Source organism: Crotalus tigris, unplaced genomic scaffold, assembly GCF_016545835.1.
Source record: "Crotalus tigris isolate CLP2741 ecotype Arizona unplaced genomic scaffold, ASM1654583v1 scf7180000018301.7375997, whole genome shotgun sequence".
NCBI classification, from domain to species: domain Eukaryota; kingdom Metazoa; phylum Chordata; class Lepidosauria; order Squamata; family Viperidae; genus Crotalus; species Crotalus tigris.
Window position 1 is genome coordinate 5,878 of NW_024096931.1, and position 70,569 is coordinate 76,446.

General features: G+C 48.2%; 2 protein-coding genes across 6 annotated transcripts; one reads left to right on the top strand and one right to left on the bottom strand.

The window, feature by feature from the left end:
• Nucleotides 1–3,501: 3,501 nt before the first annotated feature.
• LOC120310819 (3-phosphoinositide-dependent protein kinase 1-like) lies at nt 3,502–40,438 on the bottom strand. The gene is made up of 5 exons (XM_039349643.1): nt 40,291–40,438; nt 5,633–5,857; nt 4,951–4,993; nt 4,656–4,793; nt 3,502–3,861 (listed from the first exon to the last, which is right to left on the bottom strand). Exons 1-5 carry the CDS (start codon nt 40,312–40,314, stop codon nt 3,713–3,715), a joined length of 579 nt encoding a protein of 192 aa, XP_039205577.1. The 5' UTR covers nt 40,315–40,438; the 3' UTR covers nt 3,502–3,712.
• Nucleotides 40,434–50,806, top strand: LOC120310818 (interleukin-9 receptor-like). 5 transcript variants are annotated; one of them, XM_039349639.1, is made up of 10 exons: nt 40,434–40,564; nt 42,879–43,069; nt 43,447–43,541; nt 44,252–44,372; nt 45,809–46,005; nt 46,182–46,327; nt 46,736–46,913; nt 48,711–48,804; nt 49,227–49,311; nt 49,397–50,806. In XM_039349639.1, exons 3-10 carry the CDS (start codon nt 43,460–43,462, stop codon nt 49,787–49,789), a joined length of 1,296 nt encoding a protein of 431 aa, XP_039205573.1. In that variant the 5' UTR covers nt 40,434–40,564; nt 42,879–43,069; nt 43,447–43,459; the 3' UTR covers nt 49,790–50,806. The 5 variants fall into 5 exon arrangements, with proteins under 5 accessions (XP_039205573.1, XP_039205571.1, XP_039205575.1 ...); XM_039349637.1 differs by lacking the exon at nt 40,434–40,564 and adding an exon at nt 40,614–41,096; XM_039349641.1 differs by lacking the exon at nt 40,434–40,564 and adding an exon at nt 40,614–41,096 and having other exon boundaries at nt 44,255–44,372.
• Nucleotides 50,807–70,569: the final 19,763 nt, after the last annotated feature.

The window sequence follows — 70,569 nt, forward strand, 5'->3', positions numbered from 1 at the left end:
TCCAGAAAAACAAACATGTGTGCACAATGAGAGACGGATTGCCTTGGGTAGGGGAAAAGTTATATATACCAACAACTCAAAGAGTAACTTTCATGCACCTTTGCCATGACACAAAATCAGCAGGGCCTTTTGGATTTGTAAAAACTTTACATTTAATTAAACGGCAATTTTGGTGGCCATCCATGAAAAAGGACATTGAAAGTTATATAGCCAGTTGTCCAAAATGTGCCACGGCAAAGAGTTTGCAAGGGAAAGTGCCAGGACTATTGCAAACAGTGGCAAGTCCCTCAGCCCCCTGGAGAGAAATAGCCATGGATTTAGAGAAATAGCCATGGATTTTATAGTGGAATTGCCAGAAAGCAATGGGAATACTGTGGTCTGGACGGTCACGGACTTGTTTTCCAAACAGGTGCACTTGATCCCTTGCCAAAAGATTCCCACTGCAAAAGCCTTAGCAAAACTTTTCATCCAACACATTTACAGATTGCATGGGGCACCCCAACGCATCATCTCTGACAGGGGGGTGCAATTTACGTCTGCATTTTGGAAGGAATTTTTATCCCTCTTATGAACCACTCAGGGACTGACATCTAGCCACCACCCTCAAGGAAATGGGGGGGCTGAAAAAAATGAACTCCGTATTTAAGCAATATTTAAGATGTTTTCTTAGTTTCCAGCAGACCGAGTGGGCGGACTTACTCCCTTTTGCAGAAGTTGCCTACAATAATGCAGTCCCCTCCAACACAGGTTACACTCCTTTTCAAATAGCCACCGGTCAAAGTTTCAACCCCATGCCAGAGTTAACCCCAAACGAACCAACGATCCCTTCACTGAAAGACTGGATGGAAAAACTACAAAACACCTGGCCAATAGTTAGAAAGCACTAGATGAAGCTAGCAGGGCTTTACAAAAACACAAGCCGATAAAAAAGGTTGAGCCTACACCATTCAGTTATAGGATAGTGGTTACTTTATCTACAAAATAACCTAAAGTCCCTACAGCCCTGTAAAAACTTGAGACCAAATACCTAGGACCTTTCCAATTAAAGATCATAAATCCAGTAACAGTAGAATTAGATTACCCAAAAATCTCAGGCAAATACACCCAATTTTTCATTGCAGCTTGCTGAAAAGAGAGCCTCAGTCACCTCTACGGCCAAAAATCCCCCCCCCACCACCTTACATGGGGGGGGGGGGAGAGGGGATCCTACGGAATGCACAGCTGGTTTCTCTCCGCATGGGAAGCAAGATTGCAGGAGAGATGTTATGGCCAGCAAAGACTTTCTTCGGATAACAACTGCCTGAAGAATAATTAGACAATCTGAAATGTCAGAGAGGGGAGGGAAGGTTTCACTCTTTGAATTATCTTTCTGGCGCCAATTTGCCAGAGCTGGTTTTCTATTTTTTAGAGATCGGAATCTCTCAGGTCTGTTTACTTCGTTGGGATCATCAGCCGGAACCTTGACATTTGGAAGGTGAAGAATTCCAAGAAGTGGGGTTAGCAGTTTTTAGTACAGGTGTGTGTGAGAGGTTCTCATGGGACCAGCCAGCCCCTTATGTGGGCCTCTATGTTCCCCCACGCAAGACTGCACAACCCAGTTTTGACCCCTTTGTGGAAAGCCAAGGCTTTCCTTACCTCTGGAGGCAAGATGCTCCACAACGCGGGGACAGTGGCAGAGAAGGCCCTCTACCTAGACGCCAACAGGAAAATTCCTTGACTGACGGAGTCTGTAGCAGGCCTTCCCTGCCTGAACAACTGGGAAGCGGGGATATGATGGGGCGAAGGGACCTGGAAGCAAATTGGCACCCAGGGCAGTTCATGGAGCAGAGGTATTATATCTGCCTTTCTTTGGGCACTTAGCATGGCTTGCATGACTGCATTCTGCACAAGCTGAAGCTTCCAGGTAGCTTCATGTAGACTGCATTGCAATAGTCCAATCCATTAGTAGATCTTTTATTGGGAGCTGCCCAGAGTTACCAAAAGATGGGCAATTCTATAAATGTTTTAAATAAAATCTGAAGGAGCAGGCTGGGCAGAGACCACCCTGCAGAAAATCTATCCATGTGACAAGGACTGTGTATAATTATCAATTATCATGAACTTTAGATTTAGCAGAAGCTTTACTTATTTCCAGACTCACAAGAAATCCTGAGAAAAAAATCAAATGTTTTAAACATCCACAGAAAGAAGCTTTTCTCACACAAGGTCGAAAACATTTTGAAAACGACCAAATCCTACAAAAAAGGCAAGATTAAAAAAAAATGAACCAGTACACCTAAAAACATAGTTAAAGGAAAAGTATTTTAAACATCTATTTAACACTTTTGCCCAAGATGGCAATTTGCATCTGTGAAAAAGCTATCCATCTTTTCCAATTTTTTATAAATAATTTATTTATTTACCGTCCCTATTATGAACCACAATCCTGGGTGGCCCGCAAAACAGTACATTTTTTTTTTTAAAAAAAGAGAAATCTCTAGGCACTCCGGGCCATGTTCTTCCAGGCCTCAGTGCTCCCAGGCTGGCCTCCAGCTCAGCCTCACCCAAGACTTGTGAAAAGGGGTAACTCCTCAAAGCCTTCCTCTTCCTCTGAAGGACTTTGTAGGGTAGGAATAATTAAGATGAAGGAGGGATGCTTCCCACTTCCCACCAGAGGCCAGCCTGTGACAGAAAGTACCTGAGCCGATGGGACAGGCAGATCCCTCAGGGAGAGGCAGCCCTGCAAGCAACCAGCACCTTGAGCTGCACCCAGAAAAAAAATGGAAACCAGGGCAGCTCATGGAGCAGTGTTGTGGCAAGATGGGTGGAAATAAATAAATAAGGGCCATCTGTGGAGCACCCAGAACAGCACGTCCCACCCCATTCTGGAGCAGTTGTAATTTCTGGATTGGGGGGGGATCCTTGGTGCTCTATGAGCTTGGTTGTTTTCTTGCAAATGTTAAGTTACCCAAACTAGCATCATCAGGGCTACTGCTAATTTCTGGATGGTTTTCAAGGGCAGCCCCATGTCAAGAAAGTTGCAGTAATCCATCTAGGAGTAGCGTTGAATCATAGCTTCATGAAGTTCACGTGTCTTACAGAAATACGTGAAATTTGAATTAACATATAACCTCAGTTTTTTTGATTGTTTCATTTATTTCATACATCCACTCATCCATCAGAGATTTTGGGGATCAGGGAAGAGTTATTAGGAGATGGCAGAAGGGAGGGAGAAGTTAAGACAAAAAACCTGAACTGTGAATGTAGCCAATGAGCTGTGTGTCCTTGTTTGCCGTTAGCATGTGCAAGGCCTGAACAAGCTCTGTGACTCAGGACGGAGCTCCCCAGAGGACTAAGGGTGCAGGGATAAACCCAGCATCCTGCACCCACCACTCTGACTGCAGCCACACAAGCGCTCTAGGCATGGGACAAAAAAAAGGGAGACAAGCCCTTTCCTTTCTTGTAGTAGGCGAGCAGAAAAGGTTAAAGAGGTCAATCTTCAAAAAAGCAAGGGCAGTGCAGAGACATCTCCAATATTTTTGCCTCACTCAGCTTCAAAAGCATAGATGTTCCTGTTGGCAAATGTCACACTGCACTGGAAGAGAAATTTAAAGTCTCAACCAGCAGCTGCTGGGAAAATGGCTTCCCAAGGCCTTCTGCTTATACAGTCACACGATAGAGAGACAACCAAGGACAGCTAAATGAACCAGGAGATGCATATATTCAAAATACATTACCTATGGATAATTCCCTTTCCATGCAAGTACTCTAATGCAGCCACTATTTCAGCAGTATAAAACCTTGTACATGTCTCATCAAACGAACCAATCTTTCGGATGTATTTTAGAAGCTCTCCATTTTTAGCGTAACTGAGACCAAAATCTGAACGGCAAGTTAAGAATTATTTCTATTGGGTGATCCAAACTACACAGGCACGTATTGGAGACGGTGCTAAAGAGAAAGCCAGGAGACTGGAAAGAAGCCTGGTGGAGGGGAAGGATATTTACTGGTCTTTCAGGTTCTTTCCTGGACTTGGTAGGGGGGAGGGGGGTTTACTAGCTATTAATTAGAGCTACTACTCGTTTTAGGACCATAATTGGGACTGGAATTTCCATTGCGGTCATAAATCAAGTCAGATCCAAATTGTAGGACTTTTACATGGTTGTTATGCAAATGATGCATTCATTAAGAAAATCATGTGGTCATCAAGCAAAGCCAGCTTCCCCAATAGGCATTTTTTATAGAAATCAGCCAAAACAGTCACAAATAGCAATCAGGTGAGCAGCTGTAAATATGAGCTGCTTGCCTGGTGGTTGCATGGCAATCCCCCAAGTGAGTTGGTTTGACAGTGTGTAAGTCACTCTTTCCAAGGCTTTTTGTAACTTTGAACCATGGTTGCACGGTCATAAGTTGAACTGCCTCTGGAGCATATATTTTAGTTTTTTACTATTTCCCATGACAGAAATGGTGCCCTTGGTTTTCTGCAACTTTTCTGCAACTGGAGGTGGCTCTGAAATCGTAGGATGCCCTTTCTGGCCTTAAAGCCATCGAGAAGCTCATGAGATTCAGCATTCAGCACACACAGTTGGAATTCCAGTTCCATTTCAACCACCGTCGCAAGAGACACCCTTCCATTTTTGCCCACAATACTGCCATTCCAACACAGGAAAGGATACAGAGCTTTTCTTCATCTTGAAATGTGAAGTAGAGCTTCACAAAGAAAGGGTGATCCAGGCGGGACATCACATCTCTCTCCCTGGTCACGTAGGGGACCTTATTCTCTTTGATGATATGACGCTTCTCTAGAATTTTAACTTTTAAACAACAGACAAGTTACTAGACATTTTGACCTCGATCAATGAATCCCACACTCTGCTTTGACCAAGTGCAATTGTCACACCTTGTAGCAATATCAAATGTGGTTTAGAGGGTCATCAACAAACTACAACCAAAAAAGCAAGTGATACTCACTGGCATATTCTCGGGAGGAAGTCAATTCTCTGGCCAGGACAACCTGTTTTTAAGGGAAAGAGAAACCTGGTTACATTTGGAGCATGTGACAAGCACTGGGATGCAAAATTGCAGTATTGTCTACGTTCTTATGCAGCCAGGAGCTCTTTATCTGGACGCTGTCGTAATCAGGGCTGACAAAGGGGTTAAGCACACAAAGGCCTTGCTGAAGTATCTAGTTTAGTATCTAGAGGGCATCAGGAGTGCAAGTCTAACACACCATTCTTACAAAATGGGGATAGAAAAATATCAGGTTAATTCAGCCACTTGCTCTCCATTGTGAGTCCTACCAAGACTGTTCAGCCGATCTTACTTACTCTGTTTCTCAGAATGTTTTGCATGCGCAGAGCAGACAAGATCCACAATCTTATAGGGATCCATAGAAATCAGGCATCTGAAGAAAATGCAACACTTTGGGGAGGAAAAATAGGAATGGGAAGCAAGGGAGAAAAGCAAAGTCTGTCTAAGGGACACATTCTGAAGATCAGGCATTCAATGGCCTAGGCAGGCTTGTCACCAAGAGCAAAGGCCAGGAAAAAAGCAGTGACTGCAGCACATCTGGTTTGGCGTCCTGCAGATAAAAGTCAATGACTCTGCATTAGCATTCCGGATACAAACACGAGCAGCTGCCACAGATACTCACTGTGGAAAAAGATCCTTCCCCAAGAATCTTCCCAAACTTAAAGTCCTCTGGGCGTTTCTTTCGAGGCTGTGGAGGTTGTTGCAAGGTGCTCTCCATATTCAATTCCTGTCTGCTGCCACAGGCAGCAGCAACAGGCTGAAGGCTGGAATCCACCTGGTTCCTCACCATTGATGGAGATGAACAGGAACATAAAGCCACACTGGACTGGATAGGAACAGCATCATACTGCAAAGTAGAAAGTACACTCAATGTTGTGGCTCTCAATCTATCAACGGTCACAAAACAAAAACTGCCAAATCACAAAGCGCTGTAAGAAACCTTGCAGGCACTGGCTGTCGTGTCACCCAAACTCACTTGGCCTAAATGTCCACAACCCAAGTCAGAGGTGACCTCATAGCAGCTTGCCTAGTTTTGGGCTCTAAAAGGTCCTTTTCTTGCTTAGGGTTCAAGCGAGGCAACCGGTGTTCTCCCGCTTCTTCTTCATCCCTTTCTTTTATTCTCTGCCAACTGAAACTCTGCTGAGCAGGCTCGGTCCTCTGTGTTGACCAGACAGTTTGGGTTGCACCAGACCAGAAAATCAGTGCTTCACTTTTCAGCAGTCATATTTGAGTCCCAACCCTGCCTATACTGAACGTCTAAATTTCCTGCTAAAAGAAATGATCGGATAAAAAATTCAACAGCTTAGGGTGCTGGGCAGTTTGGCCGACTCCAAGAGGCTTCCAAGACGTTGAATTGCAAACTCAAGTAGCAGCAGCAGCAGTAGCAAAGTGTGTCTATGTGTGTTTGTTTGCGTGTGTGTGTGTGTGTGTAAACCTGAGGTGAGCTATAGATCAGGGCATTTGCTAGCTCTCCTCATGACCCATTAATAATAATAATAATAATAACAACAACAACAACAACAACAATAATAAAGTTGGAAGGGACCTTGGAGGTCATTGAGTCCAACCCCCTGCTCAGGCAGGAACCCTACACCATTTCAGACAAATGGCTGTCCAGTCTCTTCTTAAAAACTTCCAGTGTTGGAGCATTTACCGCTCCTGGAGGCAGGTTGTTCCACTGGTTAATTGTTCTAACTGTCAGGAAGTCTTGGAGATAAAAGTTCTAGGGAACAGTATTAAGTGCAAAGTATTATTTTTAATAACTTTAAGCACTACAGTAATTTTAACAGTTTTGTTCTACAATTCACTTCCTTCCAAATACTTTCATATTTCTCTTGCTTCCGTAAGAATTTCAAGATTTAGCATAATGAATTATTTCTAGCCCCAGACTTTCCTCTCAACCCTGTGAAATCTCTAAGAGTTCGGTTATTTTTAATATTTTTAAAGAGAACCAGACGGATGCCCTCACAGAGCAGCGTTTGAAAGGCTGCTGGGACAAGGAGACCCAAAAGATTCCCCTCAAAGAATAACCACTCAGGAATTCTCTCAGGAAACGTCCAGCGCAGTTTGCTAAAAATGGCTGCTGCTCACTTCCAAAAGATCAGTCCGCAAGCCTCCCAGCTTGGTAGACCAGAAAAAAGCCAAAATTGCTTCCTGTCAGCTTGAAAGATTTGTGAGCAGGACCGGCAGTGATCAGCGCCTTCTTTCAACTGCCAATGAGCAGCAAGTGGAATAAACCAAATCTTCGTTCTCTCCTGGGTTTTGTTCTTATTTGGATCCTGGCAGAGTTACCTATCAACTAGTATTTGATTAGTACTAAGTACTAGTAATACTCAACTAGTATTAAGTGTTGTACTAAGCCTGAAAGACATTAGTCTCCACTTAATACTGTACGTATGTACATACATGTATATTTATAGAGAGAGAGGTAACTCGATACTCATCGCTAATTGGTTCCTGGAGTTGTGTTGAGTACCAAACAATTTTTTCCCATAAGAAATAATGTAGTGAGTCACAAGACAGCCAACATCTACAAGTTCTAGCTTGTGCGCTAAGTACCAAAGGATGAATATCGGCACAAAATTTTAGCATCAAAATGCATTGTGTACCAAATTTGATGAGTTTCAAAGCAGCTGAGTACCAAAGTACGACTGTATATAGATATGTAAGCAATAATGCCTTATTTTTTAAATATTTTTTTAAAATACCCTTAATTCTACTGTGGAATTGCCATATATTTTTCTGATCTTCTTCTTTTCTGAGCTTTTACTTAACCCCTCAGAATTACTTACTAAATTTCAGCAAAAAGATGCCTTTTCCTGTCAAGACAAATCCAGAGAGCCTGGAAACCATAAAATCAGCCCACAACCCTTGTTATCTCGCAAAATCTGCAGCACTTGAAGCAGACAAGCAGAAAGCCGCAGCTAAAACACAACATTGACCTCAGCCCATAGGAAAGGCTTCAGAATTTGACGGGTCTTGGATTTTTCAGGAGAAGGGCAATCGCCCATTCACAGCTGCTTTCTTCCTGTCCCCCTGCACTGGAATCACATTTGAAATACCTTGGTTCAGCCCATCAGGGCAGGCCAGGTCATTCAGCCTCCTCCTGCAGCTTCACAAAGTGTGCTAGCCAGAAGGCTCACAGAGATGTCTGCAGAGACCAAGACGTGAAAATGAGCCCAGCGCACGTGGCTGCATGCACAGGCCCTGAAGCCCAAAGCAGGAGAAAGACCTCTAGGAATCCAATACAGGAGAGCGATTAACCAAAGGGGAGCAAGAACAGCTCCTCAAACACTCCAATTAGAAATCTGCCATTGCCAGAATGCAACATGCCGATACAGTATTTATAATAGCCCCAAGTAGCATGACCAGGGACGGGACTTTCCGTCTGCCCAGACACCTGAGAATGACTCTGTTTGCCACAGGTAGCTTTTTACACTCAGGCAAGTTCATCAAAGCCTCACTTTCCATTTTTGCTTGGCAAAATCTGGTTTAGTCTGCTCTCAATGAAAACTTCTTCCTCAAAATTCAGCCACTTTGTTTCTATAATACTTTCTTGTAGATTGGCTCAGACTGGATCTTAGGAACTTATTAGAAAAAAACTACCTGATTCGGTGCCACATATAATATAGATATGACAGATACGCATCCATTTGATTTTAAGAAGAGAAGCAACGTCAAGTAAGTTGGCTCATTTAATCTTTTAGATAACTATTGCCTGTCACCATAATGGGTTCCAGAAATTAGAAGAGGTCACGCGTGAGAGAGTTTTCTCCATCACCTCTTGATAATCAACTAGAAATGTTCCCAGGGATTTTGTGAAGTGCTCTGACAATTAAGTTATCGTTCTTTTCTTGTTTTCTGCAATTTAGTTGAGACCTTTGCTAAATTAGAGTGGAGGTTTCTCAAATACATTTCTCTAGAATTTACAAGAAAACGTTCTTGTGTACTGAATAAAATCAAGGTGAATGGGCGTTGTCTTACCTGAATGCCTTTTCTCAGTACGGAGATGGAGAATTCACCAATGGGTTTTCTCTGTCTGCCTGCTCTTGAGACCAAGTAGCCAAACTTGACACGCCCCCTCTTGCTAGGAGATACAGTCCTGACGAGGGCAAAAGTGGCTGAAGGTGGACGAGGTGTTGGCTCTCAATCCCTTAATACCGGCCTAACTGACCTAAAGGGCGGGTGTGGATTCTCCATCTCCGTACTGAGAAAAGGCGTTCAGGTAAGACAACGTCCCTTCTCCGGTACAGGAGATAGAGAATCCACCAATGGGACATACCAAAGCCTCACTGTCCCTAAGGGTGGGAAACAGATAAGGCCGGATTTACATCCCGGGAGACCACCTGCTGAAGGACCCTCCGACCAAAGGAAGCGGAAGCGAAGCGGTCAATAATGGTGTATGAACGGGGAAGGCGAGGACCATGTTGCAGCCCTGCAAATCTCCTCGATGGACGCCTGTGTGGCCCATACCGCAGATGTCGCAGCTCTGCGAGTGGAATGGGCTGTGATATGACTTGGAGTCGGCAGGGAAGAAGACTGGTATGCCTCCGCGATACAGGTCCTGATCCACCTGCCTGTAGTGCCAGCAGACACCTTCTGTCCCAGAGAAGCCGGCGGAAGGAAATAAAGAGGGCCTCAGATCTGCGAAGAGGCTCCATATGTTTGATGTAACACTGAAGGGCCCTGCGGACGTCCAGAGTGTGCCACTGCCACTCTAAGTCATGGGCAGTATTGGGGCAAAAATTTTGTAAAATGATTTCCGTGCCCTATGGAAAAGTGAGTTGACCTTGGGCACGAAAGCGGGATCCAACCAAAGGACCACCCGGTCTCGGTGGAAGATGCAAAGGTCATTCCTGACTGAGAGAGCAGCCAGTTTGGAGATACGCCTGGCTGACGTAATGGCGACAAGGGACAAGGCCCGCAATGGTATATTAGCAATGGGCTCAAAGGGTGGCTTTGTTAAAGCGCGAAGCACACAAGGCTGCTCCCAAGAAAGGTACCTATGCACCACGGGAGGTCTGGTGTTGCATGCACCCTTGATGAAGGCTCGTATTCTAGGATGGCGAGCTAAAGGAACTGAATCCTTACAAGTGAGTAACGTGGATAGGGCTGCCACCTGCCTACAAATGGTCGCAGGAGCCAGGCTTCTGTCTAGACCGTCCAGAAGATAATCTACGATCTGGGGGATGGTTAATTTGTAGACATCCAGTTGTCACCTTCTGCACCAATTGCAAAAGTTCTTCCAAGTAGAATCATAAATGCAATTGGTCGCTGGGCAACGAGAGGTCTGAATCATAGTGATTGCCCGTGATGAGAATAACTCCTGTGTCATGATGCTGCGCTCAAGCGCTAAACGGTCAAGTGCAACCACTGAGGGTCCGGGTATTGGAGGACCCCTTGGTGCAAGGACACCCGATGTGGAGGAATCTTCCTCAAGGGAGACCGGGAGAGATTTATCAGATCGGCAAACCAGGGCCTCTGTGGCCAGTACGGGGCCATGAGGATCACTTCCGCCTGATCCTGGAGCAGTTTGCGGATGGTCGCTGGATTGAGCGGGAGGGGAGGGAAGGCATAAAGGAGACCCTGCGGCCACGGAGTCTGCAGGGCGTCCATCCCCTCCGTCCCTGGAAGGTAATAATGGGAAAAGTACCTGGGGAGTTGGGCATTATTTGACGACGCAAACAGGTCGAGGATTGGATGGCCGAATCTGCAGGAGATCTCGGAAAAGAGATCCAGATGCAATCCCCCTTCCGAGGGGTCTACCGTAGAGCGACTCAGAAAGTCTGCCTGCTGGTACTTGACCCCCGAGATGTGTTCGGCCCTGAGAGGGGCCAGGTTAGACTCTGCCCAGGAGCCGTGTCTCAGACATAAGGGACCTGGACCTGGTACCTCCCTGCCGGTTCACATGGGCCTTGGACGCCACTTTGTCCATGAGGATCCATACGTGATGGCTCCTGATCCAGAGTCGGAATTGGCGAAGAGCTAAATGGATGGCCCTGAGCTCTAGCCAATTGCTTTGTGTCTCAAGTCTGCGCGGGACCAACGGCCCTGCATAAATTGAGACTGTAGATGGGCACCCCAACCGAATAGACTGGCGTCTGTCGTGATGGTGGCGTGGTCCAGCTCCTTGAAAGGTGACCCCTTGGACCTGCTCGTGAGAACCACCATCGTAGAGATCTGAAGGTGTGGACCGGGAGCCTGACCTGGCGGTTGGATGCACTGGCATTCACCCGTTGGAATGGCAGGAGGAACCATTGAAGCTCCCGCAAGTGGAGTCTGGCCCAGGGAACTATGGCTATGCAGGAGACCATCTTTGCCAGAAACTGGAGAGCAAGTCTGGTGGAACAGTGTGGTCCTTGTACACCCGACAAGCCAGATCCCTGATGCTGACCAATCGCTCCTGGGAGAGATAAACCATGCAGTTTGTGGTGTCTATGATGGCTCCCAGGTGCAGAAGCCTGGATGAGGGAACTGTCTGGGTTTTTTGGAAGTTGATCGAGAACCTGTGCTGTTGGAGGACCTGAATAATTAGTTGCAGATCCGACTAAGCTACCTGGAAGGAGGACATTTGGATCAAGAAGTCATCCAGGCAACACTGGACGCGTACCGGTACCTTCCGTAAGTGGTCAGCCAGTACAGCTGGGATCTTGATGAGCACCCTGGGAGCCGAGGAGAGGCCAAAAGGAAGGGCCTTGTACTGGAAATGACTGCCCTTGTAAGAGAACCTGAGGAACCGCTGGTGAGCTGGATAGATGGGGATGTGAAGATACGCTTCTGTGAGGTCTATTGATGCCAGGAAGTCTCCTTGTCTGATGCCTCCCAGGATGGACTGGAGGGATTGCATCATGAACTTCTTGTATGTGATGTAATAATTCAGACCCTTGAGGTCCAGAATTGCTCTCCATCCTTCTGAGGATTGGGGAATCACAAAAAGGATGGAGTAGAATCCCCTTCCCATGTGATCCGGCGGTACCGGTTCTATGGCCTGAATCTCTAGATGTTGAATGGCCTCCTGCGTGAGTCTCTGTTTGAGTGGATTCCGGGAAATGGGACAAGATGAAGCGGTTCGGGGAACTAGCTAGGAATCCAGGGACAGACCAAACTGGATGGTTGTAAGACCCAGGTGTCCGTGGATATGAGTTCCCACTGATGGAAGAAGTGGGCCAGCCTTCCCCCGATGGGAAGTGCGGTGTAAGAGTCACTTGGACCTCCTATAGGGGCGAACTGCCCCTCGAAATGGCCCCTTAGGTTGGGTCTGTTGCCGAGGCTGAAAGACTGGCCTGTCATACGGACGGTCATATGGCTGTCCTGCCTGGGTGTGTATGAGCGGGAGGGCTGAGTGGCAGTTGAACTTGCTGCCGGCCGAAAGGACTACCTGTGGACGTATGGAGTGGGACGTTTGCCGGACCGTTTATTCAAGTGAGCCATGACCTTCCGCTTGTCCTTGTTTTCCACAAGGTACGGGGCCAGGGCCTCCCCCAAAAGATTATAGCCCAGATATGGAGCAGTTGCCAGATGCCATTTTGCTTTGGCGTCAGCCTGCCAGTGTTTCAGCCATAGCATCTTTCTGGCTGTAATGTTGGCTGCAAGGGACCTAGATGCAAAAGTGGCCAACTGAAGCGGCGCGTCCGCAGCATACTCAGTGGCTGCCACCATTTTGCTTAGGTCCTGGTGAGTCCAGATGTCCTCAGCAGGGATTCTGGCCTGAAGCTGATGAAGCCATAATAGGGTGGTCCACACAAAAAAGGACGCACATGGCCATTTTAATTGCCCATGCTGCTGACTGATGGGTCTTCCGAAAAGTGTGGTCCCATTTTCTGTTGTCCGCTTTAAGCTCCTCTGACATGTCCCCAGCGACCGCAGCCTGGGATACCAGAGGGGTGCAGGCTTTGTCTACCTTGGGGACCTCCAGGGTATCAGTGAGATCTGTGGAAGTGCTAAAAATCTTTTTTATCAGTCCCGCTTACAGAAGGAAAGGAGGAAGGGGAGGCCCACTGTTTTTTTTTTTTTGGATCCCTTTAAGAAAAATAGAGGGACATGGAACGTGATGTTGTGCTGCCACCATTTCAACAATTATCGGATTTGGAGTGGAATCCGATGTTGCCTGCAGCAGAGGGAACTAATCGGACCCTATGTTTGCTGTTGATGTGGCCTTGCGAAGCAGGGGAAGAAACAGAATTGAACAAGCCTCCCGATGGGGAGAGTTCAGGGGGAAGTTCCTCCTCCTCTGACAGATTAAATTCCGGCTGCTCCTCACCCTGCGAGGATGAGTATCCGCTCATGGAGGAGTGTGCAGGAGATGTGGGTTCCTGAAGTATAGGAAACCCTATAGGAGGGACATAAGGTGACATGCCCGATGTAGAAGCCCCCCGCCCGGATAGATGGAAGGACCGTTCTGCTAGAGCGCGGTCCACAACCCTGGATAGCAAGGCCTCAAGGCGGCCGTTGGAGAAAATGTCTCCGATGTCTGGTCCCCTGAGCCCTGCAGCCGTTGGTGTGAAGGTGGCCTCTGGAGCTGAACCCGAGACGGTTGATGTGTGTTGTGTCATTTCAGACGGGGAACTAAGTGTGGTGGGTGTCCCTATGAGAGAGCACACGCCCTGGGCCAAGGTTGAAGGACCTAAAGGAAGGTCAAATTCCGGTGCCACCATTTGATCCGTCTCCAATCCGGCCTCTCTCTGCGCTCTGGAGAACTCCTTCTCCAGAGCCTGGTGTCTACGGCTGGCTTGCTTTTCTGCAACTTGGAAGGCTTCTTGAGAGTGGTCTTAGCCTTAGATTTGGGCTTGCCTGCCACCGCCTGTTCAGAGGATTTGTGGCAGCCGTAACTGGAGGATGGAGAGACAGTGCCCATGGGGTGAGGCATTGTGGAGTCCTCCATCCTGGTTGAGCAGTCTCAGGGAAACTGAGGCGAAGCTCTGGCAGGCAAGCCGTTGGCAGAAGCAAAATTGGAACAAGTAACAAAATTGCTCCCCTGACCACCTGACCAGCAAAAAATTCTCTCTGGGCTTTGGTCACGGCAATTGAGTCAGATGCCGAAGGCACGGTTGGGGACCCGCTCTGGGCTCTGCCTGGAGGCCTTAGGTGGCCAGTCAAGGTGCACCAGAAAAAAGCCCCAATGGAGGGCACAGAGGGCCTGAGATGGGGCGTTGACTTACCTGAACGCCTTTTCTCAGCACGGAGATGGATAATCCACGCAGTGGGTTGAGACTGTATTCCTGGCCAATCAGATCAGTCAGCCAAAGTTGCCACGCCCGTCCTGGACCATGATTCTCCAGTCTTGACACGAGCGCAGCCATTGACTGACAGTAAGACGTTTTGGCTCCACTAAATATACCCTATTATCCTAGTCTATAAGGGTGGGTGTGGATTATCCATCTCCGTTCTGAGAAAAGGCGTTCAGGTAAGTCAACGCCCCTTCTCCAGCACTGGAGATGGATAATCCACGCAGTGGGACATACCAAAGCCTATTGTCCCTTGGGTTGGGGAATAGACTGGTCCCGTGTGTAACTTTGGTCTAGAACCTGCTGGAGAACCCTCCTACCGAAGGAGGCCTCCGCAGAGGAGTACTTGTCGATTTTGTAATGGCGAATGAATGGAGAGGGCGAGGCCCAAGTGGCTGCCCTGCATACCTCTTCAATAGAAGCCTGCATGGCCCATGCTGCTGAGGTGGCAGCACTCCTTGTGGAGTGGGCCGTGATATGCTTGGGGACTTGCAAGGACTCCGCCTGGTATGCCCCAGTGATGCATGCCCTAATCCACCTACCGATGGTAGAGGACGAGACCTTCCGGCCCCTAGTAGCGGGGTGGAAGGATATGAAAAGCGCTTCCGAGCGTCGGAATTCCGCTGTGCGCGAAATGTAATGTCTTAGTGCCCTTCGTACGTCCAAGGTGTGCCATTGTTGCTCCAGGGGATGAGCTGGGTTTGGACAGAAGTCTGGTAGGACTATTTCCTGTGATCTGTGAAAAAAGGAGTTGACCTTTGGAATGAAGGGGTCTATTCTTAGGACTACCTTGTCCCTGTGAAAATGACACAGGTCCTTCCTCGTTGAGAGAGAAGCTAACTCGGATATCCGTCGAGCTGACGTGATAGCTACTAAGAATGCTACCTTATGGGTCAGGTAGCGAATGTCACATGTTTTGAGTGGTTCGAAGGGCGCTCTGGTAAGAGCTTGTAGTACTCATGGTAGTTCCCACGATGGATACCTGTGCACGGTTGGCGGTCTGATGTTCGCAGCCCCCTTGAGGAAGGATCGTATTAAGGGATGCTTGCCCAAGGATTCACCGGGGCTGGCAGAAAGTATAGTTGAGAGGGCGGCGATTTGCCTGCGCAGCGTGTTTGGCGAGAGGTCCCTCTCTAGGCCATCTAGTAAAAATTCTAGGATCTTGGGAACTGTGATCCCTTCGAGTAACAATTCCTGTTTAGAGCACCATGATTGGAAGCTTCTCCACGTGGCCTCGTAGATACGGTTCGTGGAGGGGCGCCTTGATGCCTGTATGACCCTAATTACACCCTGTGAGCAAGCCCCCTTGGCTAAAATTGACCGTTCAAGAGCCAGACGGCTAGTTGTAGCCATTGTGGCTCTGGGTGGGAGATCTCCCCCTGCTTGAGGGAGATCCTCTCCGGAGGAATCCGTCATGGATTCGTGGGGGAGAGACTCCTCAAGTCTGCGAACCAAGGTCTCCTTGGCCAATTAGGGGCCACAAGGATTACCTCGGCCCTTTCCCGCAGAATCTTGCGTACTACCGCCGGAAGGAGAGGTAAGGGTGGAAACGCGTACAGGAGTCCCCTTGGCCATGGGCTCCGTAACGCGTCCGTCTGCTCTGCTCCCCTGGATGGGAATCGGGAGAAGAAGCGAGTTAGGTGGGCATTGGAAGGAGAGGCAAAAAGGTCCACCTGGGGAAGCCCGAAGCGGTGACAGATCTCCCTGAAGATCCTCGGGTGTAGTTGCCACTCCGAGTGATCTATTGTTGATCTGCTCAACAGATCTGCTTGGATGTTTGCCTCCCCCGATATGTGGTCGGCCTTTATGGAGGCCAGATTTTGTTCCGCCCAGGCCCCCAGTAGGAGGGCCTCGGCCGAGAGCGAGCGAGAGTGTGTGCCCCCCTGACGGTTTATGTGCGCCTTGGCTGTCACGTTGTCCGTCAGGACCAGTACGTGCCTGCCTTTTATGCTGCTGTGAAAATGCCTTAACGCTAGGTGAATAGCCCGCAGCTCGAGCCAGTTTATGTTGTGTCGGAGATCCACCGCTGACCAGCGGCCCTGTGTCCACTTGGTCCCCAAGTGGCCTCCCCAGCCGAATAAGCTCGCATCTGTTGTGACTACTACTCTGTCTGGTTCCCTGAAGGGGGACCCCCTGAGGAGAGCTGGAGATAGCCACCACCTGAGGGAGTGTCGTACTCTCAGAGGTATGCCTACCCTCTTCCGGGATGCACTGATTTGCTGTCTCTGAAACGGGAGCATGAACCACTGCAGTTCTCTTGAGTGCAGCCTTGCCCAAGGAACTATTGCTATGGTCGATATCATCTTCCCTAGCAGCTGGGAGAGGCAGACCAGCGTCACTGATTGACCGCGGCTTACCTGTTTTATGGCTTTCTTTATGCTGCTGAGGCGTTCCTGTGATAGGTACACCTTGCACTCCTTTGTGTCTATGACCGCTCCCAGATGGAGTATTCTCGTAGTTGGGGTTAGATGGCTCTTTGGAAAGTTCACCGAGAAGCCGTGGTCCTGCAGCAGTTTTATCACTAACTTTAGGTCCGCCCGAGACTGCTGGGCGGACGATGACTGGATTAGAATATCGTCCAGGTAGCACTGGACTCTGACTGGTACGTTTCTTAGGTGTGCTGCCAGAACCGCCAGAATCTTGGTGAACACCCTGGGCGCTGATGACAGGCGAATGGAAGTGCCCTGTATTGAAAATGGTGCCCCCTGTAGGCAAACCATAGAAAACGGCGGTGAGCCAGAGAGATAGGGATGTGCAAGTATGCCTCCGTGAGGTCGATCCATGCCAGAAAATCCCCTTTCCTTACGCTTCCAAGGATGGAGCATAGTGTCTGCATTTTGAATTTGTGGTATTTTATGTAGAAATTTAGCCTTTTTAAATCCAGAACGGCTCTCCAACCCCCCGAGGGTTTTGGGACCACGAAGAGGATAGAATAAAACCCCTGGTCTCTCTGGTTCATAGGCACCGGCTCTACGGCCCGTATGTTTAGAAGGTGCTGAACGGCCTCGTTCATGAGCCTTCTCTTTGTTGGGTTTGTGGGACAGGGGCACGGGCGGAAGCGGTTCGGGGGCTTTGAGAGAAATTCTAGAGATAGACCATGACGTATGGTGTTCCTGACCCATACGTCCGTGGTGGTCTCTTCCCACTGGGGAGCAAACCCTGCTAGTCTGCCCCCTATGGGAAGGTCTGGGTGGGAGTCATCTGGTACGGTGGAAGGGGCGGTTGTTCCCCCGAAAGGGCCGTCTTCCCTGCGTTTGCCTATGTCTTGTGTTCTGTCTGTCCCCCTGTCTTTCCCTATCCTGTCTAGCTTGGAAGGGTTGGGAATTTTGAAAGTAGTTGACCCTGGCTTCCGTACGAAAGGATTGTTTCCTTCCCCAGGAGCCGGGTCTCTTGTCCTGCCTTTTAAGCATGTGTTTAAGGACCTTGCGCTTGTCCTTGTTCTCTGTCAGGTATGGCGTTAGTGCCTCACCAAACAGCTTTGCCCCTTGGTACGGAGCCGAAGCCAATTTCCACTTGGATTTGGTATCCGCCTGCCAGTTCTTTAGCCAGAGGATGCGCCTGCTCGTGTTGTTTGCCGCCATTGCCTTGGCTGAAAACCTGGTCGCTAAAAGTGTCGCGTCCGACGCATATTCCGTGGCCGCTACCATTTTGCTGAGTTCCTGGTGGGTGCGTATATCCTCCATGGGAACCCGGCCCTGTAACTCACGGAGCCAACAAAGTGTGGCTCTGGTGAAAAAGGACGCGGAGGTAGTCGCCCTGGTAGCCCAAGCTATTGCCTGGTGCGTTCTCCTGTAGTTGGACTCACTCTTTCGGTCCTCGGCTTTAAGAGCCTCAGCAAAATCTCCTGATATGGCCGTGTCCGATATCAGGGGACCTATGGGTTCGTCCACCACCGGCACCTCCAATGTTCCCTCTAGCTCCCTTGCTACGTTAAATAGCTTCCTCTCCGCATTGCTAGGAAGCGGTAGGGAGGTTGGCGCTGCCCACTGTTTCCTTATTGTGTTTAGGAACATGGTCGGGCATGGTATGCGGTATTGAGTGGTTACCTTTTCGGCGAACGTCGGCTCAGCCTCCATGTCAACTGTGACAGGCTCCGCTGGTGTCCCATGCCCCAGATGGGCTGTGGCCTCAGCCTTGCGCAGAATGGTAACAAAAAGAGAAGGGTTAAACAGGCCGCTGAAGGACGGCCCTTGAGGTGAGGTGTCCTCCTCTTCCTCAGACATTTGAATCCCTTGTGACGTACCTGGCTGGTCCAGGTAAGCTTCCTCGAGACCGACGAGTCTGAGAAGGAGGAGAGGTCCTGATGGTCCTCCGTTTCCTCCCGATGCCTCGTTCTAAGTCCTAGAGGCTTGGCTTTGGAAGTTTGAGCCCTGGCCTCAAATGCACGGTCCACTGCCTGTGCTATTAGGGTAGCTAGCAGATCCCCCGTCAATGCAGGAGGAGTAACCATTGCCTGCGACCCTGCAGGTGCTGTGGTTAGCATGGTCCTCGGGGTTTCCTGTAACCTCCGTGGGGAGGGGGATCGGGAGAGCGATGAGAATTCGCCTATCCCACCCTCTGTTTGGGACTGTGATGAGTTCCCTAATGACCAAATGGCCCGTGGGGATGAAGGGAGACCCAGCGGTAGATCAGGACCTATCCCCCCATTCTGCCTATTTTCAATTCTGGCCCTGTTCTGGGCTCTGTCGAACTCTTTTTCTAGGGCTTGGTGTCTTCTGATTGCCTGTTTGTCAGCCTTCTTTGATGACTTCCTTGCAGCCTTTCTAGGGGCTGCAGAGGATTCCGAATCCTCTGAAGCAGGTGCTCCAGAGGATGAAGGCGGGGCTCCAGTGGAGGGAATGATTGCTTCCTCCATTCTCCACTAACGCTGGGCCGCGATAGGGGGGACCCAGGTAGTAGGAGAGCTCCAACTTTGAGTAAGGACAGGCGCACTACTGGGGGCGTCTGGAACTCAGGAGCAGACTCTGCAAAATTGTCAGGGTTAGTCACTGTGCACGGATAAGAACAGGCACGCTAATGGGAATGCCTGGAACCTGGCTTGACTATGGTGGGTAAGGACAGGCACGCGTCTGGGGATGCCTGGAACCCACCACTAAATCTAGAAGCATACGGGCCACTAATGGGGGACCCGAAGTCCGGAAGGAGCCAAAGGCAACTAAACACAGTTAGTTATGAAAGGTTCTTATTTACTTTAGATTGAAGACACCAAGTCCTGGAACCAGCAGCTATGTGTCTGATTTGAATGTCTCTGAATGAATAATAGATGCTTTAGTACCCTAGTACTGCTTGCCTATTAATTCACTCCAGCGGCTGAACCTAGGCTTCTCAGGGAGCCTTAGATCCCGTTTGGACAAAAATATGGCCGCCGCTGCCAGGAGACTACTGCGCATGTGTTAAAAGGAGCAGGAGATTATTGCACGAGCCTCCCCGTTTGTTTAAGGCGGCTGCCGGCTGCTCCGGCTGTGGGAAGGTGGTTGGGGTTTGGGTTAGGGAGGGGAGTTAGGGATTTCCCCCTTTTAAGTGAGGGTGGTTTCCCCTGTAGGGAATCTGACTTCCTGAGTCTTACAATTTAGCCAGGAAATTTTTGAGTAATCAATTAAATTGAATTAAATTATCTCTAATTAACTTTTAAACTAAGCAATTTCAGCTACTAGAAGAAAATCCCCCCAATGGAAAGGAACTATACCTGCCCAAGAGCCAAAGTTGTACGTCTTTCTGTGTGGCCAGATCAGTCAAGACTGGAGAATCATGGTCCAGGACGGGCGTGGCAACTTTGGCTGACTGATCTGATTGGCCAGGAATACAGTCTCAATCCACTGCGTGGATTATCCATCTCCAGTGCTGGAGAAGAGGCCTAGCAGAGGCAATGTGAATTCACAATGGCGGTTCCAAAACAAGATGATGGCCTGAGAATTTGGGCCTAGTCAGTAAATTCTTGATACAGATCACAGTGGCTGGACAGGGCTAAAATAATTCCTCAGATGAGCTGAGAATTAGTCAGAATATAGGGAAGCCCTTGTATGAAATCTTGGGGCCTGCAATCAGTGCAGAAGGTCTGATTTGTAGGCCTGAGGGAGGGCCTCACAACATTCCCAAGATGGTGGCCGCAGCCGACTCCGCTAAAATCCCTGGGGTGGCCAAGGTAGTGTGAGTGGCCTGAAGTCCCAGGGAAAGACCCTGTGGCACACAGAGGCCCGCAGCACTGTATCCGGCTGATGAACTTTTACAGGGCTGGCCGTGTGGCGTGCCCAAAATGGCGGCCGCAGCGCACTTGGTTGCAGTTACCTAGGGACGACAAGGATATGCTAGCATTCCTGAGGCCCTTGTCCCAAAAAACGCAACAAAACCAAATTAATTACCAGCCGGATCTGTTTCTGACGGCCAAGGGAACCTCCATTGAATCTGAGAACTCGGCAGCCGTCCAAAATGGCAGCTGCGACTTTTGGGCCATTGAAAACAGCCTCCGGAGGTGTGGAGAACGAAGGGGAAACTCTGGGGCTGATTGTGGCTGAGCTCTGAGTGCTGTGCAGAAAGTCCAATGGGGGAATTGGTAAATGACTTTCCTCCCCCCCCCCCCGCAGAGCCCTGGGGAAATGAACGGAGAAGTACTTTCCCCCCCCCCACACACACACCCAGAAGCCTCAAATCAGATGATTAGAGGCTGTGCTGATCCCAGCGTCTTGGGGAAAATTTTTTGGGGGAAATTAACTTTTTTTGAAAGAGAATCACTAATTAGGGAATATACAAATATCAAATTTAAAGCAAGGAGAATCCAACAATGGGTATCTGACCTGCTAAATGAATTGAAGATCTCTAAACCTGAGAGCCAACCTTGATACGTCTTCAAGAGCTGAGACCAAGTCAAGACTGGATCTCCTAGCAAGAGGGGGCGTGTCAAATTTGGCTACTTGGTCTCAAGAGCAGGCAAAGAAAACCCATTGGTGGATTCTCCATCTCCTGTACTGGAGAATATGTATATTTGTGTATGATCCAAAATCATCTATGCCCCTCTTTCAGTGAAAGTATACATTGCCCAATGTACAAACACTCAAAACAAAAATGGGCTGGGGACAAAAAAGGCTTCCCAGAATAGACTTAACGTTTTTCATAAATGCTGTAAAGAAGCCTGAATTAACTCTGGAGCGGGGAACCCAAAGGTGATTTGGAGGGAGGGAGACTTCCCTCCTTTTGCACCATCGTTTCTTAACCCTGTGGCCCATAGTTACCAAAAGTTCACCATTCCTAGCCTTGGATATTGTTCCTACAGCAGTGGTTCTCAACCTTTCTAATGCCGCGACCCCATAATACAGTTCCCCATGTTGTGGTGACCCCCAACCACTTATACATCACCGGGTGCCAGGGCCGTGGCCAAAGAAAAGGGGGAAAAAATGACAGACAACCTTGTTTGGCGACCCCCATGAAATGGTCGTTCAACCCCAAATGGGGTCCCGACCCACAGGTTGAGAACCACTGTCCTACAGCATCCTAGATACTTTTTGTAGCTAGATGGCAGGCAATGCTAAGATTTGTTTATTTAGGCTTCTATGTCACTCCAGTCAATCAGATTCTGGATGGCTTACAATTCCTACATACAGAAATTCAGCTTAAGGGAACATCAACACATAAGCCATTAAAAACAACTCATAAAATAACACAAATGAGAAACCCTAGTTCTTCTTCCCCCTCTGAATATCCAGGCACCACTTCCCTTGATACAATCACAATTCTATCTCACCCCAAAGACCCAGGTGCCAGATATTAACAGGAAGGGGCTGTCCTAATCTCCAGGCTGTTCCAGAGGAGAGACTGCCATCAACATGACTCCACCTTGGGATTCCTTACATCAGCAGGGAGAGCTGTATCATCTTCCCTCCAGCACCTCAATTGAGGAAATCCATCCAAAACAGTGATCTGAGACACCCATGTCCTACCATCATGCATGGTTCTATTTTTTTAAAATCACTTTGATCTTTACTACACTGAATTAAACTCATTACCACCCAAAGCACTGCATTTTGAAACATCTGGAGTTTCTTAATAGTCTTCAAGGGGTGCTCCACATAGGTCATGTTGTCTAAACAGGCAGTAACGATCGCATGAATGAATGTCAAGAAAAATTCCCACTCCAGGAAGGCCACTACTGACACTGAAGATGGCATTGTGTCACGGTTCTCAAGGCCTTTACCCACCTTCCTCCAGAATCAGTCAATAACTCTCATTAACGTTCAATCTGTGTATTTCTCCCTGTGCAAACTAAATCAATCCCCAGACACTTTGGGACACAAATTTGCCCACATTTCCTGATCAGGCCAAGATGAAAATGTATTAACTGAGAATTATCAAAATACTGACATTATCTTACTGCGTGTTACCTCCCTGACAAGCTTCATATTTGTTGTTGTTGTTAGTTGCAAAGTCGTGTCCGACCCATCACGACCCCATGGACAACGTTCCTCCAGGCCTTCCTGTCCTCTACCATCTTCTGGAGTCTGTTTAAGTTCACACCTACTGCTTCAGTGACTCCATCCAGCCACCTCATTCTCTATCATCCCCTCCTTCTATTGCTCTCAATCTTTCCCAGCATTAGGCTCTTCTCCAGTGAGTCCTTCCTTCTCATTAGGTGGCCAAAATATTTGAGTTTCAACTTCAGGATCTGGCCTTCTAAAGAGCAGTCGGGATTGATCTCTTCTAGAACTGACCGGTTTGAACGCCTTGCAGTCCAAGGGACTTGCAGGAGTCTTCTCCAGCACCATAGTTCAAAGGCCTCAATTCTTTGGCGCTCAGTCTTTCTTATGGTCTAACTTTCACAGCCATACATTGCAACTGGGAAAACCATGGCCTTGACTATATGCACTTTTGTTGGTAGGGTGATGTCTCTGCTTTTTAGTATGCTGTCTAGATTTGCCATAGCTTTCCTCCCCAGGAGCAAGTGTCTTTTAATTTTTTGGCTGCAGTCCCCATCTGCAGTGATCTTGGAGCCCAGGAAGATAAAATCTGTCACTACCTCCATTTCTTCCCCATCTATCTGCCAGGAATTGAGCGGGCCGGATGCCATGATCTTGGTTTTCTTAATGTTGAGTTTCAAGCCAACTTTTGCACTCTTCTTCTTCACCCGCATCAAGAGGCTCTTTAGTTCCTCTTCACTTTCTTATAGAAATTCAGTATTAAAGAGCCAGGCTCTGCAGCACCCCACATCAGAGCACCTAGGGACTTGATCTTCCCAACCACAAAAAGAAAAACAATTACAACACAGGACCCGCAGGCCTGAACCCTCCCAGTTGGCTCAGAAGGATTTTATGGTTGACAGCAACAAGGGCTGCTGAGAGATCGGCAAGACTAGGCAGTTGTACTCCCCTAATTCAGTCTCAGCACAGGTCATCCATAAGAGCAACCAATGTAATTTGTGCCCAATCCTGATTTTTGAATCAGTGGAAAGGGGCCAAAAGAAACTTGTTTCATCCACAGCTCTCTCCTGCTGCAAACCTCACCACCTATTCAACAACCTTCTTTAAAAAGGCTGGTGACAAGTGATGGCTTCTTAAGGAGGCATATCCCCACTGCAACCTTCAGGGCAGGTAGCATTATACTCTTTCTCAACCATTAACCATTGCTTGAATCCAGCTTGTCACCTCAATAGCTTTCACCAAGGTCAGGAATTCAATTCACAAGAGGTTAAGCTAATATCACAGAATTCTCTATTAACTTTATTAGGATCAACAAACTATTCCCAAATATGACAGTGCCCCTATAATCCTGATTAATCTTGTTCAGCCAACATCCAACTCCACATGAGCATGATTTTATCCTCCAGATCAGGTGTGTCAAACTCGTAACATCACGTGATGTGTCGCAACGTATTACGTTTTTTTCCATTGCCGGCAATGAGGTGGGCGCAGTTTTGCCATGACGCATCCGGCCCACAGGCCGGCAATCTGACACCCCTGCTCCAGATGATTACACATTTATCAAAAGGATCCAGCATTATTCCCAAAAAGAGTATACCACCAGCTTGCCAGCTTTGTAGGAGGTAAGTGCAGATAAGGAATGACACTTCACCCCTCTTACCTCAAAGCACAGACTTGAACTTTAGCTCATGCTAAATGAGCTACTTCTAATTCCTCCTTCAGGGAAGAAAACTGAAGTCTCCAAGGACAAAGAATCTAGGCCAGTGATAGCGAACCTTTTAGTGCCCAAACTGCAATCCAAACCCTACTTATTTATCGTTGGTTGCTGGGTGGGCGTGGCCAGCTCAACATCACTTGCATCAGGGGCACCTGTGCGGGCCTGGGCAGGACTGGGGCTGATCTGAGGATCTCCGGCGGAGGGGGTAGATGGGACCAGGGTGAGCACCAGGGCATGGTCCACTGGAGGAGCTTCACTGAGCCTCAGGCCATGCAGGGGGCCCCTGGATGGTGGCACAATTGCCTGGAGCCCTGGGCAGCAAAGGTCAAGCGCTCAGCCCGGCCTTGAGCTCCCACGACACCAGGACCCCACAGCCCTGCCTACCCTAGCCGCACTTCCCCGAGGAGGTGCTCAGCTGTGCTTACCTCCTCCTCAAGGCTACTTCTTCTGTGCTCGCTCTCCTTGGCAAGTTTGCTCATGGTGGGTGCAGGAGGGCAAAGTGCGTAGGTCAGAGGAAGGCCCACTCCCTCTCCATGCAAGGAGACCTGGCCTTTGTAACCAAAGCATCCTCAGCAATAGGATGGGAGAGCACCAGGATGGCGAAAGGGCAACAGGGCTGCTGGTGGCCAAGTGCTAAGGCAGAACTTCCCTCAGACCTCCCTCCTTTTTATTCCAATCTCCCTCCTTCCTTCCCTCCTTTTCATTCCCATCTCCTTCCTTTCCTTCCCCTTCTTTCTTCCTGTTTCCCTCCCCTCCTTCCTTCCTTCCCTCTCTCTGTGCCCAGGAAGGGACGATGGGAGGAGGAGAGGTTTGCAATGCTTCTCTCGAAGAGTGTTGGAAGAGACCTTTGAGGTCTTTAGTCCAAGCCCCTGCTCAAGCAGGGGACATATACCATTCCAGACAATGGAATATCCAATCTCTACTTAAAAGCCTCCAGTGATGGAGCAAGAGATGATATTGAAGGGGATGGGAGAAGATTATATTGAAGGGGGTGGGGGAAGAGATGCTATTGAAGGGGGTGGAGGAAGAGATATTGGTGGGGGAAGAGATGATATTGAAGGGGTTGGAGGAAGAGATGATATTGAAGGGGGTGAGGGAAGAGATATTGGTGGGGGAAGAGATGATATTAAAGGGGAGTGAGGAGTACTTGTACTTTATCTTTAAAACTACCGATGTCAGAACCCATTTATATTTCATTTCTATCTATTTCCTCTGATCTAAAACCAAATCTCACCTTCCCTTGGGTTCTGCCATACTCCCAAGGGGGAGGGGGATATGCCTGCGGGGTTATTGCTTTCATTTCCTTTATTCACTACAATGTAACCTTTTGTTTATTGCAGCGGTTCTCAACCTTTTTATACCGGCCACCCCGGTCATAAGCATGCGGTGCGCATGCTCGGTGCGCACGCGTGGTGCTGCCCCCTGCGCCGGCTGAGGCATAGCCGGCAAGGGGCAGTGGCAGGCAGGCCCAGACGCTCCCGGGTGGCCGCGGCAGCGGTGGCTCAGAGCGACCACCGGCTGGGCCACCAGCTGGCCCAGCCCAAGGCAGGTAAGGTACCTGCCAGGCCCCACGCGCGCCAGCAACCCTCCCTGCACCCACCGGCCTCCCACCTCCCACCCCTGGCCCTCTTTTACTTACTTTTTAGTTGCTCAACAGGGAGGGAAGTTCTGCAGACTGTTCCCCGTTTGCAGACTGGGGCTTTTGGCGGGCTCAGCAAGGCAGAGACAGCCTGGACAATTCCTATTGGCTTTCGAAAGCCAATAGAATTAGACTCTGTTCAAGAGAGTCTATTCTATTGGCTTTTGAAAGCCAATAGAATAAGAGGGAGTAGCACAGCTAAGGAAAAGGGGAAATAAATGGCGGAAAAAATGGCGGATCGCGTTGTTTGGCGACCCCCGTGAAATGGTTGTTCAACCCCAAATGGGGTCGCGACCCACAGGTTGAGAACCACTGGTTTATTGCCTCTGTGTCTGCTGCCCATTACAATGTAACAAAACTGCCTCCTGCACTATGCATCTCTCTGAACTTTTTTCTACCTAACCTGGCAGCTAGGAAAAGGGGGGGGGGAGAGAAATACAAACATCCGGAACCTGGTTTATTTCTCCGGTCTCAAAAGGTGTGAAGAGCTGTGGAACATCGTGCTATAACCGGAGCCGGACCGATGTTATCTCCCCTTTCCCACAATGGACTTAACACCTGGGGATTGGCCGGTCTGAACTGTCCGGATAAACTGTGGGGTGGGGTTTGCTTAGGGACACTTTAAAGTATCGATTTGTAAAGAATCCCTCAGATCCTGTCTATTATGCCTGCTATCAACTACTCTTAATAAAAGTTCCTGTTGGAAGAAATTGTTTCCAAGAGTTCTGCTTTCTTAAGATGTAGGATTGAAGTGGGTCCTTACACTACCTTTTAATTTCAACTCATGCCAATCCGGGTGGCAGAAGCGTTTTCCAAGCCTCTGGACTTGCATCCATGGCCGTGGGGCAATTTTGGGGCAGCCCAGCGGCCCGATCTGGTCTCCAGAGGCCTGAAAAATGCTTCTGTCGCCCAGATCGGTGTGGGGGAGGCACAAAATCACTCTGCAGCCCTAGATACAGGCCCCCCATGGCTGATCTGGGTGGCAGAAGTATTTTCGAAGCCTCTGGAGCTCGCATACATGGCCGTGGGTGATTTTACGGCGCGCCAGCAACCCTATCCGGACACCAGAGGCCTGGAAAATACTTCTGCTGCCCAGATCTAGGGCTGTAGAGTGATTCACTCCCTCCCACAGCCAATCTGGGAGGCAAAAGCATTTTTGAAGCCTCTGGAGCTTGCATGCATGGCCATGGGGTGATTTTACAGTGCGCCAGTGGCCCAATCAGGGCGCCTGAGGCCTGGAAAATGCAGCGGGTGGGGGGGACCGGCAACAGCGTGATCTGCGCAGCAGGTGGGGAGAATGGCGGTGGCAGCGCGATTCGCACGGCGGGTGGGGGCCAGTGGCAAGCGATCCACGTGGCAGGGAGAACGGTGGTAGCAGCGCGATCCACGCGGCTGTTTGGGGGGAAAGGCGGAGACGGCAGGGCAATCCATGCAGTGGGTGGGGGATTTTGCACCCCCCATGGCCGATCCAAGTGGCAGAGGCCTTTTCCAGGCCTCCGGAGCCCGGATCAGGCTGCTGGAGTGCCACAAAAATCGCTCCAGAGGCTTTCCTGGACTCGTGCTGGCAGCTGCCTCCACCATCCAGCCTGGATCCACCCAATTCTTGCAGTTGGTCCCTGGCTCTCAGTGCAGAAAGAGAGCCGAGAGCGCAGGTGCACATGGAGAGGCGAAGGGGAGCAGTCTGGCCCCGCCTCCCTCCAGGGTGATGGCATGTGTGCCCACAGACACAGCTCTGCGTGCCACCTGTGGCATGTGTGCCATAGGTTCGCCACCACGGATATAGGTAATGCAGACTACAGTCTAAGAATCCAAAATTCTCTTAACAGCACCATCCCTTATGTCAGTGGTGCCGAAACTATGGCACGCGTGCCAGAGGTGGCACGTGGAGCCCTCTCTGTGGGCATACACATCACCCCAGCACACGTGGCCTCTAAAAGTTTGCCATGACTGGCCTAAGGCCAGCCAGCCTGGAGCCACCATTGGGGAGCCCACCATCTCACCCACCAAAGACCTCCTGGATCTCCCCCAACCCTGCCCGGCTCCCACAGGTGTCTCCCCCCATAAGCAATATCAAGGTGGCCATGCCCACTCAGGCCACACCCACCCAATCTGCCATGACTACTGCAGCCACACCCATCCAGTGGCCACGCCCACCCAATCTGCCAAGCCCACTGTAGCTGTACCCGAGTGGGCCACACACACCCCCGGCGATACATAAGTGAGTTTTGGGTTGCAGTTTGGGCACTTGGTCTCTAAAAGGTTTGCCATCACTGCCTTATGTCAATCCTCAACTGGATGTTGATTTTCCATTGGAGGTACAGATGAAAACACTGCCTGTGCTCCTATCTCTTTTACTTTCATGTTTAGCTGCTCAGTCTCTTGATATTGTTTTCAGGCTCTTTGTTGTATAATTCGTCCTGTGGGCTTAATTATTTTAATAAGCCTCTCATCGTTGATCCTTGCTCCTGGAAGACAGCATAGTTCCCTTGACAGATTGTCCAGTCTACAAACTGCTGAGTCCTTTCCTCTGAGAAAGTAATCACCGACACACTTTTTTCCCCCCTTGGGGAGGTCTCATCTACTTCTTTTTCCTGTCACCGGTATACTCAATAATGCCCCTTCTCCAGATGTCTGCGTGTTTTCTTGCAGGGGAGGATATGAAATCGATTGGTCGGCTCCAGTGGGGATGGATTGGGCTGGACTGCAGGGGGATGGTTCTCGGGGGTTTTTTTTTTTCATTTGGGTCTTCAGTAGGCATGAATACATACATGGCACACATATATACATATCACAACAGTCTTTCTGTGACCATGTGATTTTCCCTGCTATTTGCAAATGCTCTGAGTAGTTCCAAGGCAGGGTACCTTATTTCTTTAAAAATTTGATTTAATGAAGACTTTTATTTTTAGCAGTATTTTCAACACTGTATCCTTTGGTTTTCAAAATTGGTCTTTGTGATTAATGTTGAAATAAAAGTTAAATGTTAGTCTTTTGCTCCCTCTTGTGGCTACTGTTCAAGTAAGTTTTAAATATAACACATCAAAGGCAAATCAGATTGCCTTCAAGATATAGTTGTAAAGCAAAAAGGAATAGAAGGGGGAAAAAAGTCACTCAGCTCAAAGTTATTGTAGCAGAGTATATAAAAATGGTAAATTCTCAGTTGCTCCCAGGCAAGGTCTTGTTTTTTAGTAGTGTTGCTAATTTTGTCTAATTTGGTAGCTTTTGGGTTCTGTCTTTATTTTAAAATTTTAAAAGCCTTGAATATTTATAAATTTTAATTTCTTAAAAAATGGCTTTATTTTAAAACAATAAATTGGACTATTTTTTTAGTCTTTGGGTTCCCCCCTTTTTAAAATACTTTAAAAATTCTAAAACTTGAAAAAACCTGATTATTTAAAAAATAATTAAAAACTTAACAAAAATTATTTTTCTTTTTAAAAATTATTTATGCAGGTTTTAAATTTTTTTAACCATCTTTGGATCCCTTCCTTCCTTTTCTTTTTTTTTGTAAATTGGCTTTTTCTCCCATCTTGAGGTGTGGCTGGTGGTGAGGATCACAGCTCAGCTGTCCTCCTCCCCTCCTCCCCCCCCCCTCAGGCGCCTCCCCCCCCCGTTTCCTTTAGCTCTCGTGCTGCACCACCACATTTGGGCACCAACCCTTCCTGCTGCCCTGATGCGGCCGTCACCCTTCTCAGCCACAGCGCTGCACGCCCCACCAAGCCCTCTCCTTCTCCCTCAGCTCTGTTTCTATAACTAACTTCCTTTCTTTTTTTAAGTTTACTTTTTTCTCTCCTCTCTCCTTTCTTCTCCTCCTCCTGAGCTCTACACAAGTTGTTGCACCCGCTGCCGCCACAGGTTGCACACTGCCACCTGCTGCCGGTTGTGGTGCACCAATCTCACCCGCTGCCGTTTGCACCTACTAGTTGCAATGCCACCAGTTTTACCTGCTGCTGCTTTCCCCCCTCCTCCTTTTTCCTTCTCACGTCCTTTTCCCCATTTCTCCTTCCTTCTCTACTTTTAACTTTTACTTTGCTTTGCTTTAACTTTACTTCTCCTTCTCTTCCTCCTCCTGAAGTGCTGCACCCTGCCACAACACTGATTCCCCCGTGCCCTTCTTTCTCCTTTCTTTAATTTTACTTAATAGTGCTTGAACTTTTCTTCTCCTTCTCCAACTGCTGCTTTTATCTGCTACAATGCATGGCAGCCGCTGCCACTATCTTGAAGAGGGTTTGCGCGCCGGGGAGAAATGGAACCCACCATGCTCTCAACCACGGTGGCACCATTCAAAGGGCACTGGGTTGGCTACCTCTCTTAAAAAAAAAAATTAAATATTACAATTAGCAATCATAAAAAGTAATACAAACTACAAAAATATGAAAAGAGAAAGAAAATAAAGTATAAAAAAGGGGAGAAAAAAGGCATCAAAAAAAATTAAGAAGGGAAAAAGAAAATATATAAAGAAGTAACTTCACCCCTCATCACAAGTACAAATAATTTTGGTAACTTACTGCCTTCTCTTTAAGTGCAACAATTACCCTCTTCGTCCCATATCTTATCTCTTAGCTATAAATAAAATCCAAAAGCCTTGTCATTCATTCATTAACAAAAGTCCATTAAGAAACAACTACATATCTATTTTAACTTTGATCAAATAAGCCAATTCCATATCCCAAAGGTGCTTTTTCAAAAGGCAACTGGACCTCCTTTGTTTTTATTTAAAGACAAACGTCTCAAGCAAGTAGCTGAAGAAACCTCTTGGATGAGAAGTGAAACGCCTTCAAGGAAAAACCAAGCAAGTCCAGTTACCTTTTGAAAAAGCACCACTGGGACAACCATGACCTGGATGACTGAGAATCTCCACAGACGTTCCCTGTACTTTTATAATATTGCTTTTTGATCCCTTCAAATAATGTCCTAGAACTTGATTTATTTTTCATTTTTTCTCCCATCTTAGAGAATCCTTTAAGGACTTACAAATCTGTTTTATACATCCAATAAGGTTACCCAAATCACTCTTCTAGGTTAATACTTATATGCTCCCTTTAAGTATTAAGGCTAACCAATTTCATTTACATGTCCAGTATATCATATTGTTCCACATCATTGTGGTTGTAAACTTCATATTTAAATCATATTCAAATCAATTTTAGTCTTATCTGGTTTGTTCTGTGATATCATTAACACATCATCTATTATGATATCAGACATTCTTAAAATTAATTTTTGAGACCACTGTTCAAAAAATATTCTTCAAAATATCCACTGATAAAATATTTTGCTCCATTCTTTGTTAACAAGTCAAATTTAAGCATTTTTCTCCATTAACTGCAAACTTCATTTTCTTTCAGTTCCCTCTTACTTTCCATCTTTCAAAGTCCCATGATAAGATGGGTTGTTTTTCCTCCAAAGAATCCAAACAACCATTTTCCTAGGAAAAAATATAATTCATTTTCATTTTTCCCAAAGCCATCTAAACCACTTAGTCTGTTTTTAATCTATCCAAAATTAACACTCTAAGTCAGTGGTTCTCAAACTGTGGGTCGGGACCCCATTTGGGGTCGAACGACCATTTCACGGGGGTCACCAAACAACGCAGTCTGCCATTTCCTCCCCCTTTTCCTTAGCTGTGCTACTCCCTTTTATTCTATTGGCTTTTGAAAGCCAATAGAATAGACTCTCTTGAATAGAGTCTAATTCTATTGGCTTTCAAAAGCCAATAGGAATTGTCCAGGCTGTCTCTGCCCTGCTGAGCCCGCCAAAAGTCCCATTCTGCAAACGGTGCTGCACCAGTTGAGTAGTCCTCGACTTACGACCGGTTGAGTAGTCCTCGACTTACGACCGGTTGGGGGGGGTCGCGGCATTAAAAAGGTTGAGAACCACTGCTCTAAGCACTCTTTCACTGTTTATTCCAAAATAATAGTACTTTTTGCTATACAATTTTGGAAGTAATTATTAAATTAAATAGCACCTTCATGAGAAACAAATTGTTTAGTTGATGTTTAGTCATATCAGAAACTTGAGGGGACTAAAATTTTGAAGCATCAAAGGAAAATATATGTTTGCTTTTTGTCAGCACTGAGACAAAAATGACACAAAATGGTATCACATTTGAAATATTTCAGAAGAAATCTGAAGAACTGGGACAGAAATTAGCAGCTATAATGTCAGCAATGATGTCTGTTTCTACGGATGGGGAATAGAAATGACAAGTCAAGACAATGACTTGGAGAGTGACTATTTACTGGATTAACAAAAGAGGTTTGCTAAAGCCTCCAAGAAGGAATACAAAGTTGGCTTATTTGATCAAGGTTAAATTAAGACGTGTTTCTATAAGCTCTGGAAACCCTTTATGATGTTTGTTGACAACAGAGCTGAAATGTTACTGATTTATGGGTTTGCTTATGAGTAAGGGATTAGTTATGGTAAGAAAAGCTATTACATAAAACTTTACACAACATGAAGAATTATTTAAGCTTGTTTGTGCTTGTGATAAAGATCAGAAGTTGCCTGCTTAAATGTTCCTTTTCTCTTTTTTTATTTTTCCTCTTTCCTTTCTCTCGCACTTTCTATTGTCTATTTTTCTTTTTCTTTCTGAGTTTAATTTAGTTTGTCTTATCTTTTATTAGAATCACAGGGCTAGAAGGGACCCTGGACACAAGACAGCAGTTCTTATAAAATCCCAGACAGATGCTTGTCCAATCTTTTCTTAAAACCCTCCAGCAGTAGAACACAAGTCAGGAAGGCAAATGTTCCATTGATTAATGTCAATTAATCTCACTATCACAAAGTGATTTTTTTCTTTAAAAAGCATGTGTTTTGTGTGTGTTTATGTGTGTGTAAATTTATATGGCCACCCAACTTACTTACACACAAGTGATTCTGGGCAGCTTACATTAAAAATCCATAATATAAAACCCCACCCCCATGGCAGCAACAACAGAATCAAATTAATTATTTGATTGGCTCCATCTCCATTGATGGTCCCCAGGCCCACTGGCAAAACCATATCTTCAGGGTCTTTTGAAAAGCAATGGGGGGGGGGAAATTGTACCTTGCAGGAAATAACATTCCTAGAGAGGGGCAACTACAGAGAAGGCTTTTTTTGGTGGTTGCATATCTCAGATAAATGTGACTGCAGCACATCCTGCCTTCCTGTCCTGGAAAGTTGGAGACAGGACTAAAGTTCTCCATCTGGGTGGAATCTAGTGACAGCCTCTTAAGAAGAGAGCTATCTTTGAAGGGCTGAGGCACTATGCCCTCCCCCAGAGAATCACTTATCACTGCCAATAACCACTTGCTTGTCACCCATCAGGAGGCCTTAACCAGCCAGGGGAGACATGGATCTAAAATGGCTGAGCTCAAATTCCCTAGGATCTTGTCCACCTCTTCAGGATCTACAGGGCCAAGCCATTCCCAGCTAACTTGAGCAACGACCTACCCTGAGCATCTCCACTGGGCCAGTAACCATGCCAATGTCTAACTCTGAATGAATCTGAGTGACTTAGAAGTGATGATACTTATTCACCAGTAAAGCTCCACCAACAACACTAATAGCAATATATTCTTGTCACAGTTAATTGATGGTCAATTGCAATAGTTCAAGTTCCATTCAGCAGAACAACATTCTGTAATGACCCTCCAGATTCAAGCCATATGCTACAATAAGTGTACCAACACATCCTCCTTTCCATCATCTTTTTTAATTGTGAAATGGGAAACCATCAGCTTCTACTGTTGTATTGGTTGTTAAACACACACACACACACACACACACTAAAAGAACAATCATAACATTTGCTTAGAATGCTCAAGTTTTGGTCTGAACATGGAACAGAACATTTTGTTCTAGACTCAAAGCATGGCAGTATTTCAAGTTCAGAATGCTAAGAATGTCAAACCGCAGGTATATTGTACAATAGGATAAACCTTAATTAACAAGACACAAAGGCTGTATTCACTGTTATCATAGAATCATAGAAGGGTCAAATGCAACCTTGGAGATCTTCTAGTGGTCTAACCCCTGTCCAGTATAGGAATCCACTGCTAAGTCCTTGGCAGCCATCCAGCCTCTACTTAAACACCTGCTGCAAAAGTCCATTGCCTCTTACAGGACTCCTATGTCATTCCTCAGAAGTTTCATTCTCAAACTCTTATCGTTTTGCTTCCTTTCCACTCCAGTTTGGCAATGTCTTTCCTGAAATGCAGTGCCCATATCCTAATCTTCTGGCAATGACTGCACTGTGCTTAAGGTGCTTACAGACCTCACAACAGAGCTCACAGCACATGGGCAGACTTAACCATATTTTCAGCAGGAAACTAGGAGTATCCTGGACCAAGCCAAATGCAAAACCACTAGGGAATTCCTGGAAGCTTAGCATTGAGACAAATCAGCCCTTAACATAGAGATAAATCCTATTTACACAACATTCAAAAGAGGCAATTAAAAAAGCTAGGAAGGAAACAAAAAGGCCAGAACACATCCTCTCCAGCAGTCTGCATCCAGACAAGTAGGGATTAACATCAGACAATCAAGCAGAATACCTACCCTAATTAAGAAACTACCAAGGAGAAAAACCACATCACCAACACTGGCAGGACAAGTGGCTACATATAAACAGGAGGCAAACCCCACACTCACTAGCAAGGATGATGTTGCCTAGTTGGGTAATAAAATGTCTGCTAGCGAACAACCTACTCAGAGAGCGCAAAGGACTCCACAATACACTAATTGCTCTCCCTAATATGGGATGGACTGGGAACAAGTTTTGACAAATCCTTAGACTTGTCAGAACCTGAACTGCAGGGTGAAAGGGGGCCCCTATTTCTCCTGTTTTACCAAGGAATTCTCCAGTCACCCTCAAAGCAGATAGAACCACCGCACAGTCCCTGGATGAAGTGCAAATTCTTCTTCTTTCTCACTGCTCTTGTGTCCCCCTCTCTTGATCTGTCCCTCTCACAGCCTAACTCCTTACCGCCACCATCAGCATTGCAACGGAGGTCTGCAGGTTGTTCAGGAAACACAGAAGAGTCTGCATTATTCCAAGTCATGAGTTCAGAACACGGGAAGGAAAGGCATAACTTTGTACAGAGAGGCCTCTTTTTCTTAAAGACAGTTACCAAGTTACTTTCCATTTATGCTTACAGCCAAGTGTAGCCAATAGGAGCTGTGCAGGTAGCGGCCCCTGAATGCACCTTCCCATTTGCTACTGAAGCACCACAAATTCTGTGCCTAGAAGATGAGAAGCACCACTTTAACTTGGATCAGATAAATGGTAAAGTGGTTTAGTAGTGGGCCAAGAATGACAAAAAGGCTGCATCATGAGGGCAGTCCTCAAAGAAAAGGCAATGAAGCATCTTTGAGCTGCTCCTAAGGGAAACGCAGATATGCCCTTAGGCTACATCAAAAGAGGTATAGTTAATTCAAGAACCCCCTGAATTAAATTGAAATCCATCCTCTTCTGTAACACAACAAGATGACCGAAGGATTGAAATGAAGTTTTACAAAAAAAAAAAAAAAAAAAGTAGCTGGGGGCATTAGCCAGAGCTGAGTTGAAATATGACAGCTTTGTCTCAACAGCCTCTCCTCCTTTTAGATCCTGGGCCAAACTAATAAACTGAAGCCTAGTTAGCCACCAGAATCCGACGGTCACCATTCCCACGTTAATGTCCCAGGCATTTATTAAACAGCAATGGAAAGCAATCTCTTTTAGAGCTGCAAGCCTACCTAGAGCAGGACTTTCCAACCTTCTCACCGATTTTACCACTTTTAGCATACGGCAATATCCGAGTACCGCCAGTCGCCTAGAAAGGTGTCAAAAACTTGATGACCCAAAAAAAAAAAGGAAAAAAGTGATAAAGTACAGATAGTCCTTGACTTACTACACCTCGCTTAGTGACTGTTCGAAGTTACAACGGCAGTGAAAAAAGTGACTTATGACCATTTTTCACACTTCTGACCGTTGCAGCATCCCCAGGGTCACGTGATTTACATTCAGATGCTTGGCAACTGATTCGTATTTATGACGGTCCCAGGATCACGTGATCCCCTTTTGCAACCTTCTGACAAGCAAATCAATGAGGAAACCAGATTCACAACTGTGTTACTAATTTAACAACTGCAGTGATTCAAATGTGGCAAGAAAAGTCATAAAATGGGACAAAACTCATTTAACAAATTTCTCACAGCAACATAAATTTTGGGCTCGTAGGTTGATGAGTATCTGTACACCCAGTTACCACCCTTTTAATGGGAAACTTGTGCCTGTTTCTCTGACATTAATCTTTGCACTGTTCCATCCCCTTCTCTCCCTCTGCTTGCCTCAAAGAAGCCTCTCCTCTTCTCCATCTCTCTTTCTCCATCCCCTTCTCTTTTTCCGTTGTCTTGTTTTTCTCTCCCTTTCCCTCCAAAACCTCCTCCTTTTATATCCTCTCCTCTCTCCCCCTCTTCCTCCTTTTCTCTTCGGTGCAGCTCCAGCTGACTCCTCTCTCACAGGCTAAGTGCTGCTCCCGGAAGCTCCAATCAACTGGAGCTGCGTGCCAATCCTGGGAACTCAGTAGAACCCAGCCACACCACAGCTCCAGCTGACTCTCCCACAGGCCTGTGCAGTGCTGCCGCCACTTCAACTCATCCCCTGCTACACTTCCCCTTTTTTAGACTTTTTTAACGGTGCTTTTCAACCCGTGATACGCGTATCACCTGCCAGGTGCCAAAGTACCACCAGTGGTACGCGTACCACGGCTTGAAAAGCACTGACCTAAAGGAACCTGAGAAATGCAAAGAGGTACCCCCCACTGCATGCTGCCACAGAGGAAAGCAGGCAGAGGCTTTCTGAAGATGGCCTTCCTTCTCCTCTTGATCTGAGCAGAGCTGGGCTTGCAGACTCACCCACTTTTGAGTGGCTGGGGGAGGAGGGAGAATTTGTGGCACAAAGTGCCTGCCAACCCCTCCTTGGAAGCGATGGAGCAACATTTTACATAGCATTGGCCCATAATAAGGAGCTGGTAACCAGCTGAAGAGAAAGCAGGGAGAGGAACAGGTTGGCTCTATCTGTGGTGCTCTCTGGCAAGTCCTCTTCCCATCTGGAACCAAAGATCACATTGATAGCAGTGGGGGGGGGGGGTAGAGGCATCTGCAAGAGTCCAGCAGCTTTCCTCACCTCCTTTTTCTCAGAAGCAAGGCATGTAAGTGGACCTTCAATCTTCCCTTCCACTGAAATGGCATTTTGTCTAAAGAGGTGGTGCCCGAGCATGTTTAGAAGTTATTAGTTCTCCAGCATAGCCTAGGGTTGGGGAGAGAGGCAATTTCCCACTAGAGCCAATCTAGCAGGTCCATCCATCGTCCCTTAGCCACCAGGCGAAGCAGCATCCCAGATGGGACTATTGTTGTCTTGTCCAAATAGCTATGGGTCTAAGGCAAATCAGAGCATGCTTAGACCTGGAGAATGCACCTGTCCATCATATTTCCCTCCTTTAGTGCTTGATCTCACTTGCTGGGGAGAGGACTACCCTCTCCAAGAATGGGTTGTGAAGCCATGCAGAAATGCAGTGGAAAGAGGTGCCTTAAAGCTGCCATTCAGCATCCTTTAAAACAAAAGTGTTAAGGGGAAACAAGTCCTTCACAACTCTGTTGGCAAGAGGACAGTTGAGGGGTTCAAGAAAGAAGCTTTTTCTTGGGAGGGACAAGTCAAGAAGAAGACAGCTTTCCAATAGGGAAAATGGAGGCACAGATGTTCCAGAGACTTTTTATCTCAGCATTTTAATAAAAGGTAATTAAGAAGCTAGCAAAAGCCTTGAATCTGGATACCTGGAATGCTACTATCAACAGCAAAAATCAGAGAACAACAATTGTCCAAGGGAGAACAAATTGTCTGATTTTTTTTCCCTGAATAATCAATTAATAGTCACAATCATCTGTTTAAAATCCTCAAACTGTCAACCAAGTTCACCAGACATTGGATGTCAGGATGGAGATTTTGAAAGTCACAGAACAGTCCACCAGGCAAAAATACCAGAGATTCTTCAGGTTTCCATATGGAACTACAGGTTCACAATTCACCCCCTCAGGACCCATGGTTTTTATCAGTCAGATGGCAGTTCTGACAGAGCACATGAGGACTCAGAGGGCCCATGTCTACATTTGTGTGGGTAATTTGGTTATCAAAATCCCCTCAAGGAAGAGGGCAATGTTAGCTTGGCACTTCAGTTGATGTCATAATTACGTAAAAATTTTGCACTTGAAAATGATGACCTGTACTGAACAGGGCAATCTCCTATCCTAGCAATGATAGTTCAAGTTGCAAAGCGCAACAGGAGAGACTTCAGCTTTCAGGATACAATCTTCTTTGACACCAGCAGGACTGGAGAGGCTGATGATGGCTACCGTGAACTTCAGTGATTCTTGCACTCATTCTAGGAACAAACAGTATGCAGACCTTAGCTATACCTGATAGCCCTATAATAGACCTTTGCTGTGGTGGCTAGAACTGCTGGACGTCATTCAGAGAACTGATGTGGAGCAGCCCTACCACAGAAGCCAGCCTAATAAGGTGCAAACAGCAATTTCAGCCTTAGGGCTCCGGTCCCTGTCATTACTACCACAGAATGACTTCTAACAGAATACAGTACATTTAATATTGTACACTATAACGGAGCCTCTGATGGGAGAGGGACAAATATTCTGGTAAGAACGGACAATATCACAACAAAGGCCTACATCAACAACCTTCACAACCCCATTGGCAAGTGGATAGTTGAGGGGTTCAGGAAAGAGATCAGAAGGTCAAAGACTGACCTCTTAACGGCTTGCAGAAAAGCTTCTAATCTCTATAGCAGCAATATACATACAAAGGTTGCTGAACACAAGCAGCGGATTAGTTCAGCTGTCAACATGATTTGCTATTACAAACAACCTAATAAGCCATTATCTACTACAGCACTGTTAATTGTATGAATAACTAGATTCAACTATTTTTCAGCTAAAGATAATACCTGCAACTAAGGAGCTAGCCCTTACCAAATGACAAAAAGTTTAAGCCCTGCTTTCTAGCCAGAGGAAAGAGCTCTTCCTTGTTGCCCCCCCCCCCTTCAGTCACCTGATGATAGGTCTAAGTGAAAGCCAGTACAGAAACAATGGTTTTTGGCTTCCAAAGAATCACAGTATTGTATTTTAAAAGCTTTCTGTCCCAAATGAGGTTGCTTAAAAGTAATGATCATGAAAAATCAGGATTGATCGTATTTGTATCAGACCGACAACCGCTGACCTATTGGGTCATCATTTCAGAAACATTTCCTTACTCCTGCATTTTGCCCAACCCTCATTCCCTCAACACACTCCAGAGCACCCTCTTGCACCACAAAACTGGGTTGCCATCCACCCTTGTTGTGTGATCATTTCCTTACCTAAACAGAACGACGGGGATGGCAAAAGAGTGGGGGGGGGCAGGATGATTTCTGACCGGCTTCCCCAATGACATTCCTTGCAAGAAGCATTGGAAATGACGATAATATGGACACGGGTGACCACGGCAGTGCAGCAGCACTAAAGAGGTCACGGCTTTACCAAAGTTCAGCGCCACAGGAGCAAGCCTGTGAGTTTAGTTCCGACTCCTGGACTAAACATCTTTCTCTGAACTTCTTTGCAGGCGGCTGTCCTCCGGAGCGCCGTCTTATACCCGACTCGTGGGTCTAGTCCTCAGACGTCCAGGTTTATTATTATATTTATTTATTTGAAAGAAGAGAGGCTACAAACCCGAGACTTGCCTACCATCAAACCCCCAAATAAAGCCACCGATCCCACGCGGCATCTAGACTCCGCGCAGGGCAGGCGGGGAGGGCAGGCCGGGCAGCCGCTCCTCCCTCTTGCGACCGGCTGGCTGGACCGAAAAAGTTCTGAGCAGGAGACCCCGGAAGTCGACCCGACTCCCGCCTTGTTGTGGAGGCCCCATCCCATCCTTCCTGCCCGCAAGGCGCGGATACCGGGCCCCTCCGCCGCCCCACCAGGGGCCGAGCAAGGGCGAGCGGGTGGGCGGCCGAGGGCCAAAGGCGGGGCGGGCGCCGGCAGGCCGAGGGCCGCGGGGCAGGGCCAGGCAAGCAGAGCCGCGCGCCCAAGGCGGTCGCCACTCGGGCCACGGGCCAGCCGGCGGGCGCCGCGCACCCCCGCTCCTACCCACCCTCACGGAAGCAGCTCCCGCTTGAGGTGCGGCTCCGCCGGCCAGCCGGACGGGCCCTCGCTCCGCCCTGCGCACCCCGGGCGGGGCTGCCGCCACACCAGCCCGGCACCGTCGCCGCGAGGCCTACCAGGGGGCTGCCAGCGCTGGCCATGGGCCCGCCGGCCCTCCGCCGCCTCCGCCGCGCCGCCACAGAAGCGCGACCCAACGGGACGCCCGCGTCCTCCGCGAGTGACGTCAGCCACAACAATGCCCGCTTCCGCTCGGGGAGGCGGGACTTCCCCCCGCGCGCTTCCCGACTGGCTGTCCCGAGGCGCGGGAGCCCCGTCCGCCGCTCTCGCGAGACTCTCTGCGCGCCACCCCTCCCCCGGATTGACGCAGCCGCTCTTCGCGGGGCCCGCTGGGTAGGAGGCCCGGATGCAGGGGGCGGGGCAAGGGGCTGGCGGGGGGGGCTTCGGGCTTTTCGAGAGAGCCCGGACCGAGCGGATGTGACCGGCGTCCTGCCCGCGCAGCTCCCTCCCCTGCGGGCCGCGAGTAGAAGCGCGGAGGAGGGCTGGTCCCTGCAGGGCTGGAGCGGACGAACCCGAAGGCCGCTTCCACCCATTCATTCCGCGGCGACTCCTCCCTCTCCCCACAGTTTCTACCGCGTTGTGCTGCCCCCTGGTGGCCAAGTGTGAGTCCTGCAGCGAAAGGACCGCGAGCCGCTTAAAAGCGACTCTAAACGGAGCGTGGGAACCGGCTCGCTCGCTCCGCTCCGAGGACTGAAGCCGAGCGGGTCCTGCACGAGCTGGGCTTCCGCACTTCTGAACCAAGTCATTGAGGACTAGTCGGTGTTAGCCTTAACTGTGTTCTCCTAGCTTGGTCCGCTTTGCAAACCCTGTTTTACCTAGTCGGTTTATAATTTATCGAACTGTGTCAGCCCGGAAAATCAGTTAGGTCGGTAACTGTGTCAACTGTCAAACTAGCTCAGCTTTTACTGAACAGTAAATACTCCACATTTTCTGGGAAGCTACAGTTGAAGCATCATATCGGCACAGTAGGAAGACTTTAGACTGGGAACTCTGTCGTGCTTTTCACGTTCCACCGCAAAATGCCACCCAAAATCATGCCTGAGTTAATAGGAAAAATATAGCAAAACGGATGTTCTGGGACTTCTTAGAAGGAAGTATAAAGGATGTCATTTTACAATCACTGATCCTGCCAAACTGATATGGCAGGTCTACCACCTTCCTAGGTCTCCATGCCTACTGGCAAAAAGCTGTTTTCGGGATCTTAGAAAGGCCAGAGAACGGGGCCAATCTGATCTCCGGCAGGATAATATTCCACAAGACAGAGAAGGTTCTCTTCCTAGTCCTAATAAAGGAGAGCATTTGTAGATCAGGGTTGAAGTGCGGGGTCCTGGGTGCTGCCTGAGCTTGGTTGTTTTCTTGCAGACATTTCATTGCCAAACAAGGTAACATCAGTGCTAGTATGGAATGGCAGGGCAAGACACTGGAGTATAAACTGAAAGTAAACCCCACTTCTTACTAGCACTGATATTGTTACCCATCTGCAAGAAATCTGCAAGAAAACCAAGCTCAGAGAGCACCAAGGACCCTTCCTAGCCCTACCAGAGAAGTCTCCTTGGCTGATGGGCCCCTCCTGACTCCCCTGATGAAAAGGGGAGATGCAATGAAAAGGGGAGAAGCCTCAAATCACCCAGCCCTGGGCCAAGGGGGGGTTTGTAGGTCATTGCCAGAATCCTGAACCTGGAAGCAGCCTGGCTGCTGATATAGCTCCTAGAACAGCGGTTCTCAACCTGTGGGTCGCGACCCCATTTGGGGTCGAACGACCATTTCACGGGGGTTGCCAAACAATGCGATCTGCCATTTTTTTCGTCAGCCGGCGCAGGGGGGCGCCTCCCGCGCATGCTCGCCACGCAGGGGGCGGCGCCGCGCAGGGGCGGCGCAGGGGGCAGCACCATGCATGCGCGCCACGCAGGGGGCGGCGCAGGGGGCGGCGCCGTGCATGCGTGCCGTGCAGGGGCCGCCGCCGCACATGCGTACTGCGCAGGGGGCACCGCTGCGCATGCGTGCCGCGCAGGGGGGCGCGCATGCGCGCCGCCTGCTTATGACCGGGGTCGCCGTATAAAAAGGTTGAGAACCACTGTCCTAGAACAGAGGTGTAAAATGCACAAAATTGTGGACACACGTAACTGCACACACAGGTGCATTTTGAACTAGTTGAAGCTTCTGAATATTCTTTAAGGGCAGCCCTGTGTAGAACACATTGCAGTAATCCATATAAGAGGTGATTAAAGCATAAAAGCTTATTGCACCATAATAATTTCAAGGCTCAGTGAACCTATCGGCACTCTTGAGGATAGATTCACACTCTAGATTAGAGGAAAATGGGACAAGACAGTTTACATTTGGTCTGTTAAGGGAAAACAGACAAGATGTCTGAACCAGGCCATTGCCTAAGCTGTAATATAGTCTGCGTAGAGAACGTAATGTGTCTGTGCATGCATCAATTGTGCTTTTCTAATCCAATATTGTGTAAACAGCCTGGGAGTCTCCAATCCTGAAAAAGGGCCTGAAGGGCTACATATTGCCCCCTCGTACATGAAGGAACCCTGTTTTAAGCTCATTGTCAGAGTAAGCTGTAGATCGGTGATCATCCGCACTCAATCTTGTTGGGGCTTGCTCACATGTCCACACTTATCTGCTGGGCCTCCAGATCAGTTCCCCAATCTGAGAGACGGTTTCCGTCGCTTGCTGAAGCTGAAATCTGGAAGGATATTAATGTGGTGCAAGAGCTTGGTGTCTCTGGAGATCGTCTTCAGTCTGCTGGGCAAAGGACATCTTCCTTTTGGCAAAAAAGCTTCAGAAAAATATCTGCACCTTCCTGAGCAGTGACAAGAGCTGAGGGTAAGGAAACGCCCTTATTTCTCCCAGGGATGCTGCTACGTGGCTCCCACCACCTCCCTCGGACTTGGTTAAAAGCACACCTCTGCCTCCAGCTGGTCCTCATGGGGAACTAGAGGCTTGTTTCCCAAGTCCCAGAAGTGGCGGCCCTGCTTCCCTTTTCCTTCCTTCCTTCCTTCCTTCCTTCCTTCCTTCCTTCCTTCCTTCCTTCCTTCCTTTCTTCCTTCCTTCCTCCTCCTGATGGAAGTTCCTGGTTGGCTCCATGCACCACAGGCATCTGTCCCTATGTGGGGGATTCAAGACTTGGTTTGGGGCTGAGTGAGTTCCCCCACTAAGAATCCCTCCCCAGCTAAGTCACTGCAGCCACGTTTGCATTCCAGGCATCCACAGGCCATGGGAAAGGCCTCCTGTGGGACAGCTGCCTGCTTGATGCTCTGGGCTCGATTCTTCCTTATCTTGGCAACGGAACAAACAGGTATGAGGTAGCAGCAAGAGCACTTGCTTATAATGAGATCTGTGACCCCAAAGTGATGACAAGCCAGTGGAGATAGGTATCCAAATCTTCAAAGCCTGAATAGGCTCGAGGTCTAGGTGGGAAAATACTTCTACCCCCCCCCCCCCCGCCGATTTGGAGAAAAGCTGGGCATAAAAGTGGGCAGCACACCTCTGTATCTCCAGATGAGTGTAGAAGTATCTGCATTGCTCACCTTTTGACTGGAGCAGCAGTGCTGGAGTAAAACAGCTGTACGAACCCTGCAGGGCTGGAAAGGCCCAGGCCCACCCCCACCCCCCAGTTCCAGACTCCACTCCACTCAGAAGCCCTTAGCCGTCTCATTTTCTGGGTCATGATGCGCTGTTATAGTCTTCTCTGGGGTGGCTACTGATTTTAGATGGGATACCAAACAAGCTCATTGCTGGTCCAGGGTCGAAGGAAGAGAATTACCGTGCCTTTTTTGCATACATCAGGTGGCCACTAGAGGGCAGCTAAGGGACACACACCAGTCTTCCTCTTTGCTGCCCTCTAATGGTTCTCTGGATTTTGGTAGCCCAGAGATGGTAACCCTAAGCAAGAAGCCTCTGCTGTGAAGGGATGTGTGTGTGGGGGGGGGGGACAAAACTGGGGAGGGGGAGGGGGGGAAGTCAGGAGAATTCTAATCCACAGTTGATTTCCTCTCTGCCTCTTAGCAGATGCTGCCAGCCAAGTACAGTGTCTCAACAATTACGGTTTTCAGGGACGCAAAGTGGACTGCCAATGGCACCGTCCCCAGGCTTTGGAAGGAACGCTATTCTACCTCAATTTCTCTGAGTAAGATGCAGGGTTTAATGGAGGGAGATGGCCACTTGAACAGCAGGGAGGCCATTTCACTGCATTTGTTTAATGGGGACTTGCCTGCCCATCTCCTTGGCCTTCTCAGGGCCCTGGAGAAAATGGCAGCTGCCCTGGCAAGTGATCCTCCTCCCACCCCATCCCAGACTACCTGCCAGGTGCATTGCTGTCCCAGCAGAAGCACAGACACCCCCCCCCCTCAAAAAACCCATTCCACCCAGGTCCTGGCTCTGTCCCTCCACTCCAAGTTGCAGGCCTGTCCCTGTCCTTTAGTTGGACGAGCGCCTCTCGTGGAAAAGGGTCCTCCTGCCTGGCTGCCCCCATTTCCTTCCCAAGAAGTATGGCCAGTCGAGGGGAGCCCCACCCCACCCATTATTCCCCTCCCTCCCTCCCTTTTTCCTTTCCAACTTCCATTCCAGCACGTTCTGACTCAGGGAGCTTCTGGCGCTTGTGAGCAGAGTGAGGAAGCAGGTACGATTTCTGGGGGAGTCAGTAGGGGAGCCTGCAAGCAGCACAGACTACAAAGCCCATCCTTTCCTCTTGATCTATGTGACCTCTTTGGCCATGTTCAGTTCTATAAATCTGTGAAAACATTTTGGGAATTATCTACTTGTTTCATCCAGAGAACTCTTTCCCCTCCTCCTCAGAGTAAAGTGAGAAGTGACATCTACAAATATTGTCCCTTCTGAAGAAAATCTTCCTTAGAGAGCATGCGGACATCTGCATCACCCCCCCCCCAGGCTATCCATAGGGTGGAAATAGGGAGGAAGGGCCCCGTTATCGTCCAGGGTATCTCTTTCATGCACGCCCCCAGCCACATTGTCAGGAGACATGCACGGCCTTGGGGATGCCACCCCCTTTCAGTGACTTGTTCAAACATAGCCAAAGTGTGCTGCGCACACGTAAGACGGAAGGTGGGATCTGACCAGTGTAAAATAAATGGGACAATTCGCTTTCTCTAGAAACAGCCCCAAATTCCCTTTTGATCGCTTTCCTGGCCAAACCCTGGCCTGGATGGTGTTCCATTGCAGGGGAAAGCAGGAGGGGGATGTTCTGTTTGGCCCACTTTTGTGGAAAGCCTGAAAGCAGGTGGTGCGCCCAGCCGAAGGGCAGCAATGCCTGGGTCCGCCGGTCTGGGGAGAGGCTGCCAGGGGGCACAGGCAAGGCCTGGCCAGGGGGTCTTTATCTTCACCGATGAGCAGCTCATAAAAACCCTTGTAACAAACTTGGCAGTGGTTGTCTTCCCCAAGCAGAGTTTCTACAGATCATCCTGTTCTTGTTCAGAGGGGGCTCTTCTCATGAAATGGAGCCTTGAAAGCCCCCCTCCCCGTCCTTCAGTTGGGTGCCCTGCAGTTCAGGCTGCCCTCTGCGTTGTGCCATTCCGCGAGCGATGCTGATGGTCTTCCTTCTCTCAGTGCCCTCGGCCTCTCCAGTGACCTCCTCTGCCCGCTGTCCGCCTCCCCTGGCACCCCAGGTCATTTCAACTGTTCAGCATACAGCGAGGAAGGCGAGTTCACAGAAAACGATGAGTACAAAGTGGTTCTTCACGCCAGCTCCTTGGGAGAAAACTACACCGACCTGATCTTCGTGAAGTATACGCCCAGACTACACAGTGAGTGAACGTGAACTGGAGGGGGAGGATGACCTGTGTTCTCTGGGCCTGCCCCTGCTGTTCTTCCCCATCTCCACATATCCTGGGATCCTCAGGAAGTGGGTCTCAGGTGGGGCTCGGGAATGTGAACCTTTGCATTCCTGAATCATTTCTCCCTGCCCATCTTCTCTTTCCAGTTGCGTGCGACCCACCCTTTGATCTCCAGAGCAAGTGCAGTGATAACAAATGCTGGGTCCACTGGAAGAGGCCAGAGGCCTATGAGGAGATTTTGGAGGACTGGCAGTGGGAACTGGCATTCAAGGCGGTTCAAGAACCCTGGGAGGTAGGAGAAGCCAAGAGAAGGAGGCGAGGTGCAAGGCCACCCTCGACGATCCTGGTGCTCCCCCAATCACCAGGCGTTACCTCAGGTGACAAGGACCAGAAAGGATGCTTTCAGGGACTGCCAGGCCTTTGCTTGGATCAGGACTGGGCCAACTCAGCAGAGGCAAACTTGCAACCTGCCAAATGGCCGTTGTCCGTGGTGGTGGGGCTCATGGCTCAGTTGGCCTGTTCCCCCCCAGCCCTCCAGGATCCCCAAACCAAGTTGTTGATAGGTGCAAAATCGCTGTCTTACAATGCAAGCATAAGTCTGGTGCCTCTGCAGCTAGACCATTTTCTCCAATCTTGGGGGGGGGGGGATTTCATTCATTCAGATGCTTTTTGGTTTCCTTCCCTCCCTCCCTCATCCTAGCAAGCACAGAGAAGGGTCTTCATCAGCTCGGAAACCTGGATGCACATAGAAGGCTTTGAGTTCAAGAGGCACAGAGATTACGTTGCAAGAATGCGCTGCAAAACACCAGAGGAGAACCCTCACTATGGAAGCCACTGGAGTGCATGGAGTTCCTGTGTCACCTGGACAGCTCACACAGGTTGGCCTCCGGGATGCAACATTGTCCTGAGGTTGAATTGATGCAAATTTCCTACTTGGGGGGATGATATTTTGATTTTTCTTACACCTTAGCATTAAAAAGGCATTTTGCAGAATTTTGTTAGAATTGTTTATACAGGTAATTCTCATTTAGCAACCACAATTGAGACCAGCAACTTGGTTGTTAAGCAAAATGGTCACTATGCAAAACTGCAAGTGTGCTTATGACTTTATTTCAGAGCTTTGAAGGTTGTAAAAGTGAAGTTTGGTCATAATGTTACATTTTCATCAGCACTGTAACTGTGAAGTTACTAAACAAGGCAGTCGCTAAATGAGATCTACCTATACCAGTTTAAGTTATCATGGAGTTGAAAGGCACCTGAGCGAGCATCTTGTCTAAACTGATGGTTGTAGGATCTTCTGCAATATCTTTGGCAGGCTGCTGCCAGCCTTTGTTTGAAGAATTCCAGGAGAGGCCTCCTAGTCCCCAGGTTGAAAGTTGACCTGTGGTAGCGAACCTATGGCACGCGTGCCACAGGTGGTACTCAGAGCCCTCTCTGTGGGCACACGCGCCGTCACCCCAGTCCTAGGCCTTCAGCTGGGTTTTATAAAACCTTTTCGCTTTAGGCCTCTGCTGCCATATGCAAAGAAAAAAAAGGTTCAATCAATCAATCAATTTCAACTTCTCATGGGGGAAAAAAGATCTCGCAAAATTGGAATTGATTGATTGAACTTTTTAGCGCCACCCAGTCTGCTGTTACCACCGCAGCCACGCCGACCCAATGGGCCACGCCCAGCCAATGGGCCACACGCAGCCAATGGGCCACACCCACCAATTGGGCCACGCCCACCCGGCATCCGACGATACATAAGTGGGTTTTGGGTTGCAGTTTGGGCACTCGGTCTCTAAAAGGTTCACCATCACTGGTTTGGACCATCAGGAAATTCCTCGTACTAGTTAATCTGTATCTACTTCCCAACATTTTTGACCCAGGATGACACAGAGCAAGCCCCCTCCCTCCTCTATACAAGCACATCTTGACGGGGCTCTTTTATCTCCCCTCAGTCTTCTATTTTGCAGGAAGGACATACCCCACTCGCTTGCCTCCTCCAATTTTCCCCACAACAGGCCCGTCAGGTGGGTTTGTCTGAGAGAGAGTGACTGGCCCTAAGTCACCTAGCTGGCTTTTGTAGTTAAGGTGGGACTTGAACTCACAGTCCCCTGCATTCTAGCCTGGTGTCTTAACTACTGGACCAGACTGGCTCTTGATACACTAATCTCAGTGTGAGAAGCGGCTCTGGGTGGCTGAGATATAATATTCAGAAACAGCTCAGGCAGATCCCCGCCTGATTTGCTGGCGGGCTATGTACGTGTGTCTCCAGCACAGGCAGATTTCCAGCCATTCTCAAGGCAGGCAGTTCTAATCTTCCTGTGGAGTTGATTTCTTGGCCGGGCCTACCTAGCGAAGCCGACGTAGACCAGGACTCAACCCAAGCCATGTGAACTCAGTCTGGCTAGGTGCTGCTCTTTTCTTGCCTTTGGCAGCAGTTAATGGACTTGAAGCCGAGCAGCAGCGGTTGGGTGTCACCGGATCAGCCAGTGGTGGCCTCGGGCTGGCAGACTGGCAGCTTGCCCCTCACGCTACCTGAGCCAGCAGGTTCGAGTGAGTGTGCCTCTGTGGTGCCCAGATGTGGAAATGGTGAGGCCGGGTCGGGGCCTTCAGAAGCATGTTTGCAATGCCTACTGCACGCCCAGGGTGATTCTCCTTGTGCCCAGGGCTCCTGTTTCCCTCCACAGGTGACTGGCAGCAGCTTGATGCTCCCATCTACTGCCTGCTCTGCCTTGGCACGCTCCTGCTCCTGCTGGCTCTGGCCTTCGCCATCTTTAAGAGGTACGTTACCTCTTTTCATGGCAGCTCCGCAAAGTGTTTTCACACCTGGGAGTTATGCCCAGCACCTCGGGGCCACAAGTGGCGCTGCCCGTTTTGCTCCCCCCCTTCAGCTGGGTCAAGCAGGAGGCTTTCCTGGGGGAGGTTTCTTTTTAGCAGCCAAGTCCCAGGCAAGGGGCAGGCAAGGGCCTGGCCAGGCTTAACCCAGAAGCCCCCCTTCTGCATGTCCCTCCAGGGCCACTTTGGGGGGGGCATCTGGACTTCCCTCTTTGCGAGGCAGCCAGAATCAGCAGCGGTTCTCTGGAAGTGGGAGCTGGGGGTTGGAGAGGGGGGCAGTCGGGCTTGGTGCCCTGTGTGAGCTGGGAGGGTGGGGAAGCATGGGAAGCGAGCAGCGGCAGGATGGACGGGACTTCTCTCTGCCACAGGGCGCAGAGCAGCTGTGTGGGCAGCATCCCCACGCCGGCTGCCTTCTTCCAGCCTCTGCACCTGGCTCGCCGCGGGGATGTCAAGGTAAGGGCTGCCCTTCCCGCTTCCCAGGGCCGGGCACAGGAGCCCATGGCCCCTGCCCGGCTGACGCTGTCGGCCTCTCCTGCAGGGCTGGGCCGGGCTGGCCCCAGCGGAGGAGGCGGTGGCGCTTTCTCCACTCTCCTTCCTGCAGCCATCCTCCGGCGCCGGGTTGGGGCCAGCCAAGCTGAGTACATGGGGCGAAGAGCTTCAGGGGACCCCGCAGGAGCCCGAATGCCTGCCTGGCGATTACTGCATCCTCGGTGGGGCACAGGAAGGGGTAGCCCCGGTGCCCACCGCCTGGACTGCAGCTGCCCCCGGTGCCCGCTCGGGAGCTCCGCCTGGCTCGCTTTCCCTCTGTGATCAAGGCCGAGCTGAGGAGCTGCCTGGGAGCCGGCCCAGCGCCCTTGCTGCTTTGGGCAGGCTGGGCCGGGACTGCGCCCCAAGTGGGGAGGGTGACGAGGCATGGCCCCTCTTCGTGTGAGGCTCCAGAGCAACAGAAAGCACGGAATTGGAAATCTGGCCCGTGAACATCCATGGAAGACGATTTGGGCATCAGTGCATCACACGCCTTCAGGACTTGGCTAACGGAAAAGTAGAATTCTTGTTAAATAAACCTACATATTAGTGATGTAATCGTACAATGGAGCTGCGTATATATTGTAAGAATAGTTTTGTTCAGTGCGTTTGCTTTCTCTCCTTTGCTCTGTTTTTGCATATAATAAAATAAAAACATGGGGGGGCAATGATTGAGAGAAATTTCTTGACTGAGTAACCGGGCCATGCTGCAGCGGGAGCTGGCCCGCCTGCTGCCTTTGCCAGGTGAAGAAAAGGTAAGCCACCAAGAATCAGATGCTGCAGGAAGAAGCTGCCAGAAATCAAGAGAGTGGTAGCATCTTTGCAACTAACACCTTTGATTTAAAGGCAGAGCCTTTTGTCAGCCAGCCCACCAAGTAGCTAAAAGATATAAACTGGGATGAGGTGGGAGTTGGAGGTGAGAGATTTTGTCAAAGGTCATCAACAAACATGATGTCTCACATATGATATGTTGCAACCAATTCAAATAACAATGATTTCAAACCACAAAGAAATCCAAAATAACTTTGAAAATATAAACCAATTCATCTCCAATTTAACTTTACAACAAAAAAAATCCCAGGAAACAACAACATAGAAGGAACAGATGAAACAGACAATACAAATTTGAGGATAGAGACTTAAAGATGGAACCTAACAAAACAAAGAAGTATGATTTAACCCAAGTGGAAATTGTTTTACAATAAATACTGGATTTGGAAAAGACAACTTTAACACCAAAAAACAAATTTGAGGATAAGAAAAAAGATTGGACAAAAAGGACTGCAGAGATGCCTGGAAAAACACTAGAACTGGAGAGACAAAAAATGATAAGAGAAGCAGAGAGAAAAAGAAAAAAAAAGATTTTCAACAAAAATGAACGGGCAAATGCCTCTCACAAAGATATTGTACTTGATTTACCTTTTATATCTACAGTAACACAAGAATATGGAAAGATTCTTTGATTCAGCAGAACATATTAGAAAGATACTGGGCAGAAGAAAAAGGCTAAAGTGAAAATTAAGAAAATAGATGATGGGACCTATCAGGGAGAATATTTAAAAAAGAAACACCTGTTCGAATATGGTTAAAGAAATAGAAAAATTTTGGATGTGAATTTGACTTTAAGAGGGAAGAGCCCCTCAAGTAACATAGTACTTTCTTTTTCTTCTTTTTTTAAATTTTATTTCTTGATCTGAGTAATATAAAAGAGTTGGAATAGCTTATATAAAGGAAATGTTTTACAGTAGATATCTAAAGGTGATTGACTTCAAGAAAATTACAATGGATTAAAAATGTTTTGAATAAGAATTAAAAGACTAGACTAGATTTATTAAATGGAATATTTAAAGATTAAATATATTTTTAATTATAGTAAAAAAGAACGAAAAGTTTTTGGAAGTATGTATTAGCGTATAAGAAATAGGGATTTTAAGTAGCATACTATCTTTTTATTTTTTTATTCTTATTCTTTTTTCTTTTTTTTAGTCTTATTTATTTCTTAAAAAAGGTAAAAGTATTGGGTTGGCTTACATGAGAAAAAATAGACTTAATTTTTTAAATGTAATTATTTTTGTGAAAATCTTAACCAGTAAGAATGTTTTGAACATTGTGGGGAAAACAAATGTAAACAAGAACTGTAAACAAGATCTATGATGAGACAACCAGAATGACTAGCTAGAAAAGGAATATTATATTGATGTGATTATTATCTGTAGAAATATTAGAAAACTTTTATACTCGATCGTCATTCATTAAAACAACAATTGTATTAACTTAAGGTTGGTAAAAGAGAACATTATGGGAAAAAGGAAATCAAGTAAAGTTATTATGTGGATTATAGATTATAGAAACCAACTGGTAGTGAATGTTTCTTAAATGTAAACCCAGACAACACACTGTTTACCGAATATTAAAGTGATTATGTTAAAAAATTAATAAAACATATTTTAAAAAACAAACATGAAGTCTCAAAGCTGTGGTTAGGTAGGTCTGAAATCTGATTGAGGGAGGTCCAGCCAGTATTCTTCACATCTTCATAAAATAAGATAAGATAAGATGATAAGATAAGATAAAACCTTTATTGTCATTTTTTTTACTGTGGGCACAACAGCACATATCAAAAATGAAATTTAGTTGCCCGCTCTCAAAGTAAAACACATACATGACACACACCTAAACATACTATATACAACATATGTATAGATCCACACCCCTACATATGCATAACAAATAAATATTCAATACTGCCCATCTTGAATATATAACGGAAGGAGGAAGCTTGAGAGTTCACAAGGTTCATGCTGTATGGAATGAAACTATGGCTGAATCTGGATGTTCTGCTATGGATACTATGAAGCCCCCTCCTCCCAGAAGGGAACAAGGAAAACCGGTCGTGGAGAGGCTATGTCGTGTCCCAGACAATCTTACGGACCCTGCTCAAGCAACGCTTCTGTGCCGTGTCCTGGATGGGAGGGAGGGGACTGCCAATGATCTTTTCGGCCATCCTCACCACTCTTTGCACCGCCTTCCTGTCGGAAGCAGGGATGCCTCCAAACCAGACTGTGATGCTGTATGACAGGATGCTCTCGATCGTCCCCCTGTAGAAAGTGGTCAGGACAGGGGAAGGAAGATGGTCTAGATCAGCTGTCCGTAACCTTTTTGGGTCCATGGACCAGTGCTGGCAGGGGGAGGGGGGAGATGGTTTTGCACGCACAACCTAATTCTCCATATGCACCAATAAAGATTCCTGCACTCACCTACTACTTGCATGGCCCAGTTCCCAACAAGCCACAGACTGATACCAGTCCATGGCCCATGGGTTGGGGACCCCTGTTCTAGGTTCTCACCTAGGCCAGTGGTCCCCAAAAGGGCAGGTGCATCAAATTTGCAAATGACACCAAGCTGAGGGAATTGCCAATACTTTGTAAGATAAGCTAAGATTCAGAAGGATCTTGACAGGCATGAGCATTGGGCCCTAACCAACAAGATGCAATTCAGCAGTGAGAAAAATAAGGTCCTGCACTTACACAGGAAAAACCAAATGCATAGATACAGAATAGGAGGTATCTGGCTGAACAGTAATAACTGAAAGGGTTCTAAGTATCCTATTGGACTACCCCTTAAGTCTGAGCCAGCAGCAGTCTGCTGCAGCAGCTTCCAAAAAAGCCAGTGCAATTCTAAGCTGCATCAACAAAGAGATAAGTAGCAAGATCACAGGAAGTTGTAGTACTGCTCTGTACTATTCTACTCTACTTCCATATTTTATTCCCTATCCTATCCTATCCTATCCTAATAATCAGTTTCTTTCACCATCCTTTCCTAAAAAAGAAATGGTTGAAAACCAAACCAAAATTGTGCAATGCAATCAATTAAAAAGAATGAACAAATTGCAAAAAGCTAAAGGACAACTGAATGGAAGAACTATAACGGAAGATATACTTTGCTAACGGAAAACATTTTGAAAATATCGAGCAAACCAAGGAAGTTTTTGGCATGCCAGCATAGAAAAGAAGAATGGAGATAGATAATATCCACAGTACAAGCAGTCCTCATTTAGCATCACAACTGAGGCTGAGAACTCAATTGTTAAGTAAAGTGGTTGCTAAGTAAAAAATCATGTGATTGTGGTTGTTCTCTTTATTTGCTCCAGCTTTCCTTCTCTTTTTATCCCAAACCCTGGGAGGGGTTTAGGAGCACAACTCAGGAAGCTGGGGAAGGGGAAACCTTCCGGCCCCCTCCCCCCTCCCCCCACTCTTTGGGAGGCTTGCCTCAATTCCAGACTAATCAGCGAAGGGAAATTAATGTTTGTATTTACACTCATTGGAGAGGAAGAGATTACAAAGGAGAAAGTAGGCAAACAACAGATACAGATAGTCCTCGACTTACAACAGTTCATTTAGTGACCGTTCAAAATTACAACAGTACTGAAAAAAGGGACTTATCACCATTTTTCACACTTACAACCATTGCAGCATCTTCACGGTCACATAATCAAAATTCTGACACTTGGCAAGTGGCGTGTGTGCTCATGTCCCAGGGTTGCAGTGTCCCAGGGACCCCTGATCACCTTTGTGACCTACTAAAAACCAGTCCGTGGGAAAGCCAGGTTCCCTAAACAACCATGTTACTAACTTAAAAACTGTGGTGATTCCCTTAACAACTGTGGCAAGAAAGGTTGTAAAATTGTCTCACTTAGCAACAGAAAACTTGGGCTCAATTGTGGTTATAAGCCGAGGACTACCTGTACAACAGACAATATTTATTTATTTATTTATTTTATTTATTTACAAATATTTATATGCCGCCCAATCCCAAAGGACTCAGGGCGGCGTACAAAGTTAAAAACAGTCATAAAACAATAAAATAAAATAATCCAGTCATACCGCGAGTCCGATCATATCCCGGCCCGCCGAGGACATCAGCCCCAGGCCTGTCGGAACAGGAGAGTTTTAACGGCTTTCTTAAAGGCTGGCAGGGTGGGAGTAGTTCGAACCTCGGGGGGAAGTTGATTCCACCAGGTCGGAGCCACCACAGAAAAGGCCCTTCCCCGAGGGCCCACCAGTCGACATTGTCTGGCCGACGGGACCTGAAGGAGGCCCAATCTATGGGACCTCACCGGTCTCTGGGAGCTATGCGGCAGAATGCGGTCCTGTAAGTAACCTGGCCCTATGCCATGAAGGGCTTTGAAGGTGATAACCAACACCTTGAATTGCGTCCGGAGACCCACAGGAAGCCAGTGCAGCTCGCGGAGGATAGGTGACACGTGGGCGTACCTTGGCGCGCCCACAATCGCTCTCGCGGCTGCGTTCTGAACCAACTGCAGCCTCCGAACGCTCTTCAAGGGTAGCCCCATGTAGAGCGCATTACAGTAATCCAGTCTTGAGGTGACAAGGGCATGAGTGACTGTGAGTAAAGCCTCCCGGTCCAAATAAGGCCGCAACTGGTGCACTAGGCGAACCTGTGCAAAAGTCCCCCTGGTCACAGCTGATAGATGTTGTTCCAAATTTAGTTGTGAGTCCAGGAGGACACCCAAGTTGCGTGCCTGCACTGAGGGAGGTAAATTTGCCCCCCCCCCAGGACTAAAGATGGACCATCCAGTTGGCCTTTGGGAGGCAAGACCCAGAGCCACTCGGTCTTGTCAGGGTTGAGTCTAAGCCTGTTCACCCCCATCCAGACCCTCACATCTTCCAGGCACCGGCACATCACGTCCACTGCTTCACTGAAAGGACACGGGGTGGAGATATACAATTGGGTATCATCAGCGTACTGATGATACCTCACCCCGTGTCGCCGAATGATCTCACCCAGCGGTTTCATGTAGATGTTAAAAAGGAGGGGGGACAGGACCGAGCCCTGAGGCACCCCACAATCGAGGCGCCTAGGGGTCGATCTCTGTCCACCCGCCAACACCGACTGCGACCTGTCAGAGAGGTAGGAGGAGAACCACCGCAGTACGGTGCCGCCCACCCCCACCTCTCCGAGACGACGCAGAAGGATACCATGGTCGATGGTATCGAAAGCCGCTGAGAGGTCAAGAAGCACCAGGATAGAGGAATAACCCCTATCCCGGGCTCGCCAGAGGTCATCGGTCAGTGCGACCAAAGCAGTCTCAGTGCTGTAGCCGGGCCTGAAACCAGATTGAAAAGGGTCCAGATAATTGGTTTCATCCAAGGATCGCAAGAGTTGAGACGCCACCATCTTCTCTACAACCTTCCCCACAAAGGGGAGGTTGGAGACGGGACGAAAGTTCTTCAAAACAGCTGGGTCCAGGGAAGGCTTCTTGAGGAGGGGCCTCACCACCGCTTCCTTTAAAGGTTGCGGGAAAGACCCCTCCATCAAGGAGGCGTTGATTATCGCCTGGAGCCAGCCTCGTGTCAATACAAAACACACTTGGAATATTGCATTCATTTTTGGTCACAATATACAAAAGATGTTGAGACTCTGGAAAGAGTGCAGAGAAGAGCAACAAAGAGGATCAGGGGACTGGAGGCAAAAACATAGGGAGAAGAACGGCTGCAGGATTTGGGTATGTCTAGTTTAATGAAGAGAAGGACTAGGGGGAGACATGATAGCAGCCTTCCAATATCTGAGGGGCTGCCCCAAAGCACCCGAAGGCAGGACAAGAACCAGTGGAGGGGAACTAATCAAGGAGAGAAGCAACCTGGAACTAAGAAGAAATGTCTTAATGGTGAGAACATGGAAAGGAATGCACAAGCATCAGCTGTTTGCCCAGCAAGGCACTGAGGAGGCAAACAAAAGCCTTGAATGTGAAACTGATGACTAGGGTCTTCTTAATGTAAGACAGCAGCAAGAGCGGCCCTGGGTTCAAATTAAACAAAGGTAACAGAGCTGAGCTGGTTAACTTACAGTTAACACTTTTTAGAAGTGGTGCTGTGTGGAGAAAAGCAGCTTGGAAAGAGAGAGCTTGTTTAAGTGATTTCTCTGCAGTGGGGGGGGGGGAATGGGGCAGGCACAGCAGAACACTACTAATCACAGGTGGCCTTATCACTGGGCAGTTTAGCATTTAGTAGCAACACCTGAAAGCAGGGATTTGAAGGGGCATTGGCCAGGTACTGGGGTAGAGTTTGGGGGGCTGGAGTGCAAAATTGGAACGAGGCACCTAGGTGGTCCCCAAGAGCAGTTTGCCCCCATCTCTTGCCATCCCTCCTCATCCTCACCCCCACCAGGATTCTTTGTCTCGCCCCAACCCCTCCCCAGAGATCTCAACACACCCCACGCCCCATATTCCCCAGCACTCAAACTGCGGCATCCCCATTCCTGTGAACAAAATAACAAAGATGGAAGGGACCTTGGAGGTCTGCTAGTCCAACCCCCTGCTTAAGCAGAAGGCCTTTTCACATGAGTTCTCTTAAAGCCTCTTTCATAACTCCAGCCATTTTTAACTTGCAAATGTCATGCCAAAGAGCAAGCCTGTGCTAGCATCCATCCACTCTTGCCACCATCTTGTTCCCATTAGGTCAATATCGATATATATTAAGATCAGTGTAGGGAGGACTCTGCGCTCAATTTATTGAATAAAGTTGAATAAAGTTATAACTATTTAAGAAGCCAAAAAGGCAATAAACAAAGTTAGCTTGGGAAGGCACCAGGCCCTCTTGGGCTCACTGGTGACTGTTCTCAAGAACCAGAGGATAAACTTCTGGAAGCCCTGACAAAAACAAGGATTAAATCTGGCAGTAAAGGCAAATATCTTTCACTTGGATTCATAAAGAAGAGAATAGCCTGGAGAACCTTAGTCACATAGACCAATTATTTATTGAAGATTGATTACAGAATTTCTGCTATAATATTAGCTGAATTTTTTAAAGATGTATGCTCCAAATGTCATACATATAGATCAAACAGGTTATATTCCCATAGGAAACACCAAGGGCACAGAAGGTTTGAAATAAATACCACATTTATAATAATTTTATAATAACAGAATAGAACAATAAGAAAGGAAATACTGAACAGTAACATAAATTGGGCAGAAAATCCTTTGACAATTTGGAATGACTATTTCTACTGCAGTATTTAAGAAAATGAATTCAGAAATAGAATTTATTGCATGAGTTAAAACCATTTATAAACCTCATGACTAATGGAACACTTTCTGCAGATTTTTCACTAAGATACCAGACAAAGCTGTCCATATTATTGGCAACCAAATATTAGTCAATAGAGTTTGAAAAGATAAGCAGATATTAGGCATTAAAATTCAAGGAGAGGAATAGAAAATAAAATACATGTGGATGATAGATACTAACCATTAGGCAGTTGCAAAGTGCAGTATGACACCTGATGAAAAGAAATGTTTTAGTGAATTCTCAGGTGGTACAATTCACATACAGAAAAACAAAGAAAGTTACAAGGCACTTACCTCAAGAAGAACACTTTATGTAGAAAAAGTCAGGTTGCTAGTCAACAAAGAATGAAATGAAATATTTAACATTGCATTTGACAGATATATTTTAAAATAATTATACTAAATTATGGAGAGAAATTAAAAAAGAAGTTGAAAAATGGAAAAAAAATGCTTCTTAAGGGAATGGGAACATGCAAAAATGACCAATTGTGCAACAGGTGCCTCTCGTCAACTGTGGTAGATGATAAATGGTCTTCAGGTCTCCCTGGAAGTCATCTGTCTGAGCCCTGAAAACATCATGCTTTTGCTGAGCTTTAATGTAGCCTTAGAGATCGTCAGCCACACTCCTTGGCCCCAGCCATTTGAGCCCTGAGAGGACTTGGAGTGGCCTGATTTCAGTAGGGTGGCTGAACAGGGGAGGTCACCCTCGGGCTTACAGATCTGGAAGTTTCTTCTGTCAGTCAGAAATACAGGATATACAAAAATCCAAACAGAATCATGGAGTTGAAAACACCTAAGAGATCATCAAGTACAATTCCTTGCACACTGCAGGATTCACACTATCAGCCCCAAGAGATGACAGTCTCTGTTTGAAAACCTCCATGGAAGGCAAAGAAGCTACTCCATGTAGTAATCCAGTTCCATCGACTGACCACTCTGTCAAGAAGTTCTTCCTCAAGTGTAATCTGTGTCTACATCCGTGAAGTTTCAGCCCCTTAGTAGATTCAAGATCACGAAAAGTATTAGTACCACTTTATAAAACCCTAGTAAGACCACACCTGGAATACTGCAGCCAATTTTGGTCACCATATCACAAAAAAGATGTTGAGAGTTTAGAAAAAATTCAGAGAAGAGCAACTAAGATGATTAAAGGCCTGGAGACCAAAACATATGAAGAACGGCTGCAGGACTTGGGTTTGGCTAGTCCAAAGAAAAGAAGAAACAGAGGTGACTTGATAGCAGTATTCCAGTATTTGAGGGGCTGCCACAAAGAAGAGGGGGTCAATTATTCACTAAAGCCCCAGAGGGCAGGACAAGAAACAATGGTTGGAAACTGATCAAAGAGACAAGTAACCTGTAATTAAAGAGAAACTTCCTGACAGTGAGGACAATTAACCAGTGGAACAGCTTGCCTCTAGAAATCATGGGCACTCCATTACTGGAGATTTTTAAGAAGAGGCTAGACAGTCACTTGTCTGAGATGGTATAGGTTCTCCTGCTTGAGCAGGGGGCTGGACTAGAAGACCTCTAAGGTCCCTTCCAGATTCTATTCTATTCTATTCTATTCTATTCTATTCTATTCTATTCTATTCTATTCTATTCTATTCTATTCTTATCCTTTGGTGTAATTAAGTCCCAACTCTCTATAATGTGACAGCCCTTCAGGTATTTGAAAACTATTATATCTCCTTTTCAACTTTGCAAACTAAACATATCTAGATTGTTTCACTGTTTCTCAAAGGACTCTTCCTGGTGGGGATTCAATACACTTTAATGAGGCTAGAAGCCACTCTGCATTGTTCTATTCAAGGCTTTTAAGCCCTCTGTTTCTCCATGCACTTTTACTGTTGAGTCCGTGGCGGGAAAACAGACACGAGAAGCAGCTGGAGTTCTCAGTTTCATTTATTCAGCGTTCAGCTTACAGGAAGACGCCCAAACGCCTCGCAGCCTCTTATATAGGCAACTCCCGGGTAAATGGGTTACTTTTCCCGCGCCAGCACCCGCGCATGCGCACGGCGCTGGCGACAGCCTGTCTGGTCCCGGGCAGCTTTGCACCTGCCCGGGACTGCCTGCAAACGCCCGAGCCGTTTGCAACGGCTCGGGACATAACACCCCTTTCCCCCGGGCTAAAACTACTACCAACATACAACATTTATTTTATACGACAATTTGCTCCCCAGTGCTCCCACTGTTTACTGGCTTTTGCCTTGCCAGCAATGTTATGTAATCTTCTAGATACTTAGGAGATTTCTTTGCTCTCTGTGACCTTCTTAGCTCTGGATTACTGGCAAAAGTCCCCTGACTGGAGGGAGGCGTGAGCCTGTTCTCTTTATTGTGCCCTGGTGTCTTCCAAGGACTGTGCCCCGATGCCTGGCCTGCTTGCTTGCCCACCGGGCTCGTCAGGCCAGGGCTTCTGTTACTTTGTGACCTGGTTGACCTACCTAGCTGTAGACCCTCAGGCCCCTTGAAGTGATAGCCGCTGCTGGGCGTCTCTGTAGAACCTCCTAGGTCAGTCCAAGACCTGTCAGGAGGCTGTCCATTCCCTGAACCCCATTCTGTGTTCGGGCTCGTGTGGGTTTCTGTACTTTCCCAAAACTCAGGTGTTCCCTGATTTGTGCTAGGGTTGTTGTAGTCGGGACTTGGTTCCTCGACTAGCTCTGTGTATGTTTGACCCCCTGTAGGATTTGGGGTAAGGTCAGGCCAACCTTGGGAATTGTGTGCCAGCTCTCTTGCGGGGAATGATTTGTTGGGATGCCCCCGGGTATCCTCCGTTGCTGGAGTGCTGTGTGATGTGTGTGGAAAGTGAGTATGCCCCCGGGGTGACTCCCTGGCTGGAGTAGGCGTGAGTGCCTGTTGTGTGGGTAAGCTCCATGACTTTCTTTTCGGAGCAATTGCAGAACCTTGGGACGAGCCGTTTGTGGCTCCCTCAGTGGAGATGGGCAGTAGCTCTTGCCCTTCCCTTTGCTCCAAAGGGTCCCCCTCCCCCCCTGGAAAAGACCCAGGAGTCTCAGCAGAAAAGTCTCGCCTAGAGCGAAGTTGGTCGATGTGCCGACGCAGGACACGACCGTTGTCCAGGGCAACCTCGTAGGAGAGAGGACCTGTGATCCTGGACACAGAAGCGGGGACCCATGTATGACCAGGCCCGTAATTGCGAGCCCAAACCGGGGCACCCACAAGTAGTTGTCTAGGTGCCCTAGGATGTGAGGTAGATGAAGGCAGTCTGTCCGGATGCAACCGGTCAAGTCTAGTAGTAAGTTGGCGCCCCCAACGAAGTTCAGCTGGACTTCTCCCTGTAGAAGTGGACGGTGTGGTGCGATAAGAAAGGAGAAAGTCAGCCAACCTGTGATGCCAGTCCCCGTAGGTGAGTCTCTTCAAGGCGTCCTTTGCGATGCGCACCATGCGTTCAGCCATACCGTTGGTGGACGGGTGAAAAGGCGCAGACGTGGCATGACGAATCAGGTTTGCCTGTAAGAAAGCTTGGAATTCGGAGGAGGTGAATTGAGGGCCGTTGTCGGACACAATGACATCTGGCAGCCCGTGTGCAGCAAAAATCCCCCTCAGTACCTGAATAGTCTTTGCAGTGGTGGTGGATGAGACAGGCACAACCTCAAGCCATTTTGAATGGCTGTCAACAAGGACCAAGAAGAACTGGCCCTGAAAGGGCCCAGCGTAGTCAATGTGCACCCTAGACCATGGGGACTGTGTTTCCTCCCATCTATGCACAGGAGCTTGGGGCATCTCTGGGCGAGATCGTTGGCACAGGTGGCATGCGTGCACCTTAGCCTCAATATCTTTATCTAAAGCAGGCCACCACAAGTGGCTGCGTGCAAGAGCCTTCATACGACAATGCCAGGATGACCCTCGTGGAGGGATTCTAAGACCCTAGTCCTCATTGAGGAGGGAATGACAACTCTGTTTCCCCAAAGCAGACAACCCTGAGAAAGGGACAGTTCGTTTCTTTTGGACCAGAAACTCTGAAACTCAGGACTAGGGCAGTGTTCAGGCCACCCGGACAGGACCCAGGAGCGGACACGTGAAAGTGTGTGATCTGTACCTGTTTCAGCGGTAACATCCCTGGCACTAAGAGGGAGCTCGGGCAAGGCTTGGATTGATAGAATGTTGACAGCTGGCGCGGGGTCAGCTTCTACTACTGGCAGAGCGCAATCTACTGAGGCCATCAGCATGGCCCATTTCTTTCCCAGGCTTGTGGAGTAATGAAAAATCATATGCAGACAAGAAAATAGACCACCTAAGCATTCTAGGGGAAATGATGTGGGGAGTCTGCTTACGTGTGGTAAACAGTCCCAGCAGAGGCTTATGGTCAGTGAAGACCGTGAAATGCCTGCCATATAGAAAATCGTGGAATTTTTTAATTCCAGCAACAACAGCCAGAGCCTCCCTGTCTATCTGAGCGTAGTTGCGCTCGGCAGAAGACAGTGTTCTGGAGTAGTATGCAATAGGAACCTGAGTTCCATCAGACCTGAGGTGACTCAGGACAGCTCCAACCCCGTAGGGGGACGCATCACAAGCGATGCACACAGGGAGAGACTCGTTGAAATGTGCAAGAACACTGTTAGAAGTGAGCAAGGCCTTGACTTCTTTAAAGCAAGCCTCATGCGCTTGTGACCACAGCCACACAGCCTGTTTGTCTAGTAGCCTGTGAAGAGGCTCAGCTACACTAGCTTTATGTGGAAGAAAAGAATTGTAGAAATTCAGGAGGCCTAGAAAGGCCTGAAGTTCGGCCTTAGACTTTGGCCTGGGTGCTTCTAAAATAGCAGTTAGTTTGGATTCAGCAGGATGAATCCCAGCAGCATCAATTTTGAATCCCAGAAATTCAGTAGAAGGCACCCCAATCTGGCATTTGTCTTTTCTGAGCTTGAGGCCTGATTTCCTGAATCTTAACAGGACAGCCCTAAGCCTTTCAGCTAGAATGTGTGTGGAGTCTCCTGCAATCAAGACATCGTCAAAGTAGGGGCAGACCCCTGGTATACCTCGTAGTGTGTTTTCCATAACGCTTTGGAAAATCCCAGGAGCGACATTCACTCCAAACTGTAGCCTTTTTACTTTAAAGGCACCCCTGTGGGTCACAATGGTCTGAGCTATGGCAGCATCATCATCAACAGGCAGCTGTTGATATGCTTGAGCTAGGTCAAGCTTTGCAAAAACACGCCCCCCCTTGAGAGAGGCCAGGATGTGACTGACCACAGGAACAGGATAGGCATGTTGCTGCAATGCCTTATTGAGTGTGCATTTGTAATCAGCACAAATGCGAATGTCCCCATTTGCCTTTAGAGGCGTGACAATGGGGGTCTCCCATGGGCTGGAATCAACAGGTTCTAGGATTCCCTGTTGGATTAGTTTGTCTAATTCAGTGTCAATCTTACTTTTTAAAGCAAAAGGGACCCTTCTTGCTTTAATCCTAATGGGAGTGACAGTGGGGTCTAGCTTTAAGGACACAGGTGGTCCTTTGAATGTGCCCAGCTGGGGGCTGAAAACATCTGCAAATTCTGTGCAGACTTCCTGTAGGTCGAGTGTTTGTAAGCTATTGAGTCCTGTGACGTGTATCCCCAGGGCCTCAAACCAATCGAGTCCTATGAGACTCGTTCGTTCACCCCCTACTACTAATAAGTCTAGTGGACCTTCAAAACTCTTGTATTGCACGTTAAGGGTGGCCTCCCCCTTAACACACACTCTTGAGTTCTGAAAATCTGTTAATACAATATCAGAAGGCCTTAACTTGGCCTTAGACCCACTTCTGGAACAAATCTTCCTAAATGTATGCAATGAAATGATGGACAGGGCAGACCCTGTGTCTAGTTCCATAGATAATGGAACCCCTTGTAGCTTCACATTGAGTGACAGCTTTTTCTTCATGGGCTTGTGTGTGCCTATTCTACAGATGCTTCTTCGCGAAGCGCAAAAACCTACCCTATTCTGGCTGGGGAATCTGGTACCCTTCAGGCGTTCTTCTTGGGGTTGTGCCTTTCGTCGGCCCAGGCACACAGCTGCAATGTGCCCTTGTTTACCGCATGCCCGGCAGGTAGCGGAGCGGAACTTGCAGTCGGTTCTCCTGTGGCGACCTCCACAGCCGATGCACTTGAGCGGAGCCGAAGAGCTTCCCTTCTGGTTCTCTTCCTTCGCGGGGTGTAGACGGTCGACTTCCTCGTCCGGATCCTCCTCAGAGTTTCGTCGGACGTCTTCCTGGTGCACGGACGCACCCTCTGCACTGTTTCTGATCGGCCGCATGTTTTTGACGGCACCGCCTGCTGCTTCTTCTGCGGTGACTTCCCTTAAGGCGTCTTGGAAGGATAATTCTTCCTTTGCGAAAAGTCTCTGTTGTAGCTCGCGATGCCTTAACCCGCACACGAATCGGTCCCTCAGTCGTTCCTCGAGGTCCTTGAACTCGCAGGGCTTGGCGGCCTTCCGTAACGCGGCGATGTATTCCTTGGCTGACTCACCGGACCGTTGATCCCTTTGTTCGAAGGTGTGGCGCCATGAGATAACGGATACCTTGGGATGGAAATGCTCCTTCAGCAGCTTCTTCAGGTCTGCGTAGCTTACAGACTCTACTGGGACAGGTGCTGCAAGGTTTTCTGCGATTTCGAAGGCGTCTTGGCCGCAAACGCAAAGCAGGGTGGCCGCCTTCAAGCTATCTTCCCTCACTTGGTTTGCCTTGAAGTAGTTCTCCATTCTGGATACGTAGGACTCCCACCGCTCTGGATGTGAGACGTCGAATTCCGAAAGCCTTCCGATTTTCGCCATCTTCGGATCTTCAGGAGACGGGTCTATCAGCCAGCCTACCCCCGAATGCTCACCGGACTGGCGGGCAGCTGCCGAGTCGACGCCGTTCCTCTTTCGCCGCTCAGGACTCCTTGGGTAAGCTTACACTTCTTCCTTTCCAGGTAGTGCAAGGCATCCCACCTCGTCGCCAGTGTTGAGTCCGTGGCGGGAAAACAGACACGAGAAGCAGCTGGAGTTCTCAGTTTCATTTATTCAGCGTTCAGCTTACAGGAAGATGGCTTCAGCCTCGCCCAAACGCCTCGCAGCCTCTTATATAGGCAACTCCCGGGTAAATGGGTTACTTTTCCCGCGCCAGCACCCGCGCATGCGCACGGCGCTGGCGACAGCCTGTCTGGTCCCGGGCAGCTTTGCACCTGCCCGGGACTGCCTGCAAACGCCCGAGCCGTTTGCAAGGCTCGGGACATAACATTTACCCTACATTATAAATGTTTATTATTGTGTTTTCTGTTTGTTGGCAATTGACGAAGACACATGGTGGAAAACAACAAGCTCTTTATTACTTTCTCCTACAGCCAAGCAAGCAGCAAAAGGCCTTTTATAGTGCCTAAACCCCGGGCAGTGTGAACCAATAGGAATTGACCATTTTCGCGCCTTGCGCATGCGCACAAGGCTGGCGTCACCCTGTCTGGTCCTGGGCAGCTTTTGGATTGCCCGGGATCTTTTGCAACAATTCTGAGCCTGCTTTCAGCTCTTGCAGGCTCAGGACACAACACCCTTCCCCCCTAGATAAAACACACCTAGCTTATGCACAGGTGCATTGTTCAACCGCAGGGAGAGTGGAACACAGATGCATTATTCAAATGCAAGGAGAGCGAAAATGCTCGGGTCTGCACGCAGGCAAACACCTTACAAGATAATGATTAACTCAAATAAATATATCCAAAATCAAAATAGTATATGAGACTCTTACTGAATGTTACCCCCCTTATTCAGCGACCTCATAGCAAGGTTTCTCATGTGTTGACAGGAACTTCACATAATCTCCTAGGTGTTTAACTGGGCACTTGGCCCGCTGTGACCTTCTAAGAGATGCCCCAAATACCCAGGTGACCCACCCAGCTGCTGACTGGCTGGACCCTCTGAGTCCAAGCCAGTGTACCTTGGAGGGGTGGAAGTCCCTGAGTCCACAATGGACTCCTCTTGGGAACACTGTCCCTTGAGCCCAAGGCCAGCAGTTGGGGAGGCCTGAATGGCGGAAGTGCCAGAGTCAGGAGCCGCCTCCATGGCAAACCCCCTTGCTACTGACTTCCTTTTCGGAGCAATAGCTGAATTATGAGAGTGCCCCGGTGGAATTCCCTTTCTATGGCTGTTTTTGATTTATGTGGATACCCCCGGTCTGGCTCCCTGTCTGGAGCACTATCTGACATGTTTGAATAATGTGGATACCCCCCCCCTGTGAGTCCCTGTCTTGAGCAATAATGGATGTGCAGGGTGACCCCCCCCCTTCCTGGGAATTCCTGTTTGGTGCACTTGCAGAAACTTGGGCTGACCCCCACACAGCCTCAGCAGCTTGAGAGGCCCTGTTAGGCCTGGGAACCTGTAACCCAGAACCCATATTATGGTCCTCCTCCCCCCCCCCCAGAGCAGAGCCAGGAGCGGAAACGTGGCTGTCCAGCTCCAACGCAGTTGGTCTATGTGTCTGCGAAGAACATGGCCATCATCCAAGGCTACTTCATATGACAATGGCCCAGAGACCTTGCATACCACTGCTGTGACCCAAAGATGTCCAGGCCCATAGTTTCTTGCCCAGACCGAATCGCCCACCTGAAGTCTCCTAGGTGCCCGTGGTTGTGACACCTGTGAAGCCACCCAGTCTGGGTTCAGCCTGTCCAGTTTGGTGATGAGATGGTGACCCCAGTGGAGTTCTGCAGGGCTCCTCCCTGTGGCTGTGCAAGGTGTGGTACGATGTACAAGAAGGAAATCTGCTAACCTGTGATGCCAGTTACCGTAAGTCAGTTTCTTGAGAGCATCTTTGGTAGTGCGCACCATCCTCCCTGCTTGGCCATTGGAAGATGTGTGGAAGGGGGCAGAAGTCACGTGCCGGATCAAGTTGGCCTGAAGAAAAGCCTGGAACTCAAAAGAGGTAAATTGGGGGCCATTATCTGAAACCAGGACATCTGGAAGCCCATGTGAGGCAAAAATTCCTCTCAACACCTGGATGATCCTGGCAGTAGTAGTGAAGGAAACAGGAACAACCTCTAGCCACTTGGAATGGCTGTCAACGAGGAGAAGGAAGAATTGCCCCTGAAAGGGCCCAGCATAATCTATATGTACCCGCGACCATGGGGTTTGAGTTTCCTCCTCTGAACCCCGAGGGCAGGTTCAGACTTCAGTTTTATACTTCCCTTTTCTCAGGAACAAAGGAATACACATTGAAATACACATTGTAATACATTAAGTTAGTTTCTCATGGGTATACAATGGAGAGAGTTTGCTACATACATTGTATCCAAATGCAATGCACATTAGGTTAGTCACATACTACTAACACAGCATTATTCCAGTAATTATGCATATACATCATTATTCTAGTGATTGTTCATTATTCCACATTACTCCCACCTGTGTACTGGGGCCTGAGGCATTTCAGGCCGTGACTGTTGGCATGCTTGGCACCCGTGCACCTAAGCCTCAATGGCTTTATCAAGCCCAGGCCACCAAAGATGGCTGCGCGTAAGCGCTTTCATCCTTACAATACCTGGATGTCCCTCATGCAGAGAGAGCAAGATTCTAGACCTCAGTGAGGCTGGGATCACTATCCTACTTCCCCATAACAAGCATCCCTTGAAAGTGGAAAGTTCATGCTTCCTTCGCCAGAAGCTTTGAAACTCAATATCTGGGCACGTATCAGGCCATCCTGATAACACCCAGGTCAGCAGGCGTGTGAGCGTGTGATCAGTGGCAGTTTCTGCAGCCATGTCCCTAGCATTTAGGGGAGATTCAGGCAACTCCTGAATGGAAAGAATATTAATGGCAGGAGCAGGATCTGCCTCTATCTGTTTAAGAGGTAATCTGCTGAGGCCATCTGCATAGCCCATTTCTTTTCCAGGTTTGTGAATTAGAGTGTAGTCATATGCTGACAGGAAAATGAACCATCTCAGATACGTGGAGAAATAATATGAGGTGTCTGTTTGTTAGTGGTAAACAAACCTAATAGAGGTTTATGGTCTGTGTAGACTGTGAAATGGTGGCCCTATAAGAAATCATGGAATTTCTTTATGCCAGCCACTATGGCCAAGGCTTCTCTGTCAATCTGAGCGTAATTCCGCTCTGCAGATGACAGATTCCTTGAGTAGTAGGCCACAGGGACTTGTGTCCCATCAGCCTTCATATGGCTAACTACTGCTCCCACCCCATAAGGAGATGCATTGCATGCGATGCATACAGGCAGTTGCTCATTGAAATGCGCCAACACAGCATTTGAAAAGAGCAAGGCCTTAACCTCATTGAAACTCCTGTCACAGACTTTAGTCCACTGCCATGGAGCCTGCTTGTCTAAGAGCCGGTGTAACAGCTCAGCCACTGCAGCCTTATGTGGAAGGAATGAGTGATAGAAATTTAAGAGCCCCAAGAAGGCTTCAGCTCACTTTTGGACTTGGGCCTTGGGGCCTGCTGAATCGCTTGCAGCTTGGATTCAGCAGGGTGAATGCCTTGGGCATCAATCCTGAACCCTAAAAAGTCAGTGGAAGTAACTCCTATCTTGCATTCATCCTACTTCAGTTTAAGGCCTGCTTTGCAGAAACGAAGCAAGACAGCCCTTAACCTTTCTGCTAAATTTTGGGGTGACTCCCCAGCAATGAGGATGTCATCGAAGTAGAACAGACCCCAGGAATACCACAAAGTGTGTGCTCCATGACACTTTGGAATATGCCAGGGGCTACATTTACCCCAAATTGCAGTCTCTTGACCTTAAAAGTTCCCGTGTGTTACAATCGTCTGGGCATCTGCAGATGCTTCATCAACAGGTAGCTATTGATAGGCCTGTGCCAGATCAAGTTTCGCAAAAATGCACCCCCCTTTGAGGGAGGCCAGAATGTGGCTTACAACAGGCACTGTATATGTGTGCTGTTGCAATGCTTTATTCAGTGTGCACTTATAGTCTGCACATATGCGGACTTCCTCATTAGCCTTTAGAGGCGTTACTATTGGGGTTTCCCATGGACTAGAGTCCACAGGTTCTAAGATGCCCTGCTGGAGCAATTTGACCAGCTCTGCATCTATCTTGCTTTTGAGGGCAAAAGGCACTCTTCTAGGCTTAATCCTGATGGGCATGATAGTTGGGTCTAAACATAATGCAATGGGAGGCCCCTTGTAGGATTCCAGCTCTGAACTAAACACATCAGCAAACTCCTTGCAGACTTCTGCAAGACCCAACGTTTGCAAGTTGTGCAGCCCAGTCACATGGATTCCCAGGGCCTTGAACCAATCGAGCCCAATAAGACTCGTGCGTTCACCCCCAATAATCACCACATCTAGGAAACCCTCAAAATCCTTACGCTGCACTTTGAGCGTGGCCTCCCCCTTTACACTGACTTTAGAATTTTGAAAATCAGTGAGTATTTGATGGCCTGAGTTTAACTCGAAGGCCGCTACTGTTGCAAATCCTTTTGAAGGTGTCAAGTGAAATGATTGACAGAGCGGACCCTGTGTCCAACTCCATCAATAAGGGAACCCCTTGCAACTTCACGTTAAAGCAAAGTTTTTTCTTAAGGGGCTTGTGTGTCCCTGTCCTCAGAATACTCCTGTGCAATGTGCAGAAACCCACCCTGTGTTGGCTGGGGGCCCTGGTACCTTTCTGAAGCAATTCTTCCCAAGATTGGACCCTCTGGCGACCCAAACAAATGGAGGCAATGTGGCCTTGCCTGCCACATGCCCGGCAAATGGCGGAGCGAAATCTGCAGTCAGCCCGCTTGTGGCGTCCTCCGCACCTGAAGCACTGAAGAGATGCTGGGGCCTTGTCGGGATGCCCCTTTGGCCTTCTTTCAGCTGGCTGGTGAAGTCTGTCCATCTCCTCTTCAGGATCCACTTCTGATCTTCTGGAGCATCCTCTTAATGGACAGTAGCAGCAGCTGGAGGGTTCCTGGTGAGCCGCAAAGCCTTCACAGCACCGCCTGCTGCTTCCTCAGCTGCTACCTCTCTCAATGCGTCTTGGAACGAGACCTCTTCTTTCACAAAAATCTTCTGTTGTAGGTCTCTGCTTCTTAAACCACACACAAAGTGATCGCGCAGCCTTTCTTCCACATCCTTGAACTCACAAGGCCTGGCCGCTTGTCTTAAAGCAGCAATAAAGTCCACAGCAGATTCGCCTGGCCTCTGGTTTCTCTGCTCGAACGCGTGCCTCCAAGCAATGACAGATAACCTAGGCTGAAAATGTTCCTTCAACATCTTCTTCAAGTAAGCATACATTACTGACTCTAGAAGTGCAGGGGCCACCAAATTTTCCACGATCTCAAAAGCTTCCTGTCCACAGGCACACAGAAGAGTTGCTGCCTTCAGGCCGTCTTCTCTGATTTGATTTACTCTAAAGTAGTTCTCCACTCTTGCTACACATGAATTCCATCTCTCTGGGTGGGAGACATCAAAATCAGTCAAGCGGCCAATCTTTGACATTGTAAGCTTTATGGCCTTCGCTAATTGCCTCCTCTGCAAGCTAAGAGTTAGGAAAGGGTCCTTTTGCTGAGCTCACCTCCAGCGATGCTGTACTGGCAGGCTGAGTCACGAATGCAGGACGCCATCTTCCCAATCGTCAAGACTTCCTTGGTGAGTCCTTAATTCTTTTTCTTGCTTGCAGGGATCCCACCTTCGTTGCCAATGTTGTGTTTTTGGTTCGTTGGCAATTGATGAAGACACATGGTGGAAAACAACAAGCTCTTTATTACTTTCTCCTACAACCAAGTAAGCAGCAAAAGGCACACAGGCCTTTTATAGTGCCTAAAACCCAGACAGTGTAAACCAATAGGAATTGACCATTTTCGCGCCTTGTGCATGCGCACAAGGCTGGCGCCACCCTGTCTGGTCCTGGGCAGCTTTTGGATTGCCTGGGACCATTTGCAATAATTCTGAGCCTGCTTTCAGCTCTTGCAGGCTCAGGACACAACATTTATCACGACTGCTTGCTATTTACCTTGCTCCTCTTCATTCAGAATTTATTTTTGTGGTTCCTGGGCATGCATAGGGGGGGAGGGGGGCTTTAAGAATCTGCCCCTGCAGAGAAATGTTGTCCAAATCATTAGTTTCCTGATCACTTAGGAGGAAACTTACTTCTTTCCTCCCAGGCTATTTTTGTTATGTACCAA

Excerpts from the sequence above, each read along its gene's own strand:
- LOC120310819 (XM_039349643.1), bottom strand. The coding sequence starts at position 40,314 with ATGGCCAGCGCTGGCAGCCCCCTG. Across the intron at positions 4,994-5,632 it reads GGGAAGGATCTTTTTCCACA|GTTGTCCTGGCCAGAGAATT; the intron begins GTGAGTATCTGT and ends CCTTAAAAACAG. Across the intron at positions 4,794-4,950 it reads TTCCTCCCGAGAATATGCCA|TTAAAATTCTAGAGAAGCGT; the intron begins GTGAGTATCACT and ends GTTGTTTAAAAG.
- LOC120310818 (XM_039349639.1), top strand. The coding sequence starts at position 43,460 with ATGGGAAAGGCCTCCTGTGGGACAGCTGCCTGCTTGATGCTCTGGGCT. Across the intron at positions 46,006-46,181 it reads GTATACGCCCAGACTACACA|TTGCGTGCGACCCACCCTTT; the intron begins GTGAGTGAACGT and ends TTCTCTTTCCAG. Across the intron at positions 49,312-49,396 it reads CTCGCCGCGGGGATGTCAAG|GGCTGGGCCGGGCTGGCCCC; the intron begins GTAAGGGCTGCC and ends CCTCTCCTGCAG.